The following is a 72,089-nucleotide window of genomic DNA, read 5'->3' as shown; positions in this document are numbered from 1 at the left end:
TTGAACTATTCAAAATCTTAAAAGATGATGCAGTAAAAGTGCTACACTCAATATGCCAGGAAATTTGGAAAACTCAACAATGGCCACAGGATTGGAAAAGGTCAGTTTACATTCCAATCCCAAAGAAGGGCAATGCCAAAGAATGTTCAAACTACCGCACCATTGCACTCATTTCTCATGCTAGCAAAGTTATGCTCAACATTTTACAAGCTAGGCTCCAGCAATATGTGGACCAAGAACATCAAGAAGTACAGGCAGGATTTCGAAGAGGCAGAGGAACTAGAGATCAAATTGCCAACATACGCTGGATCATGAAGAAAGCTAGGGAGTTCCAGAAGAATATCTACTTCTGCTTCACTGACTATGCTAAAACCTTTGATTGTGTGGAGCACAACAAATTGTGGCAAATTCTTAAAGAGATGGGAATACCAGAGCATCTTATTTATCTCTTGAGAAACTTATATGCAGGTCAAGAAGCAATAGTGAGAATTGAACATGAAATCACTGATTGGTTCAAAATTGAGAAAGGAGTTCGGCAAGGCTGTATACTGTCACCTTGCCTATTTGACTTTTATGCGGAGCACATCATGAGAAAGGCGGGATTAGAGGAGTCACAAATTGGGATCAAGATTGCAGGGAGAAATATCAACAACAGATATGCAGATGATACCACCCTAATGGCAGAAAGTGAAGAGGAACTAAAGAGCCTGTTGATGCGGTAAAGGAGGAGAGTGCAAAAGTTGGCTTGAAACTCAACATCAAGAAAACAATGATCATAGCATCCGGCCCTCTCAATTCCTAGCTAATAGATGGGGAAGAAATGGAGGTAGTGACAGATTTTATTTTCCTGGGCTCCAAGATCACTGCAGATGGGGACTACAGCAAAGAAATTAAAAGACGCTTGCTCCTGGGGAGGAAAGCTATGGCAAATCTAGACAGCATCCTAAAAAGCAGAGACATCACCCTGCCAACAAAAGTGCGTTTAGTCAAGGCTATGGTATTCCCAGTTGCTATGTATGGCTGCGAAAGTTGGACCATACGGAAGGCTGAGTGTCAAAGAATTGAGGTTTTTGAACTCTGGTGCTGGAGAAGACTCTTGCGAGTCCCTTTGACTGCAAGGCGAACAAACTGGTCAATCCTAGAGGAGATCAGCCCTGCCTGCTCCTTAGAAGGCCAGATCCTGAAGATGAAACTGAAATACTCTGGCCACCTCATGAGAAGGAAGGACTTCCTGGAGAAGAGCCTAACGCTGGGAGCTATCGAGGGCAAAAGAAGAAGGGGACGACAGAGAATGAGGTAGCTAGATGGAGTCACTGAAGCAGTCTGTGCAAACTTAAATGGACTCGGGGGAATGGTAGAGGACAGGAAGGCCTGGAGGATCATTGTCCATGGGGTCGCGATGGGTCGGACACGATTTCGTACCTAACAACAACAATTTTATTAATGGATATTCATCGTTTGACTGATATTATGTGGGTGGGCTGCAAAAAAAATTGAAATTAAAAAGGGGACCTACACTAAAATTTTTTGGATACCACTATATTATACATGTTGGGAGCCCATGATACTTAAAGGGGGAATCCCATCCACTCTTCACTGCTGTGCCCAGTGCAATTCCAGGGTCCATTTTGCACGAGTTAAAAGTAGCAGAAGTCTTACAAATGGTAAACAGTACAAATTTGACGTTCTGCATAATGTTGCACACAATCTGCAACACTCCTGCAACACTAGCGCTATAATTGCTTTATTGTAGCGATTTCCGGGGAATACAGAAAACTGGATTCACCCTCAGAAAATTGCTACACTCCTGCCAACAACCTGCAACACTTGCTAAAAAGACCTGTGCGTTCTCAATGTTGCGGTTGCAACAAAGTCCCTCTCCCTCCTATGAATTTCCAGCTAAGCGATCGTCATTTTTTTCCTTGGATCGAGCGGGGAAAGCTACGAACTAGTGAGGCTTGATTCACCCAGCGAGGCTTCTCCGGCTACAGTCCCTCCACAGAAGTGCTTTAAAGCTCCCCTAAGTCCCCAAGCACAACACAGCCCCCTGTTTGCCAGTTCCCTTTAATTTCGGCCAAAAATCACGGGGGGGGATTTTTTTGCATTCGGGGGAGCGTGGTAATGATGACTCGCCAGCTCACATGCCAGCTAGATGGGTCTCTATGTTAGGAAGAATCAAGGCATATTTGTTGAAATGTATGTGTTTTTTTTTTAAACCTGTGCTTAAAGGGAAAGAGGCCTTTCGGGAGCATGATAACAACCGCCCATTGGCTGTTCATTTGATTGACGGCCAGGGGCGGGAACAAGCACAGAAAAAAATCGCTTCCTTTCTAGCGATTCCTGCAAGACCGGAAACCTGTGGGAACGAGTGAAACACTACTGGATTCCACTACAAATGCAGGTATGCGGAACGCCGAGATTCCACTATTTAAAATACCGTTGTTGCTTTGTGAAAGCAATTGGCAACATTGGTCCTTGTGCGGAATGGGCCCAGATTTCACCACTTGTCTTGGATCACAATCATGGAGGTCTTGGTGTCTAGGAGCTGCTCTGAGCCTATAAGGGCTTCCAGCATCATCTGCTGCCACAGTCAGGCCCTTCACCTGGCTTTACCCCCCCCCCCCCCCCGGAAATTCATACCCTGAATATATACATATATTTACATTTCAGATTTTATTGCAAACTCTGGATGTATGTCCAGTTTGGAGAAAAATCTGTTTCATATCAGTGTCTCTCGATCTACAGATTCAGATATACACAGATGGAGACCACATATCACTATTAAGTATACGGATGAGACTGAGATCTAATTGTGAAACAAAAGTTCTATTTAATTACTGTTTTGTGTACAAATGTTGCATAGTCAGTCTAAAAGAACAATAGTAGGAGAAAAACCTACTGTGTTCAGGCGGGATTATTTCCAGAGAAGTGTCCTGAGGATTGCAGCCATTATACCTCATTCACATTGTATCCAGTACTGTGCAATACTGCTCCCTGACAGCTTTGCTCCCTTTTGGTTTAAATGTCATTTGTGGAAGCTTCCAGTTTACATGGCAGTTCTCTTATTGTCATTGTATGGGAACTCTGGCTGCACACCCTTCTAGCCATGCAAGCACCTTATGAGATTGGTTTTCTTCCTTTGCCTTGAGAGCTGTGGAAAAGATTCCATTAAGTGTTCTTTCTTTCAAACATTTTTATGCTGCCTCTACTGGAAGCCTACCCAAGGCAGTTTACAGAGTAAAACATAATTTAAAAGCCAAAACTTTAAAAGCTATTAAAATCCAGCATTAAAAACTCAACCACAGCTTGGGTTGGTCGTCTTCAGATGGGGCCCTGGCATTCTCCTGGAATGTCAACTAGTTCTCCCAATTACGAAGGACAGGCCCCCTGAAGAAATGGCAGCTTCCGGGGGCAACTCTGATTGCCTGACATCCTTGCTGAGTTCTCTCCTCTCCCCCAAATCCTGCTTAGACACTGCCCTTGATTGTCCAGGAATTTCCCCAGCAACTGTAGCCTCAGCATAATAACATTGACCATAAAACTAATAGCTGATCGGTTTAACACTTTCTGGGCTAAGGACATATACGTTCATAGACCAACCCTCTAATAAACAGCCTAGTTGAACAGAAATGTATTTGTCCAGGCACTTGAAAACCAGAAACAAAGACAACCAGGTGAGTGTCAACGGGAAGAGCATTCCATAAACTATGTGCTGCTCCTGAAAAACTCTTGCCTTAATCTAATGTGTGATTTCATTACGACATGAAATGTATAAAATTTTTCACAATTTTAAAACTTGCAGGATAGTTAGGACAAGGGTCATATTTTGTGGTCACATCTGCTTAGTGACCGGTAAGAGCCGAAAATCCTGTCCTGACTTGTTGGCATCTAGCTAGGTACCTTTAAACAGAATGATAAGCTTTAGATAAGAAAATCCTTGGGTTTTTACACTGGAAAGGCAAGTTGACAGAATAAACAGAACACATAATTGGTCCATAATTTGCTGTTGTTTATAAAAACACCATGAATTCATGTAAAGAATAATCTTATGCATACTTCAGCAGGAATAAACTGTAGGAAGCAGTGGTTGAATTAACATTCAACCACTGCTTCATATCTATGTATATGAGTGTGTTTGTGTCTACCTAGTTCATATCTATGTATATGAGTGTGTTTGTGTCTACCTATTGGGAATGTATTACTGTTTTGCTTACATTCACCATGGGTTAGTCTTCATGTCCTGAATTTACTTTATTTTTATAATTAGTTGAATCACATATTTTAATCAATTCTAATCTGAAGAGCTGGGTTTAATTCCACACTTCTCCACATGCAGCCAAATGGGTGACCTTGGGCTAGTCACAGTTCTTTTAGTCCACTTCTCACACAGCAGTTCTGTCAGAGCTCTCTCAGCCTCACCTACCTCATAGGGTGTCTGTTGTCAGGAGATGAAGGGAAGGCCACTTTGAAACTCCTTTGGGTAATGAAAAGCAAGGTATACAAACCAATTTTTCTTCTAATTAGTATTTGTATCTTTAATACAGATTAATTTTATTTAAATGAAAAGCAATTTTGGTAATGATAAATTCCTTGCTGTTCAAACATATCCATGGTTCATGTCATAAACTGTTATTGGCTAAAATCAAAACAAAACTCTATAACATCAAGAAGACATCAGGGTTAAGAAAGTTATAAATAAAATTCCACTCACATATGCAGTGGAGGTGAAAACTCAGTTATTGAACTATTTCAGCTATTGGACACAACAGAGATGATGTCTGATGAACTGTGGCAGGATATTAAATCAACTGTTGTTGAAACAGCTGTTAAACACATACTGCATAAGAAGCCAGAAAAAAGATCCAAATAGCTCTCGGATGAAACTGTAAGAATTGCTGAATGTAGAAAAGCAGCAAAAGCTGCAGACAAAAGGGAGGAAGCAAGAAAATTAAATGCAGATTTTCAAAGGGCAGAGAGACCGATGGCAAGCCACTTTCCATGGAAGCCAACAAGAACTAAGAAGAAAGTGGTGGATAACTTTATAACAATGTGTCAAGTACAGAGGCTCCACAGGGAAGAAGCCTAGTCCCTATAACAGTGCATAGTAAAATCTAGAGAAACTTCTCAGCAATATGTTCAGCAACAAAACCTTCTACAGAGTTTGCCTTGGGACTTTAGGTAGGCTGGAAAAGCAATGTAATTTGACCACAGCAATAAAATTGACAAACGTTTTGGGACAGGGAATTAACAGTTCCTTCCCACTTTCTTGTATTGGAGAACACAAGGGAGATATAGCAGTTAGTTAGACCTAACACTAAGACCTTTTCACATCAAGGCATTTTCCCTACATTCTCCAACATGGTAATTTGTGGGCACCACGGTACCCACCAACACCTTACTTTATCTGGTTCCTACAGAGTATTTACCTAAAGTGGATGAAGCCAGCTGGGAAACCATAATGTGAATCCCAGGATGTGTTAAAGTCCCTTAGGACCCTGCAAAAATGTGAATGTATTGATTGTTTTGAGGGCTGTTGTATAATGATTAGAACAGTTTTTGGAGCCACCGTTTTTTGGTAGTGGGATGAACACAAATCATTTCCACTCCTCTGGCCACTTACTAGTTTCCCAGATTTTCTTGTACAAAGCTGTAATGGTTTTGATTGGTACACATCTCAGCAATTCCATGGGCATGATGTCAGTCCCTGGGGCCTTGTTGTTTGACAATTGACTCAAGGCCCGTTCAACTTCCTCCTCAAGAATGGCCGGTTCAAGTTCTATTTTTGTTTCTTTTTAATTTGGAAATAAGCGAACTACTGTTCTGCATGTGTACAGTTCTTCTGTGTATCCCTGCCACCTGTTCATGATGCTCACTTGGTCAGTCAGTTCTTTCCCCTGTTTATCTTTGATAATGCTTTTGCAAGCAGCAAATGGCATTCAGTAAATCTTTACTTGTGCAAAACATTTCTAGTGTGTCCCTTTATGTAATGTTCTTCTAATTGCTTTCATTAATGATTCCAGTAAGCTTTACTGTCTATTATAGCTGCCCTTTCAACAAAAAATAAAAAGAACACGGTGTTACAAAGGCATCTTAAACGTACCTACCAAATCTATCATCTTCCCATAGCACTACTTATCAACCAGAAGGAAAATGTCATGACCTGGCCAGGCCAGAACCAGCTATGTTTGGACCTGTGCTCAGATACTCCATGTGTAGTTAGTAGTGGTTAAGAGTGCGGACTTCTAATCAGGCATGCCAGGTTTGATTCTGCACTCCCCCACATGCAACCAGCTGGGTGACCTTGGGCTCACCACGGCACTGATAAAACTGTTCTGACAGGGCAGTGATATCAGGGCTCTCTCAGCCTCACCCACCCCACAGGTGTCTGTTGTGGGGAGAGGAATGGGAAGGCGACTGTAAGCCGCTTTGAGCCTCCTTTGGGTAGGGAAAAGCGGCATATAAGAACCAACTCTTCTTCTTCTTCTTCTTCTTCTTCTTCTTCTTCTTCTTCTTCTTCTTCTTCTTCTTCTTCTTCTTCTTCTTCTTCTTCTTCTTCTAGTTCAAATGGCTTATAGACATCAAGAACATACTTAAACTGAGGCTTGGTTTCCTACAAAGACTCTGGATGCTAGTGCAGCTAGCAGACTACACTGGCTGACTTTGAATTGAAGGGAAGGCATATCGGTGGGTTCATGCTGGAGTTTGAAGCTTTGCCATCTGTTCTTTTGATCACATTATGGTTTCCTTCTTTTCACACTCATGGCTGTTTACATTGATTCCTAACACTTTCACTGGGAATCTAATTTTTTTTTGTTTGGTTTCTAGCCGTGGGAGAAAATAGCAATGCAGAGCTGCATGTAATGTCTGTTCACATTCTAACCTAAAACATACCGCCTTTTCAGACTTAAAGGGGGGGCAGGAAATGTGAGTCAATCATACATCTTGCTTCTATCCCATTCCACACATTTGAAGTGGGTCTGAATTTTAAATGGCCACCAATCAGAGAAGAGGAACTGGTTTTTCTACCCCTCGTTTGACTGTCTGGAGCTGCGGAAAAGAGCTTGATTGACATGGTGGGACAAGAGGCAGAACTGAACTGAGAAACCCCGGGAAAAGAAAACTAATTCATATACAATCATGAACCTCACATCATTGGTAGGTTTCAGTTTAATTTCTGTGAAAGAACACTTGCATAATTTTATGGTTGGGGGTCACCACAACATGAGGAACTGTATTAAAGGGTCACAACATTAGGAAGATTGAGAACCACTGCTGTAGAGTCCACCCTCCAAAATAGCCATTTTCTTTAGGGGAACTGATTTCTGTCATCTGGAGACCAGTTTGCAATTCCAGAAGATCTCCAGGCTCCAACTGTAGTTTCAAAATGAATGGGTTACAAAACCATGAGAAGCAAAATAATGAAAAATATTTAATGCTCTGCTTTTCCAGAAAAATGAACAGCAGAGTCAAAATAAAGATCAAACACAGGATAACAGGACTCAAGCAGAGTGTAATTCCTGTTCCAGAATGTAAATTAGAGAACTGAAGCATTAATTCTCAAAAAGTAAATATGCACAATTAAATTTTCAGAACTGAACAGTATCCAGAATAAAATTATTTTTGAATTAATTCTTCATCAGAATCTATATATCAGAATTTATACCAAATACTGTTCAATTTTGAAAATTTACTTTTGAGGATTACTTCAAATCACTTATTTACATTCTGGAATGATATTCTTATTGAGTCCTGATAGCTCCATGTTTGATCTTTATTTTTGATTCTGTTGTTCATTTTTCTGGAAAAGTAGAGCATTAAATACTTTTCACTATTTTGCCGCTCATGGTTTTCCAAATTTTCCACCTGGAGGTTGGCAACCCTAATGGCATAGAGGAAAGAGAAAGGGCTCTTGCCTTCCTCCCATACTATCTTGCCTATTCAAAATGTCCCTGAGGGGAATTATTTGTCCTCCTCCCCTTGTGTTGTGGTCCCATGATCATTTCAACCTGCACAGACATTCTCTCCATCTGTTTGCCTGCAGAGAAAGTGAGTCAGGTCCCCAGGAACATCTTTTTAATTGTCACATCAGAACAACTTTTAGAGGAATAACCAGAAGGAGGTAAAGGCAGCAGTTCCTTCAAAAGCTGTAGTTTTGGGTTGCAGCATTTCTCACCCCAGTAGTACAAACAGCCTTTACAAAATGATTGCAGGAGATTTGAAGGTACCTGTATAACAAGCTACATTGACAAAATCCTTTCATTACAGTTCTCAAATATTGTAAAGCCTGGTTCTCTTTTCTGGAGATCCTGGCAGCACTAATAAAGGATGTCTTCTGTTTGGATTCTGTGAAGCTGTGAAACAAAAATCCCCCTTTAAGGTGCTGTTTTACTTTTGTTTTGAGGTAAGAATGAACACAGAAATACTGAAGAATTTCCACAGAAATTGTCCAGTGCAAGTGCACCATCTCACACATTCTGTTGAATAGAAACACAGTAAAAGCTTATGTAGTGTTTACAAAACACTTCCCAGAATGAACAAATGGAATTTAGGAGGGGGTGGTTGAGGGTGTTTTTTTTTGGGGGGGGGGAGATTCTAATGACATGACCAGACTAGCCAAAACTGGTTAAGAGACCTACATAACAAATTTAATAGAGGAAAGGGAAGTGGGTATGGACTAATGCAAATCTGTCCCCTTCTTTCACAACCCCATCCCTCTTTGTCATACATATCCATCACAATTAAGCTTTTTGTACCTTCTCAGACAGTAGCGTGCTTTTCATATGTGGACAAAATTGCATATCCCACTTGTGAACACCATTGTGGATTAGAACGCAATATCAATGTATTACCACAGCAATATAGCTAACTAAGACCACATATGCCACTTCAAGGCCATTTCCTGCTGCTTGCATGCGTGTGTGCATAAAAATCATAAAGTCCACTTTCATTGTGCCAGATCTAGGCTTCCAAATGATTACATCCTTTTTTTAGCTGAAAACATTAAAAAAAATATCGGGACAGGGTGATTTTAACTGAAGCGCTGCTCCCGCCAGTGCAGACCTTATGGCCCGTGCATAATGGGCCATGGGCAGTTTTATGTATTTTTCTTTGTTCCTATGTAAACCACCCTGAGCCTTCGGGGAGAGCAGCATATAAATAAATAAATAAATAAATAAATAAATAAATAAATAAATAAATAAATAAATAAATAAATAAATGAATGAATGAATGAATGAATGAATGAATGAATGAAAGGAAATGAAAAAAATGAATGAAAAATGAATGGAAAAAAAAAGCCGAAATGGCCCAGAATGAGCCATATAGACATTAAACAAACAAGAGTATCACAAAAACAGTGGGATGAATTACAGGCACCTGAGAACAATATTTTAGAAATGAAAAAGTGGGACTCTCACCACTTTATTAACCCCTTCTCGGCCAAAATGCCACTGGAACAACCAGAATGGGCATTAATAAGGCGAGAGTACAACAAAAAATATGGGAATGCATTATAGACACTCAAGGACAATATTGTCAAAATGAAAAAGTGAAGCTCCCATACCTTTATTAACCCTTTCCAGGCCAAAATGCCTTGTTAAAATCCTGGGGACATATTTAAGGCATGCCAAAATAATATTTTGGACCTCCACATGCAGAAATGTCAGGCTGATTAACCTCTTTGGGACTAAAATACCTCCAGAATACCCCAGAACAGGCTGGAATGAGCACTAAACAAACCTCTAAAACAGTGGGAAGGCACTCACTCCAGAACAATATTTTGGAAATAAAAAGACAGAAATATTGTGCACAGATTAACCCTTTTCAGGTCAAAATGCCCCCAGAATGGAGGGAAGGGGAGGAAATATTTCAGTTAAGGGGCTGCAATCCAAACTGAGTGGAGGTTTTCAGAGAGGTGCTGGATAGTTGTTGCTCAGGGGGTTCAGAAATGGACAGCACAAACCTTGGGCCAACTAGAGGCTTCAAATTTACAGTGCCTCTCCCAGGAATGCAAAGCTTCACAAAACTTGCTAGGCGTGTAGAGGGTCATCCTGGAAAGAGGAGCTAGAAGTAAATTACATATAGAGTTCCAAAATTTTGTTCTAGAGTGCCTTTAACATGTGGTACTGTTTGTGCAATAGATCACTTTAATGGTCATGCAGATTAAAGTCAGAGGACACTCTCAGAAATAACACAGTAATTTTGTTTACATTTGATAGTGCAGCTTCAGAGCTTTCTAACTCCTGAAAGAATGTTTTCATTTCCAATATATGCTCATCAAAGGATTCTCGTTCTTGATAATGTATGCTGTACAGCCTCCAGAACAGGGGTTCCCACCCTGTCTTAGGCATTCCCATATTGAACATGGAAGGCCAAAGCCCAGTTTTACAACATTGGGACCATGGTATTGGTTCTGGTTAGGATTAGCTAAATTGGATTGGAGAGTATATTTCTGAATTTACACCACCATCTTTACAATTATATTTGTTGATAATCGGGATAATGTTTACTTAATATTTTAATAGGATTTTATGGGCTATTCTGTTTTATGGTTTTTATTCTGTAAGTCGCCTCAAGGTGATATTTGTTAAGAAAGCGGGATACAAATTTTAAAAATAAATAGATAAATAATTAGTCTGGAGGAGTAAGTTCCTCCATTTTTAACAAGAGCTGGCTCCAAAAGGTTTAGCATGTCATGGGCCCTTTATGCACGGTGCCAGATTTCGTGCGTGGCGCCATGCCATTGTGGCGGGGCACAATGCCCCGCTGTTTCCCATAAACGCACGGGACCGGGGCATGCTGTGTTGTTCCGGAGTACCGAGCATGCACTTTACGTTGGGGCTAGGAGGTAACTACAGCGGCACGGGCGGGGGAGGTGGGGAGGGGCCGGGGGTAGCAGGGGGGCAGGTGATGCCACGGGGCCCGCAGGGGCGAGCAGTGTCCCTTAACGGACACTGCACGTCAAGGCTGGGCAGCCTGACAAGCCCGATGCTGCTGATTATGCACAGCGCTGGGCTGCCGTAACCCCAGCTCACTCGGGAAGCTCCGGAAGATCCCGCGTTCGCTTAATGTGGATCTTCCAGAGCCCGGGGCCGGGGGGCACCTGAACTCGCGGTGGCAGCGTGCGTTCTCAGTGATTTTAACCGAAGCGCTGCTGCCACCAGTGCAGGCCTTATGGCCCGTGCATAATGGGCCATGGGCAGATTTTTGTCTTAGTAAATCAGGGGTCCATTCCGCACGACTTCAATGTAGCAGAAGGCTTGCAAACGCTACTAATTTGCAGTTCTGCAAGACGTCACACACAATCTGCCAGACTCCTGAAACAGTCCCGCAAAAAGCGATTCGTTGTAGCCCTTAAAGGGAAATCGGGAAAAGTGGATTCACCTTGCAAACAATCTGCAACACTAGCGAAAAAGACTTGTGTGTTCCCATTGTTGCAGTTCCAGCAAAGTCCCTACCACTGGCTCTCTCCTCCAAACTTCTGGCAAAGCGATCGCCATGTTTTTTTTCTCAGAGCAAGCAGAAAGCAATGAACCGGCGAGCCTTCATTCACCCAGCGAGGCTTCTCTGGCTACAGTCCCTCCACAGAAGTGCTTTAAAGCTCCCCTAAGTCCCCAAGCACAACACAGCCCCATTTGCAAGTTCCCTTTATTTTCGGCGCCCGTGCGGGGGGGGGGTTTCTTTTCCCTCGGGGGAGTGTGGCAACGATGAATCGCCAGCTCACACGCCAGCTGCCAGCTAGATGGGTCTCTCCGTTGCAACGAATTAACGCATATTCATTGCAACGTGTTTTTTTTAACTTTTCTTAAAGGGAAAGGGGCTTTCCTGGAGCATGATAACAACTGCCCATTGGCTGTTCGTTTGACTGATGGCCAGGGACGGGACAAAGCACAGCAAAAATCGCTCCCTGTCTAGTGATTTTTGCAAGACCGGAAACCTGTGGGAAACAAATGAAATGCTACTGGATTCCACTAAAAAAGTGGGTATGCGTAACGCCGAGATTGCACTTTTAAAAATAGTGTTTCCGCTTTCTGGGACCAATTGGCAACATTGGTCCTTGTGCGGAAACACCCAGCGTATTCAGCTGTACTCACTCATAAGATAATGGTAGAGGCTTCTGCATCTTTCTCTGTCCAGTTTTCATATTCCTGCTTAAGGTCTTGTGATGCACTTGCATCTAGAACTACCAGAGAGTCTCCTTCTACAATATTGATTAACCTTTCCCAAAGATTTTGCTGGCTGACTAGGGCCCATTATGCACGCGGGGAATAGCGCACATTCGGGGTGGAATGGCGGCGACTAAAATCACCGATAACGCACGGTGCCGGCTGCAACTCGCTGCAGATTCGGTGCATGCTGCCCAAAAAGCGGAAGAAAGCGCAGCTTCTGGGTGACTGGGGCGCAACCAGAAGCGGTGCCGGGGTCGCCGCGTGCATAATCGGTTACTCTGGGTTTTGCCACCATTGTGTCCTGTCCCGTGCATAAGCGGATTGCTTCGCTTCTTCCCCCTCCGCGTTTTCCATGTGACCCAAAATCGCCATTTTGGCAGCTGTGCATTATGGGCCTGGGTGAGGCTGGCAGGATTCCCCTTGCTGAAGAAGACTGCATTGGCTGGCTGTAGGGAATCTCTGAAAAATGTTACCTTTTCTTTTTTCTCTCCTTTTAAAAAAGCACTTGTTTTTCTTTTTTTGTCTCACACTTTGTTTCTATGGATGTGTAAGTGGCTGTGGATGAGTGGGGGGATTGTGATTTTTATTGTATTTGTCTTTTGGTCTTTAAAATTGTAAAATTCTATTTGGATTTTCTCTTTGGATTTTGCTGAGCCAACATGCCAACTAACATGACTCCCCCTCTTATTATGGAAGCACGAATTTATAGCATTTGCATACAGCTTTGCTTGGTTGAATGTTGCTCTAAATTGGGGAAGGTCCAAGATTAATTTTCAAAAATATCCCCAAATAGGAAAAGGTCTTAATCTGTCCAGTATTGCTTCTTAGTTATAAAGATTTCTCTTTGCAATGGCTTAGTATTGGAGACCTGGGCAGAGTTTGCACTTACTTTGCTTATTCCATTGTCAATCCTGTTGAATTAAGTTCCTCTTCCCCCCCCCCCATTGAAACAGGAAAGTGTTCTGCACGTGGTTAGGGCAGTTCAGAAGAGGGGGGGGGAGCCAAGCCTCTTTCTTTCTTTTCTTGAAGGGTGGGGGGAGAGGAGCTAAGCAGGGAGCCTCTTTCTTTTCTTGGAGGGGGTGCGGGAGATGATCGAAAAAGGCAGAGAAGGGAGAAAAAATCCAGGACTGACAAAAGTTGAGAGAAATTAGGGGCTTCTCCTTTAAGGCAAGTTTGTCACATGACCATCTGTGGCCAATCACGAGTCCTCTACCATGGAGGAGAGCCCAGATTCAAAACAGCCCTTAAATATTGAGGTTTAAAAGCACTCTAAGATATCGCACAATAAAGGTAGGGTCACTCTGGATCAATCCTTCTTGCTGAAGAAGGAAATTTTAAATCACCCCAAATCCAAACGGAAATCACATTCTTTGTAGAGGGCAGGGACTGAATCGATCTGGGGTTGGAATAAAAGCTCCGTGCAGTTTACACCCTGGTAAAGAAGATATAAAACTTTTGAGCAGGGGTAGTCAAACTGCGGCCCTCCAGATGTCCATGAACTACAATTCCCATGAGCCCTTGCCAGCGAATGCTAGCAGGGGCTCATGGGAACTGTAGTCCATGGACATCTGGAGGGCCGCAGTTTGACTACCCCTGCTTTTGAGTATAGCCCTCTATCTTGACACCTGTCAAAGATGACCTAATGTCAATTGGTTTGACACCTTGTTTGCAGTCAAACCTCAGGTAATGGGCTTCAGCTGTTTACAATTAACTCTTACTCCATGCAGCTGGGGACCATTAGCAAAGATGTATTTGACTGTGGTGGCTTGTGGGTCCATGGAATGCAGGTTATTACACTGCTTGCAAGCAACATTTCTTATCTGTGCTGGTAAGCATTTTGGATGTTTTAAATGCATGTGGGGGGACTTTTGCTAGATATTTTGTTCTGTTTGTATTTTCTCTGTTTTTCATATTTTTCATATTTCATTTTCAGATGAAGTGTGTTATGACAAAGCTGAGGTGAAGCAAGGTATTCAGAACTGGAAACTTCTTTCATATTATTGAAGAACAATATATGCACCTGCAATAAAGAAGACAACAACTTTTATATGCACCTTTGAATTTTGGGGTTGGTTCTGCCAGGTATTTCATGGTGTTTATTCTTATGCTGATATTGTAACCATTTCCTGTGTCTGCCTTTAATCATCAAATGACAACAATGCCCCTCTGTTCTCAAACAGGTCAGACCATCTGCCAAAGAATTAATGCACACAAGTCTGACATCTTCATTAACAGACTACAAAGGAAGATTGCAGAAATGCAAGTTATTACAACACTCAAAACAATGGCATATGCTGGAATTAACAAGGACATAGGTTTTTTATCTCACTATGTATGCTAACCTTATTCAACCGGTATATCCATATTCCTCACAATCTTCTATTTTAATTGATTTGATTTGGGACAGTGTGACTGTAATGTGATGTTAGTAAAATGTAATGTAATTTTGAATATAACTCTCTGGTCTCAGGAAAAGATAGTTGCCAGCACAGCTTTTCACTTGTAGGAATGTCCACTAGGTAGGCCACCATTCTCTCAAGCACACAAAGGCATGGCTAAGATCCTCCATCTCCATACTCGAGGGACCGCCTACCTCCTTATGCCCCCCACAGGGCACTTTGCTCTGTGTGTAAGAATCTGCTTATAATCTCAGTACCCCGGGAGGCACCCCTGGCCTCGACAAGGGCCACGGCCTTTTCAGTCCTGGCCCCTACCTGGTGGATGAGCTCCCGGAAGAGCTGCGGGCCCCGTTGGAGCTCTCTGAGTTCTGCAGGGCCTGCAAAATTGAACTCTTCTGCTAGGCATTTGTCTGAGGCTGGGTGTTGGCCTGGGGGATGGAGATCTCCCTCTCCCTCTCCATCCCCTCCCCCCAGTATAAGACTGGCCTGGTTTCCCAGAATGTACCACTTATGCCCCATCTGGAACCTAATCTGATTGCAGATTCTAGAGCTGCAATTTCTTAACTTTTACAAAATTCTGGTTTTGTAATGAAGGAGAAGACATTATGCTTGGGGGAGAACAAAAACAAACTGGAATTTGCAAAGAAATATCTTGTTTAACATTGCCACCTGCTGGTGACATTTTCCTTCAGGAACAAATCTGTTTACTGGATATTTATTTTCTCCTTCTGGCCAGTTTGGGATGTAAGTGGGATAAAATAGCTAGAATTCTGTTCTACAAGCTGCTGGTCTGAGGTAGTAACTATAAGAACAAGGATATTTATTTCAATTTGGGCCTGAATACACCTCATCAGTCTGCCACTGTTGGTGGAATATGACTAATGAAATCTGTGTCCAGCAGTGAGCTCACTAGGTGGACTTAGGCAGGCTACCATTCCCTCAGGAACACAAAGGCAAAGATCATAGATCTCTTTTTGTCTGTCAGCTTTTTTACAGTTTTACTAATTGCAGCTGCCATGTGCTGTTAAATGTACTCTCAAGGATGAAGAGACTTATCTTTAAGGGCCCTTTTGGTGTAGTGGTTAGGAGTGCGGACTTCTAATCTGGCATGCCAGGTTTGATTCTGCACTCCCCCACATGCAACCAACTGGGTGACCTTGGGCTCGCCACGGCACTGATAAAATTGTTCTGACCGAGCAGTGATATCAGAGTTCTCTCAGCCTCCCCCACCTCACAGGGTGTCTGTTGTGGGGAGAGGAATGGGAAGGCGACTGTAAGCCGCTTTGAGCCTCCTTTGGGTAGGGAAAAGCGGCATATAAGAATCAACTCTTCTTCTTCTTCTTTTCTTTCAAGTGTTAATAATGTGTGTTCGGGTAGGAGGATGAGTTTTGGTAACCCAATTAAACCCTTTCTTCCATGAGTCAAATTAGGGCCTTACTTTCTCATAATTTACTTTTAGAAGATCTTCACCACTCTGGATTGTGCGGTCAGTTTAAGCTCATCATTTATAATATGAATGCCGTTAATGCCAGTTGCTCTCACTTGATAGCCTAGGCTAGCCCAGTGTCATCAGGACTCATAAGCTAAACAGGGTTGGCCCTGGCTAGGCTTTGGGTTGGGAGACTTCCAAGGAATGCCAGGGTCATGACACAGAGGAAGTAAGGCAATGGCAAATCATCTCCAAAAGCCTCTTGCCCTGAAACTCCTATGGCGTTACCATTAGTCAGCTGTGACTTTATGGTTCTTTCCACCACCATTAGTACTGGCCAATTTTGTAGGGCTTTTGACAAGATTACTGCAGGTCTAGGCCACCTGTGCTTTGTACCACAGTCCACTAGCCATGATGCCTCCTAACAGGGCTGGGGTAAGATATGCTTCAGCCCAAACTTCTCTCAGGTTTAAGAAGCCCCACAGCATTACAAAAATGGTAATGGTAATTTTAGGGTGGGTTTTGTTTTGTTTGTTTAAATTGCTTGAACTCTAGAAATCTTTGACCTTTACCTAACTGGCCCGGCTAGCCAGATCTTAACAAGTCTTGGAAGCTAAGCAGCGTCTGCCCTCATTAGTACCAAAGAAGTCTGTAGTTGCTACACAGAAGCAGGCAATGACAAACCACCTATCAACACCTCTCAACAACCTTGTTGTGGTTTGATGGAACTTTTCACCACTAGAAATCTCTGCTGCACTTGGCTCCTCCCCTGGCTTGCTCTGGCTGTAGACTATTGGGAGCCAAAAGACAAGAAATAAAGCACTCTTCCAGCCTTCTGCTCCTTTAATGCCAGCTGTCTGGAGGTTTACCTGACCCCCCTCCCCTTCACAAATTCAGGAAAAGAAAAATAAGCAGCTTCATAGCCACTGCTCCCCTCCCCACTCTGAGCTTCTCCAATCAAGTGCAGAAACTTTCTCTTTCAATTGGGGTGGGGAGGAAGACCCGGGTTCAAATAGACCTGAATTCAGCAGGATTAACAATGGAAAAACAAAGTGCAGAACCAGCCCTAGATCATAAATGTTGGTGACTGTGTGGGTTGCCGTAGTTTAGATGACACAGATCGTTTCATACAGCCTGTTGTCTGTATTGGTGTGGTGTACCTGCTCTCAGGCTGTGATATACAATGATTTGAACTAATAATGAGACCTATTCAACACAACACTGTTGACTGCACATATCAGGAGCAAAAAGTCCTAATGGGACATTGTGTTCTAAATCAGTGGTCCCCAACCCCAGGTCTGGGGACCGGGACCGGTCTGTAGATCAGTCGATACTGGGCCATGGCTCCTCCTCATCCTCCTCCCCAGCTGCTGCCTCAGGGGCTGCCCTGCCACTCTGCCGCCAGCTCACCTTTAGGGCTCCCCCTCAGCGTGGCACTGCACTGCTGCTGCTGGCAGCACCCCCCAGTGGGCAGTGGGAAATCAGGGGTGCCAGCGGGAAAGCAAGTGGAGCAGGGACGTCCCTCAGCAAAAGACTACCTCCCCCCCGGACCTCAGTAAAATTGTCAAGCGTTGACTGGTTCCCGGTGATAAAAAGGTTGGGGACCACTGCTTTAACCAGTCCACATTTTGGCATCATATACTAACTTGAATTAAAAATGTTTCTTCTTCATGCTACTTTGTAGCCAGTCTCTCAGTTTCTCTGCCTATGTCACAACTATTGACAGGTCACTTTCTCCATATTCCCTACCTGGAGATTGGCAACTCTTGGGAGGTTACATGCTAACCAATGAAACATAAACTTGGAGGAAAAACATTATATATTTGGGAAACAGCCTCCTGGGAGGAGACTGTCCAGGGCCCTGTCTGTCCAAGTCCACCCGGATTGGCCCTCCCCCTCCAGCTCCCACCCTCTCTCCTTGCCTGCTAGACAGCGACAGGGTTTTGCAGCCTGCAGGGTACGCTCCTGCTGGGAGGGAGCTGGGGGGGGGGGCAGTTTGGAGCCTCCCTGCAGGCTCCAAAGCCCTGTTGCCACCACTGGCAGGAGGGGGGTTGGATTTCCACTCCCTTTAGCCCGGGAAGCGCTTGCCGGGCTAAAGGGAGCCTCCCGTGGCAGCACTGCCGCTGGGGGGGGGAGCTTCCCACACCCTTTAGCCCACTTTGCGGGCCAAAGGGAGCTGCAACCACCCTCTCATACTCTCCTGCCTGCCGCCCCTTTCAAAGCCCATTTTTTAAAAATGGGTTTTGATACTAGTCAAGAATAAAAGAGCTGTATGTTTGAGGGGTTTTGAATGGCAGACATCTTTTAAAGGGAGAAGGGAAAGATTTGGGGCTTGACAAACACTGTCATCCAAAATATAGGCATGTTACGGTTTAATCAGATCTCCTGAAAGTGAATATGTATCCTGAAGCATTCCCAAATAAATTCAAACTTTGTAAGATTATTTTCATAGATTCTGCGGGCTGTGTCAGAGAAGGAACCACATTGTCCTGGAGGGGGGTAGGTGGGAATGCGAGAGAGAGACAGAGACTGACAGAGAACCAGAGATGTCTTTATCTTGAAATTATATCTATAAACCAGCATTTCCCAACCACATAGCCCCAGTGTTATGCTAGAGCCCTGGAGGGGTTACCCCTGATTGTGTGATTTAATTTTTTTTAAAGAAAGATTTCAAAAATGGTCCAGGATGGTTTCACCTTATTTAGGGGTTCACCTTATTTCTCCAAAATTGCCTTCAAGGGGGTGGGAAGGGAAGAGGCCCCAGCTATACAAACCTTTGCTGGGTGAGGCTGCTCTTTTGTGGTCAATCTGGAGTCCAGTGTCATGAGTGCTCTTGCAGTGGGTGGGAAGATTTCTTTTTTACTCTGGGTAGGTGGGTGGGTTAGAGGGAGGGGGGCAACCCCAGCATCAGGCTTGACCTGGCAGAGGAGGTCGCTGGGCTGCTTTGGCCTTTAGGGTGGGTGAGAACCAGGCTAGCTCCTGCCCACCACTTGGCATTTTGGTCACAGTAGCAGGCAGAACAGGAATCCACTCTCTAGCTGGGCGAGTCCTCTTGGGGTTGGGTAAGAGGGTTGTTTCATTGTGTTTTTTACTTTTTGGAGGGAGGGGGTAGCAGGTCACTTCTATGGCATGTCATTTCTGGGGGTATGGCAGTGAGGTGTGGCCAGCTGACATCACTTCAAGATTACCTTGAAGCCTGAAAAAATGTTCAGGGGTTCCTCCAGATTCAAAAGATTGAAAAAGGCTGTCATACACGATTCCTAGTCATTCAGTTGTTAAAACAAGTTAAAAAGAAGGGAAAGTATGTGTCTCAATAATTTAAATTTGCAGGTATTCTATGTTATGATTTGCTTTTTCATCTAGTATTCTTCTCCCCGTCAATTCAGATATTCAGAAATTGAGGGGGGGGGATAATAAAGGCCTCTCTGAACTGTATATCTTCGGACAAAGGTGAGTGTTTGCTGGTTTTAATAGAGGATAGAAAGTTGGCACTAATTAATATGCTACGCATAAACACAGGGAGTTTTTGATGAGGAGGGAGTATGCAAACAAATTTTCCAGCAGCAGTTTGGAAATGTATGGTGTGTTTTCTTGGGGGGGGGTGTCATAGAATATTTTCCCCCCAGAATATGTGGATTGTCAGTGAATATTCCTGCTGTCAGAATGCTTCAGTTTGAGCAGCTAAAATGAAAGGGCTAGAGAGCCACTCAGTATCAAGCCAAAAGAAGTAAATGGATAGGCAGGTGTTCAACAACAAAAAAATTATTTTTCGGAACTTCATAGAATCACCTAGTCCAACCCCCTGCACTATGCAGGACACTCACATCCCAATCACTCATCTACTGTAACCTGCTACCCCTTTGCCTTCAAATATATACATGCTCAGTGTATTTTGAATGTATAACTACATAATAATGAACTTTTTTATGAGTACAATTTTATATCTGGTTCTATAGTGTTTGTGTGTATAGGGGAGGGCTCTGGTAGATTACTTTGAACAGAAGGTGGAATTTTTTTCATTAGACATCTATTTGCATCTATTGGCTTTGCCTGTTGTTTCTTGTCACTTTAACAGAAGCAACTGAAAAAAAAAGTGAGTTGTTGCCTTCAAGTTGTGCTTCTGACTGGGATGTCCTTCGTTGTAATTTTAGGCAAGCTTGTGCCTCCTGTGGTCATTCTGCCACTAGAAAACTCCACAGGGCCAAAGCTGGGCCAGGCCGAGGGGCCACACCACTTCCCCAGGAGCACCAACTCATTCCACCTAAAAGCCTGTTAGAAGAAATGCAGATCTATGACTTGGCATAGCTTCTACTGAAGAGCAGGAGAGCATCCGCAAGAGAAGGGGACATGTAAAGTTTTAAAAAGTGACAGCTGGTCCTGTCAAAAAGGGTAGTGTGGCAAAGCTCTTCCAACTAACCCAACTAGTCATGTTTATCCAGGATTTCCTCTGGCTCAGGGTGAATGGTTCAAGAGTGCTCCTACCCATATAATGTACCTGAGTGATCCTGAAACAATCCTTCCATTCCCTACCATGACTGTGCATTTTAGCAATGCCCGTCTAATAGAGAGCTGGGACAGAGGTGATCCAAGGTCCACATTCTGGCATTCCATTCTGCATAGAACTCCCAGGGGTGACTTTGGCCCAGTCCTGTTCTGTCAACTTCATTTCCTTTGCCAAATTGTGAGGGCAAAAGGAAGAGTCACTTCTGCTGTCTCCAGCTCCTTGGTGAGAGGGTGGAATAAAAAGTTAGTGAATGCAAGTTCAGGTCCCTGACTCTCTCTTTCCCTCCCCTCCCCCCTTCCGGGCTTTCCCAAGTCCCGATCCGTGTAGGCACTCAGCCAGGGCAAGTGAGAGGGGACCTTGGGGAACAGCCTAGGAAAAGCATGGGGAGGGGGCATCAGCACAACTGGGGACAGGGAGTTCTAGACCCCCCTTTTTTCTTTTGCCTCCAAGCCCGGGCACCACACCTGGGAAAGGCAGCCGACTCAGAGGGGTGTCTCCTCTCCGAGGAGGACGCCTTCCCTCGCGCAGAGCCACCCTCAGGCCGCCCGCCGGGCTCATCCCAGGGGGCCCAGGAAGCCAGTCCCGCCCCCGGCGGAGGAGTTGTCCGGAGAGGTGGGTGACTGGCCACGGATGGGCCGGCCTTTCGCCTCCTCAGGCTGCTCGGGGAGCCCGCGGGGGGATGGGGGGGGGCGAGCCTCCGCCTCCTCCGCCTCCCTCCCCCCATAAGGGAGCCCGCGGTCCACCCGGGCAGGAGCCAGCTCGACAAGCCGCCTGTGCTTTGCGGCGCCTCTGGCAGCGGCCGCCCGCGCCAGGACTCCGGCTCCCCCTGCCCCCGGTCCAGTCGCCGCTTGCGCTCCCTGAGTGCGGCGCTTCATGGACGGGGAGGAGCGCACGGCCTGAAGATGGAGCAGGCGACCAAGTTCCCGGCCAGACGCGAAGCCCCCCAGCCGCGGGGCGACTGTTACGCGGAGCTGCTGGCCAAGGGCTTGCTGGGCGCGCCTTCGCCCCGGGAGGGGTTGCCCCAGGCGGACGCGCTGCCCAGTGGGCGCCAGCAGCGGCGCGACCCCCCGGAGCCGCGGCTGCGCTCGGCCATCAAGGCAGGTGAGGAGGCGGCAGCGGACGGGCGGGCGGGCGGACGGGCGGGCGAGGAGGGGGGAGTCGAATCCGCGGCCACTCAGAAAAGAAGCTGGCGGCGAGGGCGCCGTGGGGGACTCGGCGGCCCACTGCCCGCTTGGCGCCCTTGCTTTCTCACCCCCCCCCCCTCCCCAGCCATAGTCTCGGAATGGATCAGCCGGGAGAGAGAGAGAGAGAGAGAGAGAGACGCCCTCTGCACCTGCTCCTTGATGCACGTCGAGGGGAGGGGAGGGGAGGCAGTCCGGTGTGGCCCCAGCCCTCTGAGTCCCGAGGAAGGCTCTTGCAGAGGCAAACCAGCAGCTCAGCCCCTCGTGGCAGTCGCCATAAATATGCCGCACGTTGACTGGCATTTTATACCCACACATTTCGAGATTAATCCAAGTGGGCCGCCGGGTTGGTCTGAAGCGGAGAACCAAGTTGGAGTCCAGCGGCACCTTTAAGACCGACGACGTTTTATTCTAGGTGGGAGCTTTTGTGAACACACACTTCCGTTCTTACACCTTAAACTTAAAAACGTTGTTGGTCTTGAAGGTGCCGCTAGACTCCAACTTTGTTCCATTTCAAGATGAAGGTATCGGAAGCTGAAGAGTCTGAGCCCGACTCTAATGGAAACCTGCCTCAGGGGTTGAGAAATTGGCTCCAAAGCAGGTCTCCTTGAGTTCCAAATCACTGCAGTCTAAAGAGAAACAACACGGCTTGCTAGTGTGCTTTTGGCATTTTACCTGTACTGTCAAAGTCTAAAATCTGATTACAGAGTGGATAATATGTATTAATGCCAACTATAGGGGGGGGGTTAAAGTGAGAAGCTTTAGAGGCACCCAGACTTCTTTATTTTCTGGTTGCCCCCTTCTGCTCTATGGGGGGGGGGGGTGAGACTGCTAGACAACACATGCTTACTTTGGACAAGTACTGCTGAAGGCAGGGGCATTGTACCTATACAGGGCAATCAAAGCACAGCTGACTGAGTGACCCCCCCCCCCCCCAGGGTTTTTAAGGTAAGAGAGGTTCAGAGGTGATTTGCCATCGCCTCCCTCCCTGTCATGACCCTGGTATTCCTTGGGGGGGTTCTCCCATCCAAGCACTAGCCAGGGCCAACCCTTCTTAGTTTCTGACATGTGACAAGATATGTTAAGGAAGCCTCCCTCCCTCCCTTCAGCAGAATTTCCTAGCAGAGTTGCTTGTGCCTGCAAGCTAAAAGCTGCATCTTCGGTCAACTGCCATCTTTTACCTGAGCTAATTTCTGTTGTGCGGGTTTTAGGATTACACCGAACTTTGTGCCAGCTCTTAGCATGGCAGATATGTAAAGTGCTATCTTTTAGTAGGTACAGTGCTTGCTAATGCAAGAATGTGCCCAGTCCCAGGTTGAATGAGGTGCTGAATTCTTATGCAGGCATTGATATGTCTGTGTATCTACATATTGAGAACAAATAATATTTATTGGATTCATTTCTCTTGATATTGGATTACATAAATGGGGTACACAAAATTTCTGAGAGCTAATAGAATCTGAGGGGGAAATTTGGAGGTTGGATTTCCAAATTGTTCTCTCCCTCCCAATGCTTTTCAGGGCTCTCTGCTTGTTTCATAAGGACATTCTCTTTTTCCTTTTTCACATACAAATGCACAAAGTACTAGCAAGGCAATCCTTTATAAAACCAACTTTTTTCACTGTAAACATTTGCATAGACTGAACATGGTGATCTTCACAGCTATGCTAGCCCTGCTGTTCCATGATTTGTAAAGCAGAGAGGCCAAAGCCTGAAACATACTTTCCCAGGTAGCAATCTAGCCAAAAGAACAAAACCAGATCCTACTCCTGGGTTCACTTTGAGTTATTGTCCTTTCTTTCTAAACTCCCTTTGTGCTCTCAGAAATTCGTTTCAGCAGTGAAGCCCTTTCCTCAGAAGAAGAGGATGGCGAGACTCCTGAAAGCAAGATAACATCGCTGAGCAAACACTCGCCTCCAAAGAAAACCATCACTCAGATTATGAAGGATAAAAAGAAGCAGACACAGCTCACTTTGCAATGGTAAGTTCTCCCCCAGCACAGGTGCAGTGCACTCTTTCCCTGGTCTGCTCCTAGAACACATGCTTTCTTTTTCTCTGTTTGCGATATTGTTAGAAGCTGAATTCTCTACACAGGTGTGATGTATGCAGTAAAATACCCTGAAGAAAATGTGGCTAAGACATTGCCATGGGTATGCAAATTAGCAGTTTACACTGATATCCCAAGACAACATATATGTATATTTTGTCAATCCACAATGTAAACATTTTATTCTGTGCTGCATATACTTGGCATAGGCAATTGATGGTTTAACTATGAGAAGTGGACTGTAAGTGTATTGATCTACTGGTTTGCATTCAGGGGTGTCATTCAAACACTGAAAAGGATAAAGACTCAAGGACTGTATGTATGTATTTAAAATGTTTATATCCTGCCTTGTGTCCATGGAATCCAAATCTCTGAACAAGTGGACTGAAGAAAGTGTAAGAAATTCTGTGGTCAATTGAACATCTGCTACCTCCAGAAATGTCTTGTACAATTGCAGTGCAGTATTATTGTTCCTGAATGTTCAACATCAGTTTCCTATTGGGATATGCAGCCAGAGAGCCGTTGTGTCTAATGTGGTTAACATGTCAGTTCCAGATCCAAGCCTCTGCACGAACCACATGCTTCACTGGCAGCGCAATCCTAAATAGAGTTGCAGATTTATAGCTCAATTGCTGTCAATGGACTTAGAAGGCAATGATTTTCTTAAGGACTGCTGCAGGTCACTTTTGGCCTGTTACTCTGTTTTAACCTAGTTGACATTCTGAGGATAAACTGAGGAAAGGGAGAACTATGTATACTATCCAAGAATCATAGAGTTAGAAGGGACCTTCAGTGGCATCTAGTCCAACCCCCTAATGCAGGAACTCACAACTACCTGCCCACCCACAGTGGCCCAAATTTCATGCCCAAATGTTCCCTCCCCCCACCAAAAATCTCCAGAATCCAGCCTCGCCTGGAGGAAATTCACCTACCGTCCCACAGTGGCAATCAGCAGTTCTCTGGGTATGCAAGGAAGGACCACAAGAGACAAACAGTGGCACATCCCTTTCTGTAAACAGGAAGTGAGGGAATGGGAGAAAGAACTAGGAGGAAGCTTAGAGCCACAGTATTTTATTGTGATGACTTCTTTCATCTTCAGGCTGGAAGAGAATTACATTGTATGTGAAGGAGTTTGTTTGCCACGGTGCATCCTTTATGCACATTACCTGGACTTCTGTAGGAAAGAAAAACTTGAACCTGCCTGTGCTGCTACATTTGGGAAGGTAAGGACAGCAACTGACCTATACGTTCTAAGACATTTTAAAAACAAGGGGTCAGATTCAAAGCTCCCCTCATGGAATGGACCAGAATTGTCACCTTCTGCAGGGCCCCAAACACTGCTTGAGGGACCTCTGGGAAAGTGTGTGGGATGAAATGCAGAGGGTGCAGCTGAAATGACAAATCTGTGAAAACTGCAGAAGCCTTATAACAGGAATGATTTCCTCCCGAGGGACAGTCATAAATTGGGATTCAACCCAGTTACACCACTTCCCTCCAGAATAATTGTGACTTTCAGAGGTCCTGTAAAGAGCTCACTAGATGTGATCCATTTAGAAAACAAGAGGTGGGGGAGGAAGGGCTATATTTTTGACTGAATGGATATGGGGGGGGAGCTACATTTTACCCCTCTCACACCTTCCTTTGATGGACTCCATCGCTTCTGTTATTGGAGATGGACTGGGAGATAAGTGCTTTTGGCAAGTGAGTACAGCCAAGGAAGGTGTAGCAAAATTCTGCTCCCTGGACCCCCAGATTCCTTTTCATTTATAAGATAATCTCCATCCCCATCCCCATTTTATAAGTGAATGAGGTGGGTGTAAATAATTCCTCAGTCACCCCTGATTTTTCCCTGTTTTTTTGACCTTGCAAAAAAACGGAATAGGTAAGCTCTCTTCATCTGAAAGGTGGCTTGAAATCCATGCTCCAGTAGGATATACTTGGGGGTATGTTGCGTTGTCTTTCAAGATGGAATCCAGAGGAAGCAGCAGTGAAAACAGTGGACTAACCGTAGGGCAGATATTGCAACAGCAGTGCAACCTATAGGAGAAAGGAGTGTTGCAGCCAGCAAAGTTGAACGGAATGTGAGTTTCGTAGTTACTACAGGGAGAACAGGGAGCAATTAATGAAAGGAAGATTAGGATAAGGTAAGATTGTCTGCAGATCTTCTCTCTCCCTCAGCTCCCCTCCTGCACACCTGAATGCTGAAATCATTTAATCAAAGTGAGAGATGGGCTTTCCAAACAAAATCCAAACTACCAGGGAGTAGTGAAACTAAATACTTCAGAGATCAGCTTTTTAAAACATCCCTGCTCTTTTCCAAATGCTTTGAAGAGCTGAAATACATTAGTTTAATGAGATGTTGGGTTTTCATCTCACTGTGATTAAGTGATTCAGTGCAACACAACTTCAGCACTTAAAAGAAAGATTTCACCTACCTTTTAAATAAGTTTTAAAAAATATGTTAGCTTTTGCACTGCGCTTTTGGAAACAGTGAGATTAATTTTATTAGCTTCTGGGCTTTGCCACTCTGATATTTGCTCTGATATTTGCTCCACTGTACTGTAGGCTGGGACATTGTCAACTTGTCACCTGGAATCGCTCAGTTGCCCAATTTCTAGGAGTGGCTTTAAACAGTGAGGTGAACCACTGTTGAAAAAATCCAGTAGAGAAACACATACTCCAATTTTAGAGTTATCTGTCTGAATCCATTATCACATAAATTGATTTGCCAAGCTGAACAAATCTGTTTTATTGAAAATCAGATTTTGCACCCACATGGCTTTTGGGTAACATGAGGACTATGGATCTGGTTCAGCTCTTACTCTGAGAATTCTTCCAAGACAGTTTCATATGCAGTGCTTTAAATCTTTTGAACCTCTTTTGCATCATGTATTTACCTTGTGTTAGCGTGACGTGGAAAGTGGAGGAGGATGATTTAAAAATCAAATATGATTTTTTTTAGGCTTTACATTTACACTGCATAATGCCAAAAAGTTAAAAAGATCCTGAGAAACTTCAGTAGCACTCTCCAAACCAAAATACAGTCATTATGTTATATATTACAAAAAACAGCAACAACAAAACATCACAAACTTGGTGGTCTAGGAAATTATGAGAGACTATTGCAGGACAAACTGAAATACAGTTGGATTAGATTCAGTTCAGCATTTCCACAGGCAGGAGAACTTCTGCCCTTGGAGAGTGATTTTCTTGGCTCTGTTTGGGGCAGCCCAAAATGCTCCTCAGTCTTGTTGCCCAGGAACAGGATTTGGGGGGTATTTCAGGCTGCTGCAGGCTGGGGGAGTTGAGAAAGTTGTACTCCGTGGGAAGAAGTTTTTGCATTTGTCAAAATGCTGTGTTCTATCCAGTGCATTGATTGGCAACGATGTTGTCTGGATTTCCATTAAATGAAAAATCACAGCTCCTCAGAACTAAATGACTAGTATGGCAGTGACCTAACTGATAATTCTTTGCATCTTTACCAAATCACATTTTCCAGGATAGCTTTCCAGGATGGCCTCAGAATTAGACTGATGCAAAATGGATACAAATTTATAGTGTAGCATTGCATCCGTGATCAAAATGCCCAGTGATTGCCTCCTGGCATTCCCTCTCTCTGCATCTTCAAAAAGCACAGTCCTCTGTTCCCTGGGAAGTGAAGAGGTATGGCTGCAGGACTCAGAGGTTTAATGTTTCCTAGATGGAGTTTCCTCAAGAGTGGTCAAGTCCACTGTAGGTCGCAGGCCTTCCTTGTTTTAATGCAATAAAGGACATGAATTATAGGTTGTAGTGCTTAAATGTGAGAGTAACAATAGTGTGAAGTATCATGAAATATGACGCAGAGTAAGAATTAAAAGGTGAATGAAAGATTGCCTTTGACCTTGCTGGTTCTAGACACTTACATTTTAAAATTTCTTTTTTAGACTATTCGTCAGAAATTTCCTCATCTCACCACAAGGCGGCTGGGCACAAGGGGCCATTCAAAGTAAGATCCCAATTCTGTATATTTGTCTTATGATCTGTGATATGTTTTTCATTTGGGAAAGTCTACCATATAATCATTCCTCATAAATTGGCATTCCAGTGCATGCAACAAGCTGACAGTCTCTAGAGAATGTAGGGAAAATATAGCAAACTGTCTATATATCCAATAGATTCAGGTGGGTAACCTTACTTGAATTCTGAAGCAGCTGAACAAAGCTTGAATCCATTGGCACTTTTAAAACCAACACAATTTTATTCTGGGTACAAGCTTTTGTGTACACTGGCACTTCCTAAGGTACTGAAGTCACCAGCCATTCCATATAGGGTAAGGAGGGTGTTGCCAGTAAAGACCAATCAGAGTTAAGAAGTATAAGCAACTGAGCAGTGGATGAAGGCAATTTGTAAGGCCTCTAGGGTCCCACTGATTCCCACACGACTGCAGAAGAACTAACTTTCTCTGATGTGAGGCCAGGGGGATTTGTGCGACTGTGGCTGCTGTTACATGCATGTGTCAGGGCGTGCACACACCCTCTGGGCTACGTGAGCTCAAATTGCAATTTAATTTCTTTCTAGACTTTGATCAATGCTAAAACTTTGCTTCCCTCCATCATTTCTGAAAGGTATTATCTTATTTATTAAAAGTGATTTAGTGGGTTAATAAAACTGATATGGCAGCTGGCCTTGTGATAACAGATTATTGCCAGTCCCTGTGGAGCTTAATCCTATCATTGTCTTATCAGCCATCATTTGTGTCAGCATATGCTCCAGTCAGGGCTACTTGCAGCATAGAAACATATGTCAGTGAACACAGGAGGGGAGGGGGAAGGTCCCCCTTGTCTCTCCCTGTAAGGCAGGATGTTAAAACCAAAGATTAGCATTTTATGCTTTACATTACATTTTCCCCAATCCTTTGCTGTGTGAGTAGGGAACACTTATAGCTAGCAGGGGGGAGTGATTAGAGAGTCAGACAAGGATCTGAGAGACTCGGGTTCAAATCCCCACGCTGCCTTGGAGGCTTGCTAGGTGGCCTGGAGCCAAGCACACACTCTCAGATGACCTACCGTACAAAGCTGGTGTGAGGATCAAATGGGAAACATGTCAAGTGCTGGGTGGGTAAATAGAACATAAATAAATAAGGAAAGTTTTGGCAGAATGGATGTGCAAAACTTGTGAAAGTGTAAAGGAGAGATATGGATGAATCAAAACAGCCTGCATCCAGCCACACAGTTCCAAACACTTCAAGGCACTAAAGTTTTGTGTTTTTTAAAGGTGGCAGTAATTTCCTCCAGTTCCCTCATCCTGCTGCAGTTTACCGAGAAGCCTCCCCCCCCCCCACACACATATACCGTACATTTTGTTCCTCAAAAACAACGTGGGAGAAAAGACAGGATATACAACTAGAGGCAGTATTAGCAGAAATTGACATGAGCTCTGAGGAAAAGTTGTATTAGTAAGCCCAGTTGGATACAGGCTAGTGGGAAAATTATGCTTGACATTTTTGCTCCATTCATAGGTTCATATGGTGACATATGCGAAATGAGCATTGATCTTGTACATCTTCTCCCCTTAGGTGAGAGAAGGGGAGAACCAGATAAGGGAGGCCCTGCCAGTTCACATTTGTGGCCTTCTGCTGGCCTCAACTGTAAGCTTGGTAGAACAGTTCCATCTTGCAAGCCTTGTGGAAATTCGTCAGGACCCTGATTTTATCCCTAATTTCCACCAAGCCCTTTTCTGGGTTGAGGTCAAGCATACTTCCTTGAGGCTGAGGACCAGTTGATGGCTGGTTGATTCCAGCTGTCTCCAGGGGATATATTCAGAAAGGTGGTCCCTCATATGGTACATGATGAAAGATAATGCATACTCCTCTGTAACAACCAAAATGAGAATTGTTCCTTACTTCTAATTATACAGAGAGATAACATTTCTGAAAATTTTGAAGCCATGGAGAAAAGAACTCACATTTCACCCCAATGTTGTTATTGTTTGGGGGAGACAGACATTTGGGGAAAGAATGAAATATACTTATTGTCCTATCAACCTTAAATTTATTTTATTTCTTTAACAAGATAAATGCATTATTTATAATGTATTGAGGATTAAAAGTGCAACATTTTGTATATTTATGGACTTTAAAAATTATAAATAGGGCGCACAAGTTTCCGGTATCGCTGAAAAGTTTCGCTTAATCGCTTACACGCTCTTAAAGTTAAAAAAAAAAAAAACGGGTGCAATTTCTGGCTGAAATTATGGGCAGTGTTTAACAGGGGGCTGTATTGTGCTCGGAAACTTTACAGACATTCTTGCTACCGCTATATTGAGAACACATATGTCTTTTTCGGATGTGTTGCAGGTTGTTCTCAAGAGTCTAGTGGTTTTTTTAGCAACATTAACGCTGTGCGGAATGGCCCTCAATCTTCCCAACACACATCATGACATGAAATGACTGGGATGGGGATGACACTTTTTCTACCTGAGAGTGTACATATGAGCTTCTCCACTGAGCCAGGTAGTACATTATCCTCTGGGATAATGGCAGGCTAGGAGAATTGTACAGGGGGTAGGAAAAAAACCCTTCTCTACATGCACCAGTTGCAATCTGAACTGAACTCTGTGTGCATGGGAATTGAGAAGAACCTCCAAATCATCTGTAAAATGCTCCGCAGGAGCGGTAAGAATAAAAGGGTAAGGCCTATGTGGGAGGAAAAAGGGGCGGGGCGAGTCCAGGATAAAAACTCGACGGTGCCAATCGGGAGTTGCAAAGCAGCTCCCGATTGACCCCTCCAAATGTCAGTCCAGGGCCAAGGGGCCAATCAGCAGTGCACGGCTCCTGATTGGCCCCTTGGCCCATCCCAGACGCGCCGGCCCTGCTCGGGGGGTGGTGGTGGAGGCTTCGGCATGGCCAAAGGAGGAGGCCTGCCATGTTGGAGATGTGGCGGGCCTGCTCCTTTGTGCGCCCCGAAGCCGGGGACTTGGGTGGGAGGGGAGTGAAGGGAAAGGCTTCAGGGCAGGCAAAGGAGCAGGCTGGCCATGTCAGATATGCGGCGGGCCTGCTCTTTTGCCCGCTCCAAAGCTGGGGACTTGTGTGGGAGGGGGGCAGGGGAAAGGCTTCATGGCAGGGGCCCCACAACCAGGAGGGGGGAGGGGGGCCCTCCTGCACCCAGCTGCTGGCCTGCTAGCGCCCATTGTATTCGGCCTACAGCAGGCCTTAAAGCCTAGTAAGTTATTATTACATAACACACAGGAAGTGGATCCTGGGTCAAGCCCATGTACATGTGAAGAGACTTTCTATAGCCTGTAGTTGGTAGTATACCATCTAGTTTGGACTCTGCTGATTCTCTTGTGACAATGTAATGGTTGCAATAATTCTGTTAGCCTTCATTTTGCAGTCTCCTTTGTAGCCATCTGTAAATATAATTTATTTTCCATACTTACAGATATCACTATTATGGTATTGGCATTAAGGAAAGCAGCGCGTACTATCATTCTGTATATTCTGGGAAAGGTTTGACAAGGTATGATAAAACAACTTGCAAAAAATACTTGTAATACTGCCAGTGATTTATAATAGTCAGGCTTGCTCTGCATCTACATTGGGGTTACTTTGTTTCTTTCACTGTTGTTAAAATTTGCAGTGGCAACAGCACAACCACCCATTTGGCTGAGCAAAAAATTCCTGTCCCACTTTGGCCATCTTGTAACTTCTCTTCCCCATTCCTTTACATGCAACAACTGCCTGAAGATTTTCTCTTATATCTTTGCAATAAAAAGGGTTAAAGATGTACTTATTTTTAAAAAAAAATGAAAGTTGGGAACTTAGAAGAATTAGTAGATTGTGTCACCAGATCATGACACATCAGCCAAGAGAATAGATGGAAGGAAAATGGTACTTGCATGGGTGGAATCTTTTGGCACTTTCTTTATATCCTATATATGCAGAAATGTGCTGAGAAGTGCTGAGCTCCCTCAACATTCTCCTGGGCCACGCAGCAGCTAAGATTCTGTTAAATGCTGTTCAGCACTCAGGCAGCCCCACTTCTCCTGGCCCTCCTCCTGGACCCTCACAGCTGAGTGGCAGCTGCCTAAGGTGGACTCCCTTCATCGACAGAGGCCTCTAGCTGCTCACCATGTTTTGCTGCCCTCCTCATTGTTTTTAATATACATTTTAAAAGACGTAATCAAAGGCTTAATTTCCTACTTATTTATTTTCCCATAAACAGCCCTAATTCTGGTATGAGCTGCTGCTAACAAGTGGTGTACCAAAGCAGATCACATTTTCAAGGAAAAGATCATAGTAAAACAAGGGAAACTTGATCATAGTCAATCCTCTGATAATGCCCAGAGGATGCAAAAGAAAAACCTTCTCCAGCTTGCAACCAAATGAGGAGCAAAATGTGCACATGGAAGCAACTTTACTTACAGCTGATTCACACCAGTGTGGGTGTCACTTATTTACTTCCCATTCAATTATGTACAGCTGAATATGCCAACTGCTTCCATTGAAAAGCAGTGACCCTGAAGGGATGTGAGGTGATTGGAAGTTACTACCTGTGCAAATAGGTACATGTGACCAGGGGCAGTCTAAGTAATGAGGGGGTTGCTGAGCAAACATCCAACCAGGCTGCCCTCACCCTGTGAGAGTTGCTGCTGAAAGCTGTTTATCCAAGCTGTGGATCATGAGTGACTATCACTGAAAGTGGGCAGCCTGGACAGGACAGGTGAATGTGGAAGCGGTGGAAGCCTGCTAATTTTCTCCTTCTCTTGGGGGTAGGGGAGGGTCCTTTGGTGATCAGGCTCCTCCAAACAGGGATTGGGCAGCTGCCCCAATTGCTAATTGGCTGAAATGGTCCCTTCATGCGACTAGCAGGTAGTTGGAAAATGGTGTCATTTCAGGTGGATGCAATAAGGTTGCCAGCTCTGGGTTGGGAAATACCTGAAGACTTTGGGAGCTGGAGCTGGGAGTAGGCAGGATTTGGGGCAGGGAAGGACCTCAGTAGAGTATAATTCTATGAAGTCCACCCTCCAAAGCAGCCATTTTCTCCTGGAGAACACTCCTAGGGATTCCCTTGTCCTAACTGGGGCCTGGCATCCCTATAGTATGCAGACTTTCTGATTTTTGGGAGATTTACAAGCTATTTACCAAATGACAACTGCTTGAAAGCTTACCACTGTATGTTGAACCACAATGGAAACAAAGCCCATCAATATTTTTGACATATCCTTTATTTGTAATCATTAATTAATCCACATGGTAAAAGTACCAATGATGACTGGTTTTCCATGCAGTTTCATATGTAGCCCTGTGATGGATGGTTGTCTTTATCCACTTGATAATGTATGCTAAAATTGTACTGATTCTAAATACTTCCTCCAACAAGATTAAGAAAAGGAACAAAATATGTAGATTTGTTGATATAGAATTAGCTACAGCTAATTAATTATAATAGTACATTTAAAAAGATATCTAATATTCTTTCTTAAACTTGCTTTTCAAAGGTTTTCTGGAAGCAAGTTAAAGAATGAGGTGAGTGTTGTGTGCTCTATCGTATTAGGTGTCATTATTGTTGGCACAGTTTAAATTTGCATAGAGGGGTAAATCACCAGGCTGATTCAAAGAACAAAATGGTTTTAATACGAAGATAAACAACTTGGTATAGAAAGAAAGAGAGGATTCCTAATTGTCTAACTGCCCTATTCTGTTCATTGTTCTGTTCTGGAGGCAGGCAGGGATGAGGTATGTACTAAGGAGCAGGAAGTCTCCAAATGAGCCAATCAGGAGGAGATTCATTGAAAAATATTGGGAAGTTCCCTCTGACTATGCTAAATCCACATCTCCTATGATGCCCCCTGCAGGACATTATTTATAGCCCTTTGAATCACATGCACTACAGATCCTACATATTCTAGCACTTATGGAATTCCTATAGCCCATGGAAGACAATTCAAATGTCTTTAACGCAGCAGGGTAGCACAATGACAATAGCAATGGAAACATCCCCCATATTTTCCCTAGCTCAATCCCCTGGTAGCTATTTCCCCACTCCCAAGCTTTTTTCTTAAAACTAATAATGGATGTGAATGATATTATGCCAAACAATACATCAATTGTTGCTTTTTTAAAAAACCTGCCCAAAAGCCTTGGAGGGAGGTGGGAAATGGCTGCCATGGGGACTGCAGTTGGGAAATGGCTGCTCCGTGGGTAGGATCAGGAAAATCCAGGTCCATTCCGCACTCGTTCAAAATTGCACAATGGTTGCAAATTGAAATCGCTACTGATTTGCTGTTATGCACAACGTCGTTGAAAATCTGCAACACTCCTGAAACCGATCCGCAAAAAGCGCTTCGTTGTAGCGCTTTCAGGGAAATCCCAAAAAGTGGATTCACCCTCCGGAAAGCGCTACACTCTTGCAACCAATCTGCAACACTAGCAGGAAAGTTCTGTGCGTTACCATTGTTGCGGTTTCTGCAAAGTCTCTCCCCCTGGCTCTCTCCTCTGATCTTCCGGCGAAGCGATCGCCATTTTTTTTTCTCGGAGCAAGCGGAGATCAACGCACCGGCGAGCCTTTGTTTACCCAGCGAGGCATCCCTAGCTGCAGTCCCTCCCCAGAGCTGTTTAAAGTCACCAAGCACCAAGCAACACACAGCGCCGTTTACGGGCTTATTTTCCCTTTATTTTTCACTCTATTTTCAGCCAAAAATCGCGCCTGTGCGGGGGGGGGTATTTTTTTCCCTCGGAGGGAGCGTGGCAATGATGGAATGGCAGCTCAAACACCACCTACTAGCTAGATGGGTCTCTGCGTTGCAACGAATCAACGCAGATTCGTTGCAACGTGTTTTTTTTTAAACCTTCCTTAAAGGGAAAGGGGCTTTTCCAGAGCATGATAACGGCCGTCCATTGGCTGCTCGTTTGATTGACAGCCAGGGGCAGGACAAAGCTCGGCAATATCGCTTCCTGGCTAGCGATTTTTGTCGAGACCGGAAACCTGTGGGAAACGATAGAAACACAACTGGATTCCACTACAAAGGCAGGTATGCATAACGACGAATTCCACTATTTAAAATGGCGTTTTTTCATTCCGCAACCAATTTGCTACATAGATCCTGGCGCGGAATGGCCCCCAGAATTTCCCACCCAGAACCTGCCCAGCACAATCACCCCTGTGAAAACTGCCTGTAGATGACAGAGATATAGCAAAGCAGGACTTTTTTGTTTTGTTTTTTTGTACCAGGCCTTTTATGTAATGCAATTTCTGTACCCATAACCCCAAGCTGCTTAAAAAGCTGCTATGATTTCAAGGCTGCAGAGGGAAGGACACGCAGTAATGGGTTTAAACTACAACGATATAGGTTAGATATCAGGAAAAAATTTTTCACAGTCAGAGTAGTTCAGCAGTGGAATAGGCTGCCTAAGGAGGTGGTGAGCTCCCCCTCACTGGCAGTCTTTAAGCAAAGGTTGGATACACACTTTTCTTGGATGCTTTAGGATGCTTTGGGCTGATCCTGCGTTGAGCAGGGGGTTGGACTAGATGACCTGTGTGGCCCCTTCCAACTCTATGATTCTATGATTCTATGATTCTAAGTGCACAAAAACAATGATAAGATTACAATAGTTTCCAAATGAGGGAACCAACGATTAATGTTAAGATAGCCATAAACCATGTAATTAAAAAAACATACACAGGAAGAAGGAATAAAAAAGACAATGAAACCAGCATCATTATGACAGAAACCAGACAGAACTCTGAAGCAGGAACTCCTTCCTCCAATCAAAAAGTAAAACACTCAACTAAATATTGGGGTGGGGAAGATTCTTATTCTACCTGGCATCTGAAACCAAACTGTTGCTAGATGAATTCTTAAGGAGAGAGATAGTGCCCAAGATTAGGCAATAGCTTGATAGCTACCTCACTTCTGAAGGGGGGGGGGGCAAACAGAAGAACCTCTCCAGAATCTCTGAATATTCCCCACTCACAGAAACTGGAATATTCCTTGCTGAAAACCTCCCAGTTTTGACCAAACATCAAATTAGTATGCTGAACTTTGTTTATATTGTGATTGACTCACATTTGTAAAGTTATTTCTCACATTACAGGGAGGATTTACTCGGAAGTATTCCCTTAGCTCCAAAACGGGGACTCTCCTGCCAGAATTCCCCAGTGCTCAACACCTGGTGCTGGAAGGGTGCATCTCAAAAGACAAGGTAAAATGTGAGAGGTTTGCCTTTTATATTGACTTCTAAATTTTTGAAAATTCTATCTCAACCCTTGGAGGCTTCACAGAAGTGACATGAAACAGTTTGAAATGTCTATAGTCAAACAGAGTTGACTGATTTATAGAGGAAGCAAGTCTCTATTATCGTCTATTCACTGGCTCTCCAGTGGAGAGGTAGTTGAATTATTTACACATTAACTTGCCTAATATTTTACAGACTAATGGTATTTAACCTGAGAAAGGCAAAACAAAGAAAGAGTTAAGGGTCCTATCCATTCTAAATACCAATGGATTAATTTAGCACTGATAAGATTGGGGCAAATTTCAAAGTGTTTTCTCCCCCTTTGCCATGTTTTGCCAGTGAACAGAAGATTACACATCTATCTACTGATTATTTGAAAATTATATGCTCTAACTGTGATGTTTACATACCAGTAGATAGCATTGTTTTCAGCTTCTACCTGTTAGGCGACCTAGTGCGGTTGCCAGATTCCTGGAGATTTAGGAGTGTAGACAGGAGAAGGTGAGGTTAGGGGAGAAGATGGACCTCAGTGGGATACAATGCCAGAGTCCACCCTCCAAAGCAGCTATTTTCTCTGGGGGAACGGATCTCTCTAATCTGAAGATCAGTTGAAATCCCAGGAGGTCTCCTGGCTCTACCTGGATTTGGCAGCTCTACATGATGGAGGCATCACAGAAGCCAGTGGGGTGGCAAAATGTGCTAAGATGGCCTCGGAGTGCTGAAAGAGTTATGATGTCATTTCATGGGGTGAAAGAAAATCTACATTATTGTATGAAGAAGTAATAAATAATAGGCTGGCTGATTGCTTTTTGACAACTTGATCATCTATGGGATGTTGTCAAATTGTCATCATTTCCTGTAAACCACTGAAGCATAGATGTACATACACATCATGGTGGTGAACAGTCAATACAAAGAGGAGTGAGAGCAGAGACATGTCTGCCTGGACCTGCAGTGCTAACTCTTGCTTTCTCCTATACCAGTCAGTGCAAATTATGAAAGAACCCCTGTATGTGCACACTGTACATGAATTAGCTCTGTATGCACAGGAGTCAATGAGAATATTTGCTGGCTTGTGGCTAGGATCATTGAATATTAACACTACCCAGGTAGTGTGAAATCTACTCTTATGCAAACATATTTACTTACTGTACTAGATCCTGCCTTTGCATATAAGGCAAATTATCAGATTAAAGAATTTTGTCATTTAGCAGATCCTCCAACATTAAGTTGCAATTTGTTATTAATATTAATAATATCCATGCAAGACTTAGTCCCTCAATGGAATCTTTTTTATCAACAATTACAGTAGCAACTGTTGTATAAAGTGCAAGATTTACGTTTGATACCAAACACAACAATATACATTTGGAAATCAAATACAAGACAATGAGCATTTGATTTTCAACAGGAGGGCCCAACTCAGCACATTCAGTCTTGTATTTTTGCTGTCTGCCTGTTCAGTTAATAACTGACAGGCTAGGTCAGATAACCAGGAAAACTGGTGTTTGGGGGCACCTTGAAAACTAAAAGAACACATTGTATAATTAGTGAGTACTAGAGCCCACTTCATCAAATGCAATTCACTGGACACTTTGGACTATATTGAGTTTTGCATTGATATGTAGGATAGAGTCCAAAGGACTACAGCCTGTGTGTGTAGTGCAATTAACAGATTTAGATTCACAGTCCTGCATAGCCTGGATGTGTTGGCTGGCCTTGAGCAACTTATTCATCAGTATACAATGAGACTCTCAGAAACCTGGGATTGTTGGCAAAAAGATAGGGCATTGTAAAGAACAATGCTGGTATGTGGGGTACAGAAATGGTAGACAATAATTTGCAACAGAACAACTACCTCTTTTGGCAATGTTGCTTAGAGAACTGAATTCCATGCATCATTCTTTTTGTATTCAATTTTACAGCTTGGCATTCAAAACTAGTTAAAATGAACACTTGCACTTCTTAAATCTTTTTACAGAACAGTGAAAGGGATTTTTAAAAAATGTTAAAAATGTAATTTTGTTGCTAAACTAGGTGGACACTCTCATCATGATGTATAAAACCCACTGTCAGTGTGTCCTTGACAATGCCATTAATGGAAACTTTGAAGAGGTAAGGTACCTTGAAACACATACCCATTTGTTTGCCTGTATAAAAGCACGGCCGTCACAGTGTTCAAAGGTGTGCTCTGCTTTCTTTCCCCTAGATCCAACATTTCCTGCTACATTTTTGGCAAGGAATGCCTGATCACCTTCTTCCCTTGCTTGAAAATCCTGTTATCATCGACATCTTCTGTGTTTGTGACTCAATATTATACAAGGTGTGTTTCATCCTGGATTTTGAATATCAGCCTCCAAGAGAGACCTGGAAAATCCACCTGAATCCACCCTCTGGAGAAAATGGATGCTTTAGAGCAGGGGTAGTCAAACTGTGGCCCTCCAGATGTCCATGGACTACAATTCCCATGAGCCCCTGCCAGCGAACACTGCTTTAGAGAATGGACTCTGTGGCCAATGAGGTCCCTGTACCCTCCAGGCTTCATCCCTAAACCTCCAGGAGTTTCCCACCCTACTATCCCCCCCCCCCCATCCTCTGCCGATGGCTAGGAGGGTCCTGGCAACCCTGCCCTGGATGCTGGAGATGTGAATCAAGTCAACTGCAGGTGGTGGTGGTGGTGGTGGTGGAGGCTCATAGAATTCAGTGTCCCACTTTACAAAACAGATTATCTGAATAAAGAAAGCTGGCATGTGAAGAAGGCTAGTCAGGAAAACCCTTTCTCCCTTACATTTAATTTTTCACTTGGAGGGGATTTTTGTCAAGAGGAGCATTCAGTCATGTAGCTGTCATGCTGTAAAACAGCCTGGTGAACTCAGTACATGCTTGTTTGATAGACACAAAACATTGTACAGAAGAAAAGAGAATCTTGGTGTACTGTCAGCACCTTTGATCTTTGTCATAACCTTATGATGATGTCCTAAGCATTCCTCGAGTCAATTTAGCACTTTAAGACAGTGGTAAGAGAATAAGTTTTACAACATTGGGGCATCCTTATAGTCATTCTGATAAAGCCATGGGAGTTCCGAGCCAGGCATATTCACCAGTATACCAGGCATGATGCAAGCTGAGCAACCATGTCTAGCACCCCAAAGCTATCTCACTCGTCATCAGCAGCTTGGTCCACCCTAGCCTCCCTCTCCATCCTCAAACAACCTTTTTTAATGGATTCCTGGCAATTCCCAGCTAGGAACTGCAATGGGTTCAAGCAAGAGGCATCAGTTGAATATCTGTGGGAATCTGTGTGGCATGTGCAGGGGGAGAAGATATCCCACATTGATATGTTTTCCGATTTTCTGAATTTGGAGAAAGTTGGAGATAAGTACCATGAAAGGCTTCCTTAGGTTCTGGAAAGGAATAAAATGGAAAAAATCATTTATATTAGTTGTTCAGAAGTGTTAACATTAGAGATACATCAATCTTTCTGCTTCTTTATTCAAGGTCCTTACAGATATACTTATCCCTGCAACTATGCAAGAAATGCCAGAAAGGTAAGTGATTGTTTACATGGGATGTTTGAAATATAAAGATGAGCACTGTGATACCTGATAACTAAACCCCCTCATCTCTAGACACTTATTTTTAATAAGTCATTGTCAGATGGCAGCAGTCCAGCTTCCAGATTGACTAGGCAGCAAAATTATGTACAGTATGGTTACAGTATGTATGTGGGGATTTGTTTTGGATTTTATTTCTTTTTTCTGCAAAACCCTTAATTTTAAATGTTTTCATGTTCTGCTTTGTTTGGAGAGACACTGTAATTCAGCAACAACAATCCAATGGAGCAGTGCACTTCAAACATTGTATTTCAGGATTTAATAGAAGGGTATATTTTTTGGGATTCATGAATCTTAGAACATTATTCTTGCCATTTTAAAGGGCTATTATCTTCTGTTGGAAGACTTAGCCTTTGGACTCCAGAGACCAGATCTACTCCCCCCCCTCCCCCCCACACACACAGCTGTACATGTACAATTTAAATTTTAACAGGTAATTATTCTCTTTGGGGATAGACATGACCTCTGGAGTTCAGAGGCAAGATCTTCAGCATAGAAAATAAGGACTCTTAAAAATGCTAGTGGCCCAGTGGTTTGTTTGGGTTTTAGTTTTGGCTTCGGTATATACAAATGCATAGTTCCACAATCCAGTTGTGGAGTCCAAAAAGGTGCTGCCTGTTGAGTTGTTCTTGTTACTGGATCTCTTTTTGAGCCCCCAGACCTTCCACCAGATGCCCTTTGTTAGAATGGTGCACACAGCACCCAACAAACTATTAGTAATTTGGGTCATTCTGCCTCTCAGTAAAGGAAGGGGGCAGCTGTTTTCCTTGCACTCAGGCAGTAGCAACTATCTACACATCCACAGCTTGGATTGTAAGCACTTTGGGTAAGAATGCTTTTCTCTGATTTTTGGTTATCGTCTATGGAAGAGACGATAATTTCCATTCTCTGCGGTTTTAACCCTGGCTTACTGTGACACGAATATTATAGCTGAATATGAAATATGTTATTGTTGAACAGAATTTCAGCAGCAAGCTGGTCAAATTCACTACAACCAGAATGTTTGACTGTGGTAACAGGGACAATTCTAACAAGGGCTGAATCTGCACGGAGCTTTTATTCCAATCCCAGGTTGATTCAGTCCCTGCTGTCTACACTGAATGCGATTTCCATAATGAGCTTGGCTGATTTCAATTTTCCCTCTGCAGCAATATCCTACTGTGGATATAACCCTCTATATTTGAAAAATCAGCATGAGTAAAGGTGCAGCTCTCTGCTTGTTTCAAACCAACTTGCTGCCCTGAGCCTGCAATGCTGTAGAGAAGCCCTGATTGGCCAGGACATCGGTTCAAAGGCTTCCTCCCCAGTCTGCAAGGTTTCCCTTAAAGGGGAATTCCTAACTTATCTTGGAAGAGGCTCCAAGTTCTCTTGGCAGAGATTTGCCTCTTGGATTTATTCCCCCTCCTCTGCTGTCTCCAATCCTCTATTCCCCCCCTTCAAGAAAAGAAAGAGGCTCCTGCTGCTCTTGACTACCCCCTTCTGAACTTCCCTAATCACGTGCAGAACACTTTTCTGTTTCAGTGGGGAAGGGGGGATAGAAGAAGACCCGATTACAAATTGACCTGAATTCAGTAATAACCACAGTGGAATAAACAAAGTTAGTGCAGAATCAGCCAAGGACACCTGTTTCTAGGCAGTGGTTAACTGTTGCACTGAACCACTGCATCATCATCCTGGGGTGGCTCGCAGTAAAAGCAGTCTGCAATGTCAGACATTGTATTTTTCACTTTAGAGACTCTGTTATTGTATACTTTTCTGTTCCTCCCCCCCATTTATCTCCTTTATCCTCATACCCCCCTCCCCCGAACTTTGTGGCATGGTTTGGGTTACTTTCTGGAATGAGACTTGTTTCTGCTGGCCCAGGCAAGGCAGGGGGTTGGCAGCTGATGGCCACAAACTGCATTTCTCAGCACCTCAGGTGCTCTTTCTGATGCATCAAGAAGGCCACTATGTTGGGTGGCTTCTATTCCTGTCCTAGTGAGCCCATCAGCACCCCAGATAGGTCAAGCAAAGGCAGCTTCTTCTCACCCCATGTAAACTGCTTATTCTCTTTAAACTAGACAGTCAGATATAAAAATAACTAATGTTTGCTTTCTACTTGCTAGGTCTTTTCATAGAATCATAGAATCATAGAATCATAGAGTTGGAAGGGGCCATACAGGCCATCTAGTCCAACCCCCTGCTCAATGCAGGATTAGCCCTAAGCATCCTAAAGCATCCAAGAAAAGTGTGTATCCAACCTTTGCTTGAAGACTGCCAGTGAGGGGGAGCTCACCACCTCCTTAGGCAGCCTATTCCACTGCTGAACTACTCTGACTGTGAAAAATTTTTTCCTGATATCTAGCCTATATCGTTGTACTTGAAGTTTATACCCATTACTGCGTGTCCTCTCCTCTGCAGCCAGCAGAAACAGCATCCTGCCCTCCTCCAAGTGACAACCTTTCAAATACTTAAAGAGGGCTATCATGTCCCCACTCAACCTCCTTCAGTCCAGGCTGAACATTCCCAAGTCCCTCAACCTATCTTCATAGGGCTTGGTCCCTTGGCCCCAGATCATCTTCATCGCTCTCCTCTGTACCCTTTCAATTTTATCAACGTCCTTCTTGAAGTGAGGCCTCCAGAACTGCACACAGTACTCCAGGTGTGGTCTGACCAGTGCCGTATACAATGGGACTATGACATCTTGTGATTTTGATGTGATGCCTCTGTTGATACAGCCCAAAATGGCATTTGCCTTTTTTACCGCTGCATCACACTGCCTGCTCATGTTTAGTTTACAATCCACAAGTACCCCAAGGTCTCGTTCACACACAGTGCTACCTAGAAGCGTATCCCCCATCCAGTAGGCATGCTTTTCATTTTTCTGACCCAGATGCAGAACTTTACACTTATCTTTATTAAATTGCATCTTGTTCTCATTTGCCCATTTTTCCATTGTGTTCAGATCTCGTTGAACTCTGTCTCTATCTTCCGGAGTATTTGCCAGTCCTCCCAATTTGGTGTCATCTGCAAACTTGATGAATAGTCCCTCCACCCCCTCATCTAGATCATTAATAAATATGTTAAAAAGTACCGGGCCGAGCACCGAACCCTGAGGTACCCCGCTACTCACCTCTCTCCAGTCTGATGAAACACCATTGACAACAACTCTTTGAGTGCGGTTCTCTAACCAATTCCCTATCCACCTAACGATCTGAAAATCCAGATTGCAGTCCTTCAACTTATCCATCAGAACATCATGGGGAACCTTGTCAAAAGCTTTACTAAAATCCAAGTAAATGACATCAACCAAATTTCCCCGATCCAGCAAACCTGTTACTCGGTCAAAAAAGGAAACTAGGTTGGTCTGGCAGGACCTGTTGGAGACAAATCCATGCTGACTCCTTGGATCACCAAATTGTCCTCCAGATGTTTGCAGATCGCTCCCTTTAATATCTGCTCCATTATCTTCCCCACAACAGAGGTCAGACTCACTGGTCTGTAGTTTCCCGGGTCATCCTTCCTCCCTTTTTTGAAGATCGGAATAACGTTTGCTCTTTTCCAGTCCTCCGGGACATCTCCAGTCCTTAAAGAGGTTCCGAAGATGATGGACAAGGGCTGTGCAAGTTCTCTGGAAAGTTCTTTGAGTACTCTCGGGTGCATTTCATCTGGACCAGGGGATTTGAACTCATCCAGTGCAGCTAAATGCCTCTCGACAATCTCTCTGTCCATGTTAACCTGCCACCCAGACACTATCCTTTGGCTACAGCCATCTCTAGATGTGCCTAAACACTTTGACCTGTGGGAAAAAACAGATGTAAAATAGGCACTAAGACTTTCTGCTTTCTCTGCATCTTTCGTTAGAGTTTGTCCATCCGCACCCAACAGTGGGCCTATTGCCTCCTTTACTTTACGTTTGCTCCTCACATAACTGAAAAATCTTTTCTTGTTACAATGGGCTTCCCTGGCCAATCTTAGCTCACTCTCAGCTTTGGCCTTTCTGATGATTGATGATTTTCCATTTTGTGTTTCCTCGAGTAAATAAGCTAATGCACATCTCTGCATAAACACCACTGGTTGTTACATATGCCACTGGGGAAATCCTTTCTGCCTGTCTTATATACCTGCAAAGGGCACTTGTTCTCGGATTTGGGCCATATGGCTTTTTAGTTCTACCAAGCCCTGGAGTCTATCACGTGTGGCTTTATCAACTATGTGGATTGGGCTATTCCAACATTTTTTGTGTTTCTATGCCAGATGATTTTATCACATCTCAATTCCTGACTAGATTCCAAATGGGGTACTTCCTCCTTTTTCATTGCAGTTTATTGGCAGATATAAGAAATTTTGCTAAAAATTGGGAGCACTGGATTGTTTCATCATTGGAAAATCTGCCAGAAGATCTTACAACAAAAAAATTGCCAATTGCGCGAAGATTTGTGTCTTCTCTGAAGCGTCAAACGTCCTTTCTGCACCTAGCTCAGGTAGGAGGAAAGTCTGTAACAGAGGCCATGACACAGAATGTGCAATGTTGTAAACTCAGGGAAATATCCAGGGAGATGGTAAAATTGTTGTCACAGAAGCTAACACTCCCATGTTATACTCAGAGGTAGTCAGTGATTCTGGAGCCCTAGGAACAGTCTAAAGGATGGAGCCCCAGAATCACTGACTGTAGCAGGTGGGTTTACAGACTACCTTCCCAGCCTTCTGGCAAACAGAATGGTACTATTGGCAAACTAAATATTTTTTGTTAAAAATGAGCCCTTTCTCTCTTTCTTTCTCTCTTTCTTTCTTTCTCTCTTTCTTTCTCTCTTTCTTTCTCTCTTTCTCTCTTTCTCTCTTTCTCTCTTTCTCTCTTTCTCTCTTTCTTTCTCCCTTCCCTTCCCTTCCCTTCCCTTCCCTTCCCTTCCCTTCCCTTCCCTTCCCTTCCCTTCCCTTCCCTTCCCTTCCCTTCCCTTCCCTTCCCTTCCCTTCCCTTCCCTTCCCTTCCCTTCCCTTCCCTTCCCTTCCCTTCCCTTCCCTTCCCTTCCCTTCCCTTCCCTTCTGAGCTCTGTAAGAATTCCTGGGTGCATCCCTAGTGTCCAGGCCTGGGGATTTATTAATTTATTAACTTTTTTGAATACCTCCTTTTGACAGTTCACTCATCTTACTTTGGGCAGGAATATCCATACAATTTTCCATGTTTGTCAGTTTATTGAAATCAAATGGGAAAATATGCATATGCTGCAGGATCTCCAGGGGCCAGTTGTACAGTTACAGGAAGGGCTTGAAAGCCACCTACCCCCACACCCAACTCACTGCCGTATCTCTCCCTGCCACCACCAGCTGCTGTCTTCCAGTGGTGCACTTGGAGGCCAAAGGCTTCCCTAGCCTTGCCTTGCCTGTCCTTGCCACCACAAAAGAGCCAGCTAGTCACCTGTAGGTCACAACTGAGATGAAGTCCTGCTCACCTAGTTCTGCTGAAGTCCTGTATCATTTGCTTTTCAAAAGGCATTGTTCATGATGATTACATGATCTCAATGGTCGTTGATCATGTAACCAGCAGCCCATCATATCCCCCATAGCTAATCTGATTTATGGTGACATTTTTGCAGGTGTAGTTGAAATATTTCCAGGAACAGATGGTGGATTTGTTTCATGAAACCCATGCCACACACTTTGTTTCCACACCACTTGACCTTCATTCATATTTATGTGGTGCCAAACAAATGTGACTCAGCTTTAAAAAGCATTCATAGCACTTAAAGGAAATTTGAAATAATTAACATTCATGCAACCCACCATCATTGCCCTTTTTGCACGTCTTTCCTGTTGCCCACTCACAGATTGCCCGACCAGCTCTTTTTGATCAACATATAGTGAATGCCATGGTTGCAGATATCGAAAGGGTAGATCTGCACAGCATTGGATCTCAGGCACTTCTCACCGTCTCAGGAAGCATGGACACTGACGGGGAGACCTACATCGAATGTAAGTTTCTGGTCAAATTATAAAACACGTCTGTGCTCCCATACATGTGGTATTTTCGTATGCAGCCCAAAAAAGCACCTCTGCCATGCTGCCCTGCTTCTGTACAAATGCTGAAACGTACTTCCTGGCTAACATAGGAGATATTTTGTGTTTTAAGCCATTGATTTAAATTTTACTTGGGAAAATGGACTTTATGCTATAGATAGCCAAAACTTCGGACAAGCGGGAACTTTTTGTTTTACTGAAGTGTTGGGAACAGCTCCATGCATATCTCTTCACTGCAGGCTCAGTGTTGTTCCTAGTCTAGAGTCAAGGTAGCAGTTTCAGCTTCTATGGAGCTAGATATGGGCTTGGAAGAAAGAGAGCTTTGGATCAGGGCATGTGATTTATTGATGAAATTTTATGCTGTGTATACATATTTGCAGACCACCTTTTAATATTTCAGACTTCTGGTGAAATAATTTCTGCACCATTGACACTGAATTTCTCCCTGGGGCTTACTGTTGATTTGGCTAATGTCTTTCTGTCTGGCTAGAATGTTTTATTCTATATGTAGGTAGAGCAAGTAAATCACCACATTTATATTACTGAAAATAATAATTTCTAAATTATTCTTCATTTTAAAAGTAATTACTGAAAACCTTATTTACATTTTCAGTGCTACTTCCCCCCATACATTTTGTTCCATTCTTTTTGCTGTTCTGCTTGCATAGATTTATTATTTCTATGAGATAGGCAAAGATTGTTTAATGAACAGAAGTGTGAAAATTACATAACCATCTTTTAATGCTGAGATGGATTGATCTGAGGTCTCTCTAGGTCAAGGTAATTAGCTCAAGTCATTTCAAATGCAGAGCACAGCTAAACTCCCAAAGGGGTTTTAATTATACATTTCCTGAAATCGCTATAAGGGGGGTGCCCAAGGAGCAGCTGAAACTACCTTGCCTGGACATCATGTACCCAACGGTAAGCCTTTGAGTCCTAATTATTTCTATGGACGAATGAAAGCATGTGCTGAAATCTCTGCCATTGAAATCAAGGATACTTAAACCTGCTCTGTGTACAAGTAACATGCAATTAGGAAATAAAGGCAACCTAAACTGGCATATTCTGAATGACGATTATCCCAATTGCAATCATTTGGGCTGGGAAAGGTATGTGTATATTACACAAAACGTCTAACATTTTAGAATGCTAATCTTTAGTCAATACATATATATATATAGCTATTGGCTCAATAAGCAAAGGAAACTTTTATAAGATGCTGTTTTTCCCCCAATCTCCCTACTCCCCCTGCTGTTCTAATTCTGCCCTTTCCTTTCCATGCTACAAAGCTATAAATGCTTGGTGAGTGACTTTCTCTCCTATTCAGAGTAGAATGCAATTGTGTGTTTTCCTTTTTACATGGTAGATGACTCTATTACAGTGTTCCAAGAACTGAAAGATCTTTTAAAGAAGAATGCCACTGTGGAGTCATTTATTGAGTGGCTGGATACTGTGGTTGAGCAAAGGGTTATCAAGGTAAGCATATACCATTCCACCCTCCTTCATATAGAGAAACACAGCCAGTGGAATCAAGTGCCACTCCCCTCGCCCATGGGAAGTGTGGGTGAACAGCCTACCTGTGGCTCTTTCCCATTTGATCAGCACCTTTCATGCCAGTCAGTTGCCTATTAGTTCCTAATGACTGGTTGCACTGATATGCTTGCTTAATTCCCACAGTATCATGAGTGCGTAAAGGGGAAAAAGAGCCTTAGTAAGACCATAGCTACTGTTTCGGGAGGTAATACAAGATTTTGTGTGTATGCTGAAGAACTCCCTGAATCCCTGGACAAAGTAAAGGGTGCTGGAATCATTTTATGTTATTGAAATAATTGTTTGAATAAAGTATATGCCTCCTTTTTGCCCCAGTGGGACATGTGAAACAGCTTTGGATGTGTGAGTATTTGAAACAATGCATAAAACAATGTTAAAAGACAGTAGAGGCAAAACTAAATTAACAACCGTATTATATGGCAGAGGTAGAAGAAGAGAGATTGTGTTTTGTACCTCCATTATACTACCCAAAGGAGTCTCAAAGTGGCTTTCAATTGCCTACCTTTCCTCTCTTCACAACCTACATCCTGTGAGGTAGGTGAAGCTGAGAGAGCTCTGAAAGAACTGTAACTGGCCGAAGGTTACCCAGCTGGTTGCATGTGGAGGAGGAGCGGGGAATCAAACTCAGTTCTCCAGATTAGAGTTGACTGGTCTTAACCACTACACCAAGCTAGCTCTAGTGAGTCAGTATTCCATATATATATGTGTGTGTTTTCATCCACTGGGTAGATAAAACTCATCATGTGTATACTTTTATATGAACAAGCACTCACTGGTATCAGGAACTAACATCCATCTTTGGATATGCCATCTTCTCATCATTTCACAATTCAAAGGAAATTCAAATTCTCAGTTTCAAATGCAAATTGAAGTCACCATGACTTATGAACTAAAACAAAGTTAACTGAATCACCACAAATTAACATGGGTTCCTCAAAACTATTGAGCTAGTCTTTGGATAATAACTATTAACCCAAGGAAGTGGAGGAAGGACCCAATTGCCCACCATTCACATCTGTTACAGAACATTGTTCTAGGGCAAACAGGTATAGTTTCCAGCATTTTCCTCCCACGTCTGGAACAAAATGCTGAACAATTTACTATATGAGTCAAGATTATCTGAGTAAGTGGTAATGATTTACAGAACATGTAATCCTTCCATTGCTCTCTACCTTCTGTTCACTTAAAAGTGCAGGGCCTCGCTGTCACGCCAAATGGCCTTTTTTTTGAGGGGGGGGGGTTACTTGCTGTTTGAGAAAGTGGAAGCTTATAATGTTACCACAAGTTGGCAAGCCCTGGTAGGGAAGCTAATTTTAGGACATACTCTGACATGATAAACTGATTATATATATATATATATATATATATATATATATATATATATATATATATATATATATATATATATATATATATATATATATATATATATATATATATATATATATAAAAACTGGTCAGGTTCATTGTTGAGCAGTACCACAGGGCTATTATTATTATTATTAGAAGGTAAGCCTATTGTAATTACAATGGGTGGAGAAAGAAAAGGAAGGAAGTGAGGGAAAAAGAAAGAAGGGGAGAAAGAAAGGGATGGAATGAAGGAAGGATGGAGAAAGAAAGGCAGGCAGGCAGCCCCACACCCCCATCCTAAACGAACAGAAACAGCATAGGGGCTGTGAGCGGACATGAGGAAGCAGTGTCCAGGCATGCGGCAATGGAAGTCAGGTAGGGAGGTGGGTGACAAGGGCTCCCTCCTGCCCCCCCCCCAAGCAGAGCATGTTGGCATGCCTAATGAGGGCACCAGCCAGCAAGGCCCCCCCCCCGGCCAAGTGAAATGGCCTGAGAAAGGGGACCGCAGGCTGGAAGAACCGCATTAAGGCGAGAATGTGATTGGGTGAGGGTGTTTAAGCCTACGGAGTCATGTTACTATGAAAGGGCAGGTGGGGGTAGGAGAGGAGAGCTTGGCAATCCCCACCCTTTCATGAAAAAAAGGGCAATCCCCACCCTTTCATGAAAAAAGGGCTCCGCAGGCAGGAGCCCCATCGTTCAGATGGTAAGCTGAACATCTCCCTGCGTGCACAGGTGGCGACTCCTGGGGGTAGCTGTCCCCAGTGCTTGCAGCTAATGTGTCCTCTTGGTGGCTGGTTCTAGCTCGTCCTCGCGTGGGCCTCAGTGCCTTCTTGCTGCCTTCTCGTGAGCGCTGGCAGCGTGTCCTTGGGTCCGCCGCCCCAACCTCAGACTGCCTCCTGGCAGCAGGTCACCTTTGTGGGTGCTGGCATCATCTTCCCACAGGCCCCACTGCCGCTTTCTCATGGGAGCCTCCACTGCCTTCTCACAGGCAAGGCAGGCGGTGCTTCCTCGGGTCTGGTGGGGAGTGGGTGGTGGTGAGACAGTGCACCCAGCTTTCAATGGAGTTGTGGGCTGCGCAGTGGTGGCTCCCGCCATGCACCGCTGGCCAGGTGGAGCAGTGAGGCCATGGAGCAGAAGGCCATGGAGTGTCTGTGACCAGGCTGCTGGAGAGGACAATCCAGGCTGCTGGAGAGGACAATCGGTGGGCAATTAGGGCAGGTCATTTAGGGACTGGCCCAATCTGATTGGGCCAGATTCGAGTCCGGAAACTTCCTGGGGACGGACAGGCTCCACCCCCTGGGCAGTTTCACAAATATTAAGGAGAACCATGGATAAGGATTATTAAGTATTATGTTAGCTAGCATGGTGTATTGGTTAGAGTTTCAGACTAGGATCTGGGAGATACACATTTGAATTCCCTCCCCTCTCTGACATAGAAGCTTGCTGGGTGGCCTTGAGCTAGTAACCCACTCTCAGTTTAATTTACCTCACAGTCTTGTTGTGAGAATAAAAGAGAGGAGAGAAAAAAAAAACATAAGTTGCCTTGGGTTTCAATTGAGAAGAAAGATGGGGTGTGAATTAAGTAACTAAATAATACCAAGAGTGTGTGGCATGCCCTCAAGTATCAGCCAACTTATGGTGACCCCAGCAACGGGCTTCCAAGGCAAATGAGAAGCAGAGGTGGTTTTGCCATTGCCTTCCTTAGCAGACCTGCTTGGTGGTGTCTCATCCAAGTACCAACCCTGCTTGGACTACGTGTTGCTTCCTTCCCTCCAAACAATGTGTCATGTCAATGCTAATGCTTTGCACCAGTTTGGTATAGTGGTTAGGAATGCGGACTTCTAATCTGGAGAGCTGGGTTTGATTCTGCACTCCCCCACATGCAGCCAGCTGGGTGACCTTGGGCTCTCCACAGCACTGATAAAACTCTTCTGACCGAGCAGTGATATCAGGGCTCTCTCAGCCTCACGTCCCTCACAGGGTATCTGTTGTGGGGAGAGGACAGGGAAGGCAACTGTAAGCCGCTTTGTGAGTCCTTCTAGTAGAGAAAAGCGGCATATAGGAACCAATTCTTCTTCTTCTTCTTCTTCTTCTTCTTTTTTCCAGTTGGTTCCAGTTTTCTACAATCCAAATCCTATTGCATTGCTTATTGAATATCCTCTCCTATTGATTGTACTGACTCACTCTGTGTAATCTGCCTTGAGTCTCAGTGAGAAAAGGAGACTATAAAGAACATAAATAAAAATTTAAAATATCAAAGGTTTTCAGGGACCAAAAGTGCCATAGAATGTTTCTTTAGACTGTCACCAAAAGCAGGTGAAAAATTCTGTGGGACAGCAAGATCTTCCAGAATGCCCCCAAACTAGTCTGTACCATATATTTGATAATAAAGATGGTCTTGTAGGAGAATTCAGACTTCAAACTGTATAGAGGGGCTAAGCAGGGCTGTCTTAAGACATGGGCCTGATGGACACTAGCCTGGGGGCCCCACGAGCAGAGGAGCCCCATGCTAATCATAGTAATTTCATACTGTGCCATCTAATCTGTATGGTTTACTGAGTATTATTGTGTTTTTCAGACCTTGTGTATTGTTCAAATGTTTAGCTCTACAGCATGTTTTTAATGTTTTAACACCAGCTTTTTTGAAATGCCAATAAAATAAATAAATGTTTAATATTATCGACTATTTATTTTTTATTCCTGTGAGTGGTTGTCATAGGGGCCCCAGTACACTGGTTTGCCCAGGGGCCCATAATGCTGTTAAGACGGCCCTGGGACTAAGGTCTAGGGAAAATAATCTCCGGCGGAAATGACAGCTTCAGGTGGCAGACTCTCACAGCCCTGCTGAGCAAACTTAACCTCCAAGACCGCTTCCCCAGGCACCATTCCTAAATCTCCTGGAATTTCCCAAACTGGAGTTGCCTCCCCCGAGATGTTTTAAATTCAGACCTACTTTTTACAGAGGTTGAAGGCTTTGTGAGCATTTTGAGCAAATCTCTGAAGAGGCTGCATATAAAAGTTTAAACAAACAAATTGGTAGTTAAAGTTCCTGAAATCTTTACAGGGAGAAGAAAACACAGTTTGTTTTCATTACACTATTAAAATTTTGGTTACAACTCATCTGAAAGCTGGTTTATACAGTTTTTGTAAACCTGATTATTTTTTGTCAATGAACTGGCTGGTGGGAGCAGCTTGGTTATGCTGAATAATATTTTGAATGCTTGTGAAACCTTAATACAGTAGTTTTAACACTTGCTTACAAAATCTGGTTAGTTAATGATTCCAGTTGTTAGCCTAAACAGGCAGTCTCCCGGCAAGCTCACAGTGAGGAAGAGAGCTGGTGTTCAAAAATGCTATCCAGTATTAGGGTCTGTGACAGTCTCTATTGCATGTGAGTTCTGCTAGGCCTTTAAGAACCTTTTTTCTGTCTCCTCTTCAGGCCAGCAAGCAGAACGGTCGATCTCTAAAGAAGAGAGCCCAAGACTTCCTTCTCAAGTGGAGCTTTTTTGGAGCACGAGTAATGCATAATCTCACCTTGAACAATGCATCAAGCTTTGGTATCAGATTTATATTAAAACTTTCTGTTTTTCCTGTTTTGTTGTGGCGGTGTCTAACCATGTCCTCTACCAGATGAAAATGTAGCATTAGTTAAGTTTTCTACTTTGACAGAAGGCATCTTTCAAGACTCAGAATTTTTAATTTTTTGGTGATAAACAAGATGTAAGTAGTATGGTAATTTTTAAAAGTCCTTTGACACTGTAACCACAATCTCAGAGAATAGATCCCAGTGACTTTTTTTCAAGGACAATAAATTTTTTTTAAAGTATCTGAATGAGAGTGGAAGAATTGCCAGATCCCTCTGGGCAACTGGCAGGGTATGGGGGGACTTAACTGGTGAAAGAGAAAGGCCCAGACCTCATTGCTGGCATTGCACAGGAAGTGACGTCGTATCTACTGCAACATCCAGGTGATACTCTGGTATTTGGGCAAAAACTCTATGTTAAAATCAGTAGAGTTTTTGCTCAAATTGCCTGGATGTTACTGGTGTGATTATTTCATTTCCTGTGTGACATCAACAACAAGGTCTAGGCCTTTTTCCTTCTCCAGCAAGTCTCCCCACCAGCCATCTGAGTGGGAGCTGGGGGGCACCTGCCTCCACTATGGGGAGGTCTAGCAATCTTAAAGATTAGTCAAAAGTTTTTTTTCCTTTTTGCTAAATAAATATTACTAATATTATAGCATCCAATGTAAAAAAAATCAGACTAGAATAATTCTGAGATGGGAGCTACAATGGCATTATTCTTACATGTCAGATGTTAGAATAAATGGGTTAGATGTAGCCATCTTTTTGGCTCAACTTTAGCAAACTTCCCCCCTTATTACAGTCCCATACTGCTTTTGTCCACAATGGTCCCGTGATCCCCCTGCACAGGTGTTTAAGTGGTCAGACATTTTCACTAGTGGAAAAGGTAGTTGGTTGATCCTGCACATAACAGCAAGCCCCTAGTTCTGTGCTTAACAGTAAAAATGGCAAAGCTAAACCCCACATTTCTCACCTTCCTCCTATGGCCTTTTTTCTGTCACAGCTGAGTTGTGTAGTAGTTTATTCTCTGGTCCATTTGGGAAGAGTGGTCTTAGCATGTCTGATGTCCTGACAGCAGCAAATACTACAGGGATGTAGATGTGGATTCCATTCCCACCCATACTCATGCTTCTGGTTGTGACTTCCACAGCAGGAGTCCCTTTTAATGCACATAAAATGCACAAACGCACACCAGAGCAGATGCAGACATGTAATGTCTGAACAGACTGAAAGAGAGTTGCAAGGGTAGGATTTACATTATGAGTTGAAAAAATGAAGAAATTCCTCCCATTAAAATGAAGGAGAAATATAAAGAAAATTCTCTTTCCTAATTTTTTCATTTTGCTTCTCCAAATTAACTTTCGTTAGTCAGGAAATGGAGAGAGAAGGTGGCAAAATAGTTCAGGTTTCCACTTATCTCTTTGAAGTCAAATAAATCCTTCTCAATACAGAGGGTTTGTGTGTTCCATCAGTCAATATTTGTTTATTTATTTAAGCCTTAATCACCCACCTTTCCCTGTGGTTCAAGGTGGCTTACAATATGCTGGCTTCAATTAGCTTTTTCTTCTTTATTTTCCTGCAATGGGAAAATGTAATGAAGACATGAAGCTGCTTACACCAAATCAAACCTTTGGTCCTGCAAAGCCAGTATGGCCTGCTCAGGCCTATTATGTACAGTTTCCCCTCACTTTCACTGTGCATGTCCTTCAGATTTTCTTTTTCACTCTGCATTGATTTTTCTCTTTTCATCACCCAGTTCATTTCCCAGTAGCTGTTTCCCCATGTTTACTGAGAGTAATTTTGTGCCAGTTTTCTTGCTTTGGTTCCAAGCTGAAGGTTATTCAAAAGCATAAAAAATTCCCTTTGATTTCTTCCTCTGCCCTCTTCCCACCCATGGAGGCCCCTTCACTGCCCACACTGAGATTGTTCCTCCCAGTCTGCACCTTCCACCATCCTCCTGCCTGCATTGGTGTTTCACTATTGCTTGCTTTTTCCATCATGTAAATGTTTGTGGTTTTTTGACAAACTGGGATGACCATCACTAAATTTGGATCACTGGGGGAAAATTATTGACAGGGAAACCTATAAAGAGTTAGCAAGAGATAGCATTGACCTGCAATTCTTTAGCTACAAGTGCTTCAGCTCTCCAAGAAGCCTTATCACAAGATCTGAAAGGGGGGACAGGGAGGAAAGAATACCGGAGGGTAGTGACTCTTTCCCATTTTTCACACTGGCTAATAAGACAATAGAGAATCCACTAGAGCTTGACAATCAGAAAAGGCCACTTCACAGCTGCTCTAGTCATTTTCAAAAACAGTTTGGTTGATTTCAGGATTTAAAAAAAAACTTTTCCTGTATTCCTTCATCTTCCCTTTCATTTTAGGAACTGAACCACGTGGATTTAAATGAAAGGCACTTTCTTCACTCTACTGCACAGCTGCAATAGTGCAATAATGTAACATTTTAAAAAATCTTTGGCTTCCACGCCCCTTACTTCACCAGTGATGTTCCTGACCCATTTAAGAAAAACTGCATTTTGGGATTGTAGCTGCAGAATAAAAACCCCAGAGAAAGAAGAATGGAGTGTATGGCAGGCAGAGAAACCCAGAGTCAAGCTTAAAGGCTTAACTGCTTGGATTCTGTGCAGCAAGTATTGTGTGCATAATAGGCCTCAGACCCGCAGCAGCTTTCCAGAGTCTCCGCAGAGGTCTTTCTCATCACCTACTAGAGATGCCAAGGATTGAACCTGGGATCTTATGCATGCCAAGCAGATGCTCTCGCACCAAGACACAGCTCCTCCCCTAATGACTGCTGCCTGGGATGAGAGAAAACCCATATTGGGGCTTATTGTTTGAATGGGGCATCACCTGGCTGTAGTTTGGAGACAAAGATACAACTGCAATTATTGCATGGCTCACTGGAGTCCCCTCCTCCTGCCTGTTGGACCCTGCTTCTTTGCCCTGCCACTTTCACCACCTTGCAGACAACATGCCCTTTTCTTTCTTTTTTGAATGATGGGTATTAAGGCCCTGACTTTTCTGACTGCTTTACATTTCTTAGCTTCCTTGCGGCTCTTCTACAAGAATGCTTTGTCTGATCATTACTAAAATCAAAAGTGACCCTCTTCTCCATACCTGTAACATATTTTCCATTATTTCAGATGTGAGGTCATGTTTATTCACTGTTAAAATATACTCATATGGTCAGAGTTTATGGAATTACTTGCTGATTTAGGTTTTGTTGCTTGTCTAGGAATGTGCAATCAGTGTACAATTTTTTTTTTAATTAAAATAAAACTTTTAATTTATGAAAATCCTTCATTAAAAACCCAGGCCAGCATAAAAACGTCAGACCATAAAAACAGAACACTGACAGATTAAAGCAACAGTTTCCAGAGTAAAAGAGTGTTTTAACAATAACCCCTTAATTAAACCCCTGGCTGTCCTGGCACCCAAAAGAAAGGAAGCAGAGCCTCAAGGGGAAGCGCATTATACAAGTGAGATGCCATAACTGAAAAAGCCCCGTCTCTGTTACCTGGCTCTTCTCTGAAGGCGGGGGCATAGAGAACGAGGCTTGTGAGGCCATTCTGAACTGTGGGAAGTTAGGCAATTATAGTTTCAGGATTGATCCCTGGCATTGAAATTAATTTTAATGCTACTGTTGTTGTTGTTGTTATGTGCGAAGTCGTGTCCGACCCATCGCGACCCCATGGACAATGATCCTCCAGGCCTTCCTGTCCTCTACCATTCCCCGGAGTCCATTTAAGTTTGCACCTACTGCTTCACCTCATTCTCTGTCGTCCCCTTCTTCTTTTGCCCTCAATCGCTCCCAGCATTAGGCTCTTCTCCAGGGAGTCCTTCCTTCTCATGAGGTGGCCAAAGTATTTGAGTTTCATCTTCAGGATCTGGCCTTCTAAAGAGCAGTCAGGGTTGATCTCCTCTAGGACTGACCGGTTTGTTCGCCTTGCAGTCCAAGGGACTCGCAAGAGTCTTCTCCAGCACCAGAGTTCAAAAGCCTCAATTCTTTGACGCTCGGCCTTCCTTATGGTCCAACTCTCGCAGCCATACATTGCAACTGGGAAGACCATAGCCTTGACTAAACGCACTTTTGTTGGTAGGGTAATGTCTCTGCTTTTTAGGATGCTGTCTAGATTTGCCATAGCTTTCCTCCCCAGGAGCAAGCGTCTTTTAATTTCTTTGCTGCAGTCCCCATCTGCAGTGATCTTGGAGCCCAGGAAAATAAAATCTGTCACTATCTCCATTTCTTCCCCATCTATTTGCCAGGAATTGAGAGGGCCGGATGTCATGATCTTTGTTTTCTTGATGTTGAGTTTCAAGCCAACTTTTGCACTCTCCTCCTTCACCCGCATCAACAGGCTCTTTAGTTCCTCTTCACTTTCTGCCATTAGAGTGGTATCATCTGCATATCTGAGGTTGTTGATATTTCTCCCTGCAATCTTGATCCCAATTTGTGACTCCTCTAATCCCGCATTTCTCATGATGTGCTCTGCATACAAGTTAAATAGGCAAGGCGACAGTATACAGCCTTGCCGAACTCCTTTCTCAATTTTGAACCAGTCAGTGATTCCATGTTCAGTTCTCACTGTTGCTTCTTGACCTACATATAAATTTCTCAAGAGACAAATAAGATGCTCTGGTATTCCCATCTCTTTAATAACTTGCCACAATTTGTTGTGCTCCACACAATCAAAGGCTTTAGCATAGTCAATGAAGCAGAAGTAGACATTCTTCTGGTACTCCCTAGCTTTCTCCATGATCCAGCGTATGTTGGCAATTTGATCTCTAGTTCCTCTGCCTCTTCGAAATCCTGCCTGTACTTCTGGAAGTTCTCGGTCCACATATTGCTGGAGCCTAGCTTGTAGGATTTTGAGCATAACTTTGCTAGCATGAGAAATTAGTGCAATGGTGCGGTAGTTTGAACATTCTTTGGCATTGCCCTTCTTTGGGATTGGAATGTAAACTGACCTTTTCCAATCCTGTGGCCATTGTTGAGTTTTCCAAATTTGCTGGCATATTGAGTGTAGCACTTTTACTGCATCGTCCTTTAAGATTTTGAATAGTTCAACTGGAATGCTGTCACCACCACTAGCTTTATTGTTGCTCAGACTTCCTATGGCCCATTTGACTTCACATTCCAGGATGTCTGGCTCCAGGTCAGTAACTACCCCACTGTGGTCATCAGGGATGTTAAGCTCACTCTTGTATAGTTGTTCTGTATAATTTTGCCACCTTTGTTTAATCTCTTCTGCTTCTGTGAGGTCCCTACCATTTTGGCCCCTTATCATACCCAACTTTGCATGAAACGTTCTCTTCATATCTCCAATTTTCTTGAAAAGATCTCTGGTCCTCCCCATTCTATTGTTTTCTTCTATTTGTTTGCACTGTTCATTTAAGAAGGCATTCTTATCTCTTCTAGCTTTTCTCTGGAATTCTGCATTCAGTTGGGTGTATCTTTCTCTTTCTCCCTTGCCTTTCACTTCCCTTCTCTCCTTAGCTATTTGTAAAGCTTCCTCAGACAGCCATTTTGATTTCTTGCATTTCTTTTTCTTTGGGATGGTTTTAGTTGCTACCTCTTGTACAATGTTGCGAACCTCCGTCCATAGTTCTTCAGGCACTCTGTCTATCAGATCTAATTCCTTAAATCTATTTGTCACCTCTACTGTGTATTCGTCGGGGATATGATTTAGTTCATACCTGAGTGGCCTAGTGCTTTTCCCTACTTTCTTCAATTTAAGCCTAAATTTTGCAACAAGAAGCTCATGATCTGAACCACAATCAGCTCCTGGTCTTGTTTTTATTGACTGGATAGAACTTTTCCATCTTTGGCTGCAAAGCACATAGTCAATCTGATTTCTGTGTTGACCGTCTGGTGATGTCCATGTGTAGAGTCGTCTCTTGGGTTGTTGGAAAAGAGTGTTTGCTATGACCATTGTATTCTCTTGACAAAATTCTACCAGCCTGTGCCCTGCTTCATTTTGTACTCCAAGGCCAAACCTGCCTGTTATCCCGGTTATCTTTTGGCTTCCTACTTTAGCATTCCAATCCCCCATGATGATAAGCACATCATTTTTTGGCGTTGCTTCTAGAAGGTGTTGTAGGGCTACTATAGAAGGTGTTGTAGGGTGTTGTAATGCTACTGTACCTTGGATCAAATGAGCCTATCATCTTTGCCTGGGAAGAAGTTTTTTTTTTAAGCTAAATTGTTTTTAGTGACAGGGAGACATGCAACCATCCCTGAGATACAGCAGAGATGTCGCCTCAGGTCAAAAGACAAAAAGCATCCAATGTGCTGCAGGATGCCGAGCATGGTCAAGACAAATTTTCTGACAATTTCCTTATCTGTCAGTTGCTGCCTCCACCTCTACCAATCTGGAGATGTGGCAGCCCAGGGAGTTCTCTGGGGTGGAAAGAGAAAAAGGAAGAGGAGGGCAGAAGAAGAGGAGGATTGTACTCTTGTGCAGGGGTAGTCAACCTGTGGTCCTCCAGATGTCCGTGGACTACAATTCCCATGAGCCCCTGTCGGCATTTGCTGGCAGGGGCTCATGGGAATTGTAGTCCATGAACATCTGGAGGACCACAGGTTGACTACTCCTGCTCTTGTGGATTTCATTGGGAATAATGAATGAAACCGTGAAAATTACACAACTATGACTGAAAGAAAGAAAAGCACAAAAATTTGCACAGTCCTAGTAGCAATAAAAAAAACACTGGAACCATTCCCCACATTGATCGGATATGCCGAGAATAGATGATGGGAAGAATAGGTGGGTAGACGAAGTCGCTGAGAGGAGCTCTTTCATATATAATGTCCCTTCCATACTGGGTGTTTGCCCTAGCTTGGCTGTTGATGGGGAACCAGGTTTCCCCCCAAATAGCATCATAGCTCTCTCATGCATTGCCTGGCTACCCTGAGAACTTCCCAAACCTACTTTCTACAATATTTTCAGAAAGATCACTGCCAAACTAGATTGGTGCTCTGTGTCACCAGAGGGCTTTGGGTGGGAGGACTGACAAATGTGATAGCTTTGTAACACTATAAAGATTTGTTACCTAATGATTTTGTTTAATCTGATGAAGTAAACTTTGACTCACAGAAGCTTATCACCTGGAAGGTTTTGTTGGTTTTTAAGGTTCTACTGAATTAAAACTTTGATTTTAAAACCCCCAGAAAAAGCCACAGTGTCTTGAAGGAAGGCAGGGGCTGACCCAAGAGGGCTGGGGCCGGGAAAATACAAGGAAACCTACTATGTTTAAGCTCTGTTGCTGTTGTGTTTAATCCGTATCTAAAGTGGCAACAAAAAAAACCTTGGGAACACAAAGCTATACATCATTTAAATATTGTACAGATTGTTCTTTTGGGAAGATAGTATATTAAAAAGTGCAGCACTAGTACAAAAATCAGCAGTCACCTTTAATATTGGGTGCTATATCAAAAATTTATGATGATATAATACATTTCTTTCTTACTTTTATTTCCAAGATATAGCCAAGCCTCTACCAACCACTTTCTGGTTCTTTTGTATTAGAAGAACTGGATTGCAACAAAACCCAAGCTCCTTTTGCCTTATCTGACTCTAATGTATGCCCACTTCAAGTATAAAGCATGTCTCACTTTCATCAGTATTGTACTTTGATGTCATTAGTGGTCAAATAACCTACAGGACAGTAAACATTCTGAGATAGGTGGGCCACTGTCATGCAAGATTAGAGCAAGAAGTTAAGCACTGTTCCCTGTTGGTCTTAGCGGGTCATTTAAAGTCCAACAATTATTTGTTTGTTCCACTTGCTTCTTGTAAAGTGTTGAGAGATGGTCATCAAGATAAGATCATGACATGCATACTCTCTCCACCTTTCTCCCCTTGCAAGGTTCGTTTCATCTGATCCGCATGCTTTTAGACGAGTACATCTTACTGGCCATGGAGACCCAGTTCAACAATGACAAAGAACAAGAACTCCAGAATCTATTGGACAAGTATATGAAGAACCTTGGTAACTGGAAGGGGTAGTTCTGAATAACCAACAGTGTATATGTGCAAATTTAAACATAACAAATGGAAAGCTTTACCGTACTTGAATTTAGAGCTTGTGGGGATTTATCATCTGTTATCTAGGGCAGAGTCTGCACTTTCTTTATTCCATTGTCAATCCTGTTGAATTCAGATTGCTTTGAACTCAGATCTTCTTCTCCCCCCCCCCATTGAAACAGGAAAGTCTTCTGCACATGGCTAGGGTAGTTCAGAAGGGGGGGGGGGGAAAGCCAAGCCTCTTTCTTTTCTTGAAGGGTGGGGGGAGAGGAGCCAGGCAGGGAGCCTCTTTATTTTCTTGGAGGGGTGGGAGAGAGGATCAAAAAAGGCAGAGGAGGGAGAAAAAATCCAGGACCGACAGAAGTTGAGATAAATTAGGGGCTTCTCCTTTAAGGCAAGCGTGTGACATGACCAGGTGTAGCCTATCAGAGGTTCTCTACCACGGAGCTTTCTTTCCCAATCTGGATATTGAGGATTAACAGCACTCTGAGATATCGCACAATAAAGGTAGGGTCACTCTGGATCAATCCTTCTTGCTGCAGAAGGAAAATTTAAATCGGCCAAATTCCAAACGGAAATCGCATTCTGTGTAGAGGGCAGGGACTGAATCAATTTGGGGTTGGAATAAAAGCTCTGTGCAGTTTACACCTAGGACTCACATGCTGATTTATTTATTTAAATTCCTCACACATCCCATCATAAAATCTCAGGGTACCTACTAGCTGACTAACAGCCAATTGGTAGAACGGCCAACTCATCTTGCTGTTACCGGTTCTGCTCTGTCCCTGCATCAGAGCATCTGTGAAATGGCTTGTTTTTTCAAAGGTTTATGGTTCTTTGCTACTAGACAAAAAATACCAAATTGACTGATGGTTTAAAAGGTTGTTCAAGATTGTTTGCAGTATGTTTAGAAATCTATAGCCGGGTATCTATTCAATTATCCATCACCTTCTGTAAAGCCTGATTTTGCACTACATGTTTAAGGCTAATTTCTAGTTAATGTGACTTCCCATAAAAACATAATCACTTTATCTCAGATGACTGAACTGTTGCAGTTCCCTTCATAGTTACAGATGGCTAATGACTATACATCCATTTGTATATTCTCTCTTTGACTTGATATCTGAAATGTGAATTACTCTTTAGCCAACAGAATGTTCTGATCTCCCCCAGCACATAGCTCAGCATTCATAAGGCAGCAGACGTACACATGCTCACATGAGAGCGAGCCCCACTGACTACTGTAGAACTTGCCTCTGACTGATCATGCTTACAATAGGGTTGGAAAACTCTTAATTGTTTATCCCTCTTCATAGAAATGAAGGCAAAGCAGTTACCCAATTATATTTCCAAATATCTTTGTCCATCTAGTGGGTATATGAAATATGTGGGAATTATATATATTAAGGTTATATATTAAGTTTCTCTATATATTAAGTTTCAACTTACCGAGCAGTTTGAGATGCCAGAGATCTGTGCAACTATCTGAGCTTTCTGTAGACAACAGATTTTAAAAGGTGGGGCTTTAATGCTCAATGTGTAATAAGATGTGAAACAACAAATGGGATGGGAAAAGAAGTTCATCTCTTTAGAAAATGTAATGCTAGTTTGCTTCCAAACTGAGGGCAGTTTCTGCCACTAGTTGCAAGCAGCAACTGTGCTTTAAGTTTTAATTTTTGCCATATGAATGGGGGGGGGGGTGAATCTCTGGTAATATACCTAGAGAGACTTGTTAGTTACCATTTCCCAGACTACATAGAAAGCACTTCTGCTGCCATGATTTTAACATGGGAAATGACTGTTTCCTGACTTAGATTTGGTGAAAATTCATAATATGAATAACAACCTATTATCATTTCAGAGGGTGGCTATCAGTCTACAGTAGAGTTGTCAGGTTTGAGTCCAGGAGCAACATAGAGACCAGCAACATGTTCGGAGTATAATTTTTGCAGAGTCAGAACATCTGACAAAGGGAGCTTTGTCTCTCAAAAGCTTGTAGCCTGAAAATCTTGTTCTCTAAGATGCTACTGCACTCTAACCTAGCTAACCTGTTCTTATATTTGCAAGCCGTATATTCAGTACTGCATATGTCTCTTCTGTTTTACATGCAATCATAAAATCCTGTCTTACCTTTTCAGATGCAAGTAAAGCTGCTTTTACTGCATCACCAAGCTCTTGTTTCCTAGCAAACCGCAGCAAAACGGGCACAATTTCTAGTGATGCTTCAGTCAAAAATGAATGCCTTGTGGAACAAGCCTATTTCCCTTTGTCAACCAATCAACACAATAGCATGTCCTCTGGCCTGAACCCATTCCGTACAGGGAACAATGAGGATATGCAGCTTACAGGTGGGAAACAATGTACTCCTCCTCCTCCTTGCCTCTTATTTTTCTTATGTAAGTGGTTTTATTGACAGGAACATGGGGGGGAAACAGCACTGACATTTCCATTGGTTGGATTCTGAAAAATCTCTGTATGCAAACACAAGCTAATCACTCTATTTTATTCTTCCAGGTCAAACAGAGCTCCCTCAGAGCACTGGCCATCTTATGACACCACCCATTTCTCCTGCTATGGTTAGTCGAGGAAGTGTTATCAACCAGGGACCAATGGCTGGAAGACCTCCAAGTGTAGGTCCACCATTATCTGCACATTCCCATTGCTCTTCTTACTCAGAAACCCTTTACCAGACTGTACCACAGACAAATCAGAATTTTTATGGTGTTAGTGCTAATTACCCAGCCATGTTCAGGACTCAGACTCATCCCTCTTCTGGAGCCTATCAGCATAGATCTGAACCTAGTCACTACCCAGCCACAAATGATCAGCGATTCTCAAGAGACTTCTTCGGTAGCAGTTGTGCTGTTTCTCCGTACAGTGCCAGGTCGCCTTCTAATTATGGATCTTCTGCAAATATACAGGAGTCTCACAACATGCCATTTTTGAATAATGGAGGCTACAACTTCATGAACAATTCAGTGACCTGTCAAGGATCACCATATCCCTCAAACACTTCCAATGGTATTAAAACTTTCCAGAGATTTATTTTACTTTCCTTGTTTGTCATTTCTTACTTAGAATTCCAGAATTGTCTGTCCCATAGATAGAGGATGTCTCTTCCAAAAAAGGCAGAAATGAATGTTAAAATGTTTGACTCAAAGTAACTTAATGTATTTACAGTGCAATCCTGAACAGAGTTTCACCTTTCTGTTCACCAGTGTCAATGAGTTTCTAAGGATATAGCTCTGCTTAGGACTGTACTGTTAGAATCCTAGCTGTATTATCTATAGACCTCTTACAGTGGTAAACATGTACCTTCTCCATGAAGCCAATGGGAACAAACCCGCAAAAGAAGCGTTGCAGTTCCTCCCGTTGTCTGGTCTATAGATAAGTCTGCTCATAACTATGAATCTTCATCAGTAAATATAAGAAACACAAAGCTTATGATTTAGAATCATAGAATCATAGAGTTGGAAGGGACTTCCAGGGTCATGTCCAACCCCCTGCACAATTCATTCACTTAGAAATGAGATCTAGAATCCTTTGTCACACATAAAGATCTACATATTCAAATTCTAAATTTCTTGATGTACAAAGTAATTCACAATTTTTATGTCGTGTGGCCCTGACAATCATCAGGAGATGTAAATTAGGCCAAGGAAGTGACTTGAGTACATGGTATGTCCTGGAAGGAACCTGTGATCCCAAAACTGACTTTTTCTCTATGTAAGAATCGAATTGCCAGCTAGGAAGTGGTTTAGTATAGTTTGTCTGGTATAAGAACTTCTAAAGGTATCTGAAGTGAGACCTGCACTGAAGAGCCCAGGGGAAGTGGATTCCTGGCCCACCTGTCTCTGTGCCATTTCATTTCAGCAGGAGAATCCATGTTGCAGACTACGTAAACTCAATTAGAACCAATAACAGCCACATCCATCTCATATCAATCCATCTTGGCTCTTGATTTTGTGTGAGTCACTCTATCTATGATGGATCATAGCAGGGTAGAAAGGATACCTTCATTGTCCTCAGTTTTCATTTCCAGCTTGCCAGAGTGTGGAGGCTTTATACAAAAATGTCTGCAAGCTATTTTGGAGACCAAAATTTATCGAAAGGTGGGGTACAACTGTAAGCAAAAACAAATAGCCATCTTTTTTAATCTTATTGGTCAACTTATCCATATACCCCATCCTATGATCAAAGCAGGAAGTTTACCTCAGACTATAACTGGCAGTTGCTTGTACAACCATTATCGTTACTGATGGACTTCTGTGGGCATAAGGTTGAAAGTGACCTTAAGAAATTCTCAAGTCTTGCATCAGGAAACAGTCCAACTAAAATAATCCAACAAAATTCAAAATCTCAAGGCCAGCTTTCTATGGTTGTTTTTTTAGTGCCCCAAAGTGATGGTACTTTGTCATGACCAATATTTGACCAATGGCATTGAACGTGAGCAGGTGACTATGCAGTGGCTGTTTGCAAGCCAAGTGTTAAACCAGATGCTATCTTTAATGTCTATGACCTTTCTCCCCACCACTTTGGACCTCATTAGTGAGAATAAAGAATTCATTTCAGAAGTAGAACTTGAATGCACTAGTTGTAGACTCTGGAGCAATAGTCTCACAATCCCAATCTCTTTTAGATCCAAATTACCCAGGTCTCTAGTGATACATAAGTGACTCATTCAAGCAGGTATTATTAGAACATACTAGCAGTCAGGAGGATGTGAGGTTTCTCTTTTCCTTCATACAATTCCTCTGACCTCAGACCAGCATCACTCTGACAAGCCACCCTTGTACCACCTAAGTGTAACAATTGTATTCTAATGTAGTTATTGCTTATAAATATCTTAGTTACTTTTTGTACAATTCCTACCAACAGGGTTCTATGGAAATAATATGAACTACTCAGAATCTCACAGACTTGGGTCCATGGTAGATCAGCATGTTTCTGTCATCAGCAGCATTCGATCATTACCTCCATACAGCGACATGCATGACCCACTTAGCATCTTGGAGGACACTGAAAGGAAACAGGGAGCATCATATTACACAGATGTCTCGATAGCTTGTCGGAATCCTATAAGTAAGTTGATCTGATGTCAGAGCAAGAGTTCTGATCTTTTGGACTAAATGCCAAACTACACATGATTTGGATGTGTGTGCCTTCAGTTCCGCTGTATTTTTTTCCCTTTTCAAATTTGGGCCCCCAGTTTCAATTGATTTCATGACAGAAGGGGAGCGGCTTTTCTTCCCCAGCTGCTTTTCTCCTAGAGAGATAAAAAAATAGAAGATCCTAGTTTGGGAGGAGGACTGAAGCAAGCAAACAACTGGAGAGCAATTGGCTATATTTAGTCCATTCTTTCTCTTTGTCTCATACTCCTTGGTTCAGTTTGAATGCATTTGTAGCATTTTGTTTGATATGAGATAGGTTACTGAGGAAAGAACCACAGAACTTTGTATAAGGTTTAGTTCAGTTTGTCTAATTTATAGTGCAGTCCTAAACAGAATTACATATGTCTGAGTCCATTGAAGTCAATGGGCTTAGAAGTGTATGATTCTTAGGACTGCACTGCCAGTTGCATTCATCCACTGAGCATAACAGGAGATGCTAATCTAATAAGGTATCATATGGTTCAGTGGCTTGCTCAGGAGTTGGGGTTCTGTAAACTCACAGCCTTGGACAAGTCACTTCCTGGCAGGTTTAATGCTTTCCTGGTTAAAAACAGATTGGAGGATGAAAGTAGATGTGATGTTGAGGATCTTTGACAGGCTTCCCAAACCTATCCTTAACACTATTTCACTCCCTTATATATTTGGGAAACAGCCTCCTGGGAGGAGACTGTCCAGGACCCTATCTGTCCAGGACCACCCTGATTGGCCCTCCCCCTCCAGCTCCCACCCTCCTTCCTTGCCTGCTAGAAGCCTTGTGGCTGCAGCCTCCATTGTCGCCCACGAGGAGAGAGGCGGCAACAGGGCTTTGTGGCCCACAGGTACGCTCCTGCTGGAGCCGGGGGGTGGTGTGGAGTTTGCAACCTCCCTGCTGGCCCCAAAGCCATGTCGCCGCCGCTGGGGGTGGGCTTTCCACTCCCTTTAGCCTGCTTTGCCGGCCACAGGAAGCCGCGCCCACCCTCTCACACCCTCTTGCCTGCCGCCCCTTTCAAAGCCCATTTTTAAAATGGGCTTTAGTACTAGTACTATTATAAATCATAGGCATAGAGGGGAGGAGGGATGATTTGTATCAGACCCATGGTGGTAGGCTAGGAGGAGTCTACCCCTTTTTCCATGCAGTCTTTCCTTGCCTTCTCCTGTACTACCACCCCACCATCTCTTCCTCTTCTCAGGGCCACCACCTGCAGAGATGAGGTGGGCAGCATCCAGTGCAAGGTTTTTCTGTGGTGGTATCTTGTTTTTTTTATTTTTTAAGTATCTTCTTCCTTGAAGCTTCTCTGGCACCAACTTCACTGTGATTTACATGCCAGACCTTGGGGGTGTTATTTGCTTTATTTGTTGGAGCAAATCTAGAGGAGGGCAGTTTATATCAGGAAAAGGGCCTATAGAGAAACCCACCCTGCCAAGCAACAAAATCCCGATCCAAATTAGGGTTGCTGAATTTTGTAGAACTTATAAAGACAAGAGATCTGATCACAGATCTCGAATATTTTGTACAGTTTAGCATTATTTGCCTGTTTTGCCATCTTCTTTTGAAAACCAGTGAAGGAGATAAATAAAGTGAAGCAAATGGTTACCTGTGAATGTGTGTGTATTATCCTCCTCCCAGAGTATTATAAAATCTAGATGTGAAGAAGTTTATTCTACACTATTGGTACACAGAAATCATAATACTTGATGTGAATAACTGAACCTGACTTAAAAAATACCCTAGGAATCCACTGTAAAAAAGTTTATTTATTATTAAAATAGTTATACTCTGACTTTCTTTTTACTCAACTCTGAAGACTTCCTTCTATTGGGGAAGGAGCCATTGTAGTTGGACAAAGGCTCTTGAGGCTGGAGCAGGGCAGCTTAGAGCTCTGGTTGGATTCATCCCATTGATTGGAGGCTTTAGGAACTGTGCAAGTTTAAAACCATTGGCTTTGATCACTTTAATTTACTTGTTCATGATACATGGCATTTTTTTTGCTAAATGTTCATGTTATCTCAACAACCAAAGGAGTTGGAAATGCATTTTAAATGCAAATTGGGACTCAGTAGAGAAAATAGCAGCTATTAGTGACAATATGAAAGAAGAGGGGCTTCCTTGGATTTTTTCTTTAAAGATTATCCTTAATAAATAGCTCCCTTATGCTTCAGTTATGTGAAGGTTAGAGAAAGGAAAGGAATGGAACGGAGAGCAATCTGTGCCAAGACTCAGCCTCTGCATCTCATTACAGCGACAGGACTTGATCTTGGAGCATGTGAAAAATTAGTGTTAGAAGGGTCCTTGAACAGATTCCAATTTTATTTATTTACTTTATGAATAGTCTTTTTTCACTGAGAATGAAGACAGATGACACAGAGCATTCATATCTAGGAAGGATTGCAACAATCTGGACAAGGGCATAAATGATTACATGTAGTATAATTAAACAGCCCAGGAAATGATCTTAAGTATAAAAACAAAGCAGTGATAGTGGGGTGCAACAGACAGCAAACGCATACTAAACATAGTGAAAGAGTTCACAATTCTGTTTGACATCATTTTCAGCAACACAGAAGCATGGGGGCATTCCTGAGCCCTTCATGCAGGCCATTCCACAAGATGGAGGCCACAACAGAAAAGGCACCCGCAGAAGCCTCTGTTCAGATGAGTGAAGCTGTTAGAGCAGAGCATAGCAGGACAGGTGGTCTTCTAATACATCTTATAAAAATCTGTCTTACATCAAGGTGTTTTCTAGGTGTGGGCCAACTTATGTGGTCTCCCTGTTCCTGCTGCAGCTGTTGAACTAGTGCATTGGGAATGGGGTTTCCTCATGGCAGGTTTTCCAACAGTTTTATTACCCTAGTCCCCCAGCAGCCCCTACCATCACCCCTTATACCATGAAACAATTTTTTAATTTTTCATTAAAAAAGATAATTGAATGTTGTTTTATGGTTAGAACAATTGGGTTCTCTCAGTACCAAGCCTCATCTCTTTTTAAAGTCTCTAAAGCTTTTTCATGTAAATCATAAGGGGAAATTACATTGCTACAATGGAAGGGCCTAAAGACTTACTTTCACAGAGAGGGCAAATAGAGAGAGTCACCGCCTATCAGCATTTAGAGGATGGGACTTCCAGTCAGAGGAGGGCTGTCTCCAGACAGACTTGAGCCCTGGCATCCCTTTTTCTAGAATTCCAACATGGAAAGAGGAGAATGAAAGTATCAAACTGCCAGTAACTATTATGATTTTCTTTTGTAGCCTCAGAAATCCAACCTGCCATATCAGCATCCTCCTCCCAGTGCATGTTTGGGAATTCTAGGCCCTGTCCTTCCCAGGAAACGATGGACTCTTCTGCACAGGCAACCAGAGACATGGTATCCTCTTTGCCACCAATCAACACCGTCTTCATGGGAACCGCTGCAGGAGGCACCTGAGGTTCAAGACTAGCTGCATTTTGGTCTAATTTATTCCCTTGGTCCAGTATTGATGGCTGAAACCCTCTTTACTGACTGGAATGGAAAAAACATTACAAATTATTTTTGAGGATTCCACCCAAGGGGGAAAAATAACAGGGCCCAAAATATCTCTGGCATCAGAATGAAATACAATTACGACTAGCAGAGCTGTTCTCATACAGGGATTGTTTAAAAATAAATCTGTATCCTCCTATAAAATATATTAATAAAGATATCCACAGTTCCCCCTTTAGATTCTCTAAATCAGCGGTCCCCAACCTGCGGTCCGGGGACCAGTACTGGTCAATGGATCAGTTGGTACCGGGCCATGGCTCCTCCTCGTTCTCCTCCCCAACTGCTAGCTCAGGAGCTGCCCTGCCACTCTGCTGCCAGCTCACCTTTGGTGCTCTCCAGCAGCCACCATGGCTGGGGCTCCCCCTTGGTGTGGCATTGGCAGTGCCCCCCAGCGGCTGGTGTGCTGGCAGCACTCCCCAGCGGGCAGTGGGAAGTCAAGGGTGCTGGCGGGAAAGCAAGTGGAGCAGGGGCTCAGGTGGTGGCGACGTCCCTTGGCAAAAGACTACCCCCCCGGGCCTCAGTAAAATTGTCAAGCGCTGACCAGACCCCGGTGATAAAAAGGTTGGAGACCACTGCTCTAAATGGAACCCCTATCTCCTATTTCCTTTATTCCAAGAAAGCTCCCCTTCCCTTCTTAATTTAGGATCTATGCATGAGCACATGAAGCTGCCTTATACTGAATCAGACCATTGGTCTATCAGGGTCAGTACCGTCTACTGTGACTGGCAGTGGCTCTCCAGAATCTCAGGTGGAAGTTTTCACAGCACCTGCTGGGCACTTCTGTATGCAAAGCAGATGCTTAGCCACTAAGCCATGCCCCCTCCCCTACTTTGTCTTGTTGTTGCAGAAGTTTGCCGTGACACATACCAACACATGATAGTGCTAGTATGTGTGTAATGTGCCATCAAGTTGCCTTTGACTTATGGTGACCCTATGAATTAATTACGTTCAAAGTGTCCTATTTTAACAACCTTGCTCAGGTCTTGCAAACAGAAGACCATGGTTACCTTGATTGAGACAATTCATCTCACATTGGGACTTCTTTTTCTTCTGCCTTCAACTTTTCCTAGAATTTTTGTCTTTTCCAGTGACTCTTGTCATTTCATAATATGATTGTAGTATTATAGCCTCAGAGTGGTCATTTTAGCTTCTGGAGATAATTTAATTTGATTTAATTTTGTATTTTTAGTCTGCTCTTCCCAAGAGGCTCAGGGTGGGCTGTAGTAGGGTTTAAAAATAGCCCATTTGATTTTATAAAATTAATCATTGTTATCTATTAAAATACATTTCTAAAATATACAATAGATATACCATACAGTACCAGTGTCACAACTGAACCAGAGAGAGAGGCAGGGACAATGCCTATGTCAGTTCCTAAATAAATCAGAAGTTTAGGATTGACAGATAGATATAAGCATGGGCCGGGATATGGGCAGGGAGATCAGCTGGAATTATGAGGTCCCTCAGGCTGCAACCCTAGATCTGGCAGAACAGCTTTGTCTTACAGACCCTGTGGAACTGTTTAATGTCCTGTGGGGCCCAGCTCTCACAGGCAGCGTGTTCCACCAGGCCTGGGCCAGGACTGAAAATGCCCTGGCCCTGGTCGAGGCCAGTTTAATATGCTTGGGTCTGAGGATCTTAAGCAGAGTTTAGTCACTTGACCTAAGCATACTTTGGGGGACAGTGGGAAATGCAGTTGTGCAGATATGATGGTCCTAGACCATTTGGGTCCCAGTGTAGTCCTGTGCAACTGTGTTTTGAACTTGCGCAACTGTGTTGTGAACTTTGCATGGATCATGGTGGCTAGATTGGATGTTAAAAGACAGGGTGTTAACTGTCACACCTGGTGAAAATGATCAAGTGCCTGGCATGCAACATTTGTGACTTGGGTTTCCATAGATAAGGAGGCATCCAAAATCACACTCAGACTCCTGACAGTTGTCAAAGTTATTAGTTGGGTTTTGTCAAGAGTCAGGCATTGCAGCAGCCCATCTGGAGCATGCTGGCCCAGTCAATTTAACTTCAGCCGATTCCTCTTGAGCCATTAAGCCATAGCCTCCAAACATCTACGTGAAGAATCAGGGGGTGTAGACAGATGGCTGTCAATCAACAAATATAGCTAGGTGTCAGCAATCTGTAGACTTGGTAAGAGCACTATTGGTCTGCTAACACTATACAGTATGGTATTTAGTGTAGTGCCTGAAGACACCATGGGACTTGTTGATATATTTCTTGGCACCTGCCTGTTTTTTTAAACCTAAATTATTAAATCTGAAGGGTCTTGAACTGAAAAGAGAAAACAACAACAATGAATGTTATGTTGCTCTCTTTTTGGTCACTGACAAGCAAGACACAGACTTTCACAGCTTAGAAACCTCTCTCTCTCTCTCTCTCACCATATGAGTTGCAAACTTCTCCAAACCAAATAACCTCTCTTACCTATACTAGAAAGCTGAACGCAGCTTTTCACTTCTTCCTAAGATCACAAGGTGTTTGGGGGGAGCCTACGAGGCATTGTCCTTACCTCTTCTGGGAGAGCCCATTGAGAGGAACTGCCTCAATCATAGAGCTTAGAATGTCCTACTGTTGTGATTGGCCCTGCTTCTATTGTAGCCATTTGTGATAGATAGATATGGCAGCCATTTTGTAGTGACACCCACAACACTTTTTAAAGATTCCCTAAGTGCCTCAAAACACAACAAGGCTGAGGACCCTTGTTGTATCTCAAAGAGTTCTTACATAGTAAGTTTGTATATGACAGGGTAAGCATGGAATGCTTACATATTCAAGTACTTTAAAAGCAGTGATTGTCACATCTCTTTTGCTGCCAATGCAAGAGGTACAATGGTTTAGTGCAGGTGTCACTGGAATTTGTCCTAGGGATCCTACATCTCTATGCAGGCACTTATTTGTGGCACTGTAAATAAAAGGACCATTGTTAAGATTTTTTAAAAATTCTTTTATATGCCAGATCAAGTGATATTCCCATCATTTTGAAATTCAGCTCTGATGATCCAATTTTATAATATATTTTCAGAACAAGCATAAAGAACCATGATTTCTTATGTGTCGTGTAAAAATGAGTTCTTCTGTTTTCAAATTTATTAAATGCCATGACCTAGACTCTCATCTAGACTCTGTTTTTGTAATAACAAAGAAATATTATTTAATTGTTCTGTATTTATTGGAGTTGCAGTCATTTGCTTGCAATTCTGTTTGGCAGACTGTCAAATGTATTCTACCTCCTATGAAAATGTTTACAAGGTTAGTTTTTACTGCTTCAAGCCAGTCTAGGCCAAATTTACACTTCTAGTCTTGTGGATTAAAGAACTCACTTCAGATGC

At 43.3% G+C, this 72,089-nt stretch overlaps 1 protein-coding gene and 1 long non-coding RNA gene across 3 annotated transcripts; both read left to right on the top strand.

The window, feature by feature from the left end:
* Positions 1 to 13,953: 13,953 nt before the first annotated feature.
* Positions 13,954 to 14,589, top strand: LOC143842092 (uncharacterized). Its single transcript, XR_013232984.1, has 3 exons — positions 13,954 to 13,995; positions 14,101 to 14,249; positions 14,348 to 14,589. It is a non-coding gene; the product is annotated as an uncharacterized LOC143842092 (long non-coding RNA).
* A 6,674-nt stretch (positions 14,590 to 21,263) lies between these two features.
* On the top strand, positions 21,264 to 68,934 carry RFX6 (regulatory factor X6). 2 transcript variants are annotated; one of them, XM_077301195.1, is made up of 19 exons: positions 21,264 to 21,600; positions 23,505 to 23,661; positions 24,827 to 24,950; positions 27,651 to 27,712; positions 31,146 to 31,223; positions 33,205 to 33,232; positions 35,801 to 35,908; positions 37,979 to 38,056; positions 38,151 to 38,264; positions 39,440 to 39,489; positions 43,859 to 44,018; positions 45,360 to 45,504; positions 46,931 to 47,025; positions 51,890 to 52,007; positions 59,920 to 60,042; positions 62,216 to 62,425; positions 62,592 to 63,098; positions 64,956 to 65,159; positions 68,474 to 68,934. In XM_077301195.1, the coding sequence occupies exons 1-19, from the start codon at positions 21,402 to 21,404 to the stop codon at positions 68,647 to 68,649; spliced, it is 2,736 nt and encodes a 911-aa protein (XP_077157310.1). In that variant the 5' UTR covers positions 21,264 to 21,401; the 3' UTR covers positions 68,650 to 68,934. The 2 variants fall into 2 exon arrangements, with proteins under 2 accessions (XP_077157310.1, XP_077157302.1); XM_077301187.1 differs by having other exon boundaries at positions 46,916 to 47,025.
* Positions 68,935 to 72,089: the final 3,155 nt, after the last annotated feature.

The sequence above is a fragment of the Paroedura picta genome, chromosome 1, assembly GCF_049243985.1.
Source record: "Paroedura picta isolate Pp20150507F chromosome 1, Ppicta_v3.0, whole genome shotgun sequence".
Taxonomy (NCBI): Eukaryota; Metazoa; Chordata; class Lepidosauria; order Squamata; family Gekkonidae; genus Paroedura; species Paroedura picta.
This window is presented reverse-complemented; position numbering and strand designations above follow the sequence as displayed.

What these genes read in the sequence shown, in the direction of transcription:
- RFX6 (XM_077301187.1), top strand. Translation starts at nt 21,402, where the DNA reads ATGGAGCAGGCGACCAAGTTCCCGGCCAGACGCGAAGCCCCCCAGCCG. An exon ending in CCTTTCTGCACCTAGCTCAG is followed by an intron (nt 44,019 to 45,359) that starts GTAGGAGGAAAG and finishes GCCCACTCACAG; the next exon opens with ATTGCCCGACCAGCTCTTTT. An exon ending in GAACAATGCATCAAGCTTTG is followed by an intron (nt 52,008 to 59,919) that starts GTATCAGATTTA and finishes TCCCCTTGCAAG; the next exon opens with GTTCGTTTCATCTGATCCGC.